This window comes from Lepus europaeus, chromosome 3 (assembly GCF_033115175.1).
Source record: "Lepus europaeus isolate LE1 chromosome 3, mLepTim1.pri, whole genome shotgun sequence".
NCBI lineage: Eukaryota > Metazoa > Chordata > Mammalia > Lagomorpha > Leporidae > Lepus > Lepus europaeus.
Window position 1 is genome coordinate 16093608 of NC_084829.1, and position 60948 is coordinate 16154555.

The following is a 60948-nucleotide window of genomic DNA, read 5'->3' on the forward strand; positions in this document are numbered from 1 at the left end:
CTGATTTTCTTTCCAGTAACTGAGAATAAATTAATATGGTAGATGTCTGCAGAGAAATCATATTGTTTACTTATACGATGAGGAAAGACTAAATTTTCCTTTTATGAGAGGAAAACATTAAGCTAGTTCTGGATTTGTGGTTTCAGACACTTGGATCCAACAGAAATAAAAGGTAACTAAGCAAATGAAAATGAAAATGAATGAATAGAGTATTTATTCTTGAAGATTGCACAGCTAGGAAGGACTTAGATATCTTTGCTCCATTTCTAAATCTCATATTGTACACAAGAAATTAGATGAAAATTTTCTGTGCCAGCTTCATAATGAGCAGAGAAGAATGTTCTCCTTCCCTGAATTAATCTGTGGAGGCTGTAGTGATAACAAAAACAGTTAAGGAAATAACAGCTTAGGATGGACTTTCTTTTTAAAAGAATTTTTATTTTTGTTTTCATGACTTTAACTAAAGCCCTGTTTTATTCAGAAGTGAGGCACAATTATACATACCATGTGTCTGACAAGATAAATTATTATTGTTTATTCCCCTGTTCAGATATTATAAAACCTTATTGCCATGAGACAGCTTGCAATACTTTCCAGTTGTTTCTCTTTTGTCTTACTCATTGGCAGTACTCAGGCCCAAATCATGACTTTTGAACAGCTAATCTCAGGGAATCATGAAACTACTCTCTCAAATCAACTATTTCCATTTTTTTATTGCCGTGCTTTTCATAAATACAACTTTAGGAGCATAATAATTCTTCCCGCTGTACCTGCTCTCCCACCATACTCCCACCCCTCTACTTCTTCCCTCTTCTGTTCCCAGTCTTGTTTTCAAACCAACTAATTGACCACTGTATGCTGTTTTTTGGCTAAATGTCTCCACTTTTGAGTCATAGCTACAGTTTTGAATAATTTCTTCATAATAGTCAAGAAACATATTTGAAATGACATGTCAAAAAAAGTTCAACTATTTACATTATCTCTATTCAGAAAGAAAGAAGAGAGGTACCAACTTGAAATTTAGCTGTTATTTTTCAATAAAATATTTTCTGTGAGATTTTGGACCACATAAGATGTGACTGCAGACAAAAAGATATATATATGTAATGTATAAGTACATCACTTGATGTGTATGCAGATAAGTATGTATTTACGAAACCATCGCCACAAGCTATGCCATAAATCAATTGCCAACAAAAGTTTCCTCCTACTCTTTCTGTTTGTTATTGTGTGTGATAAAAAAGCTTAATATAAGATATACCTTTTTATTGAACTTTCATTTAGTGGTTCACTAAGCCTTTGACTATAATATAAATTAAAAGTATATTCTCAAAAATAATAAATAAAACATTAATTTAAAAAAGTGCACTCAAGTGCAAAAAATTTAAGTGAACAAAATAGTCCTGAATGGAAGCTTTCCAGATGCTATTGTAGCTTCAATGCTAAGGAGTCCTCTCTCCAAACTCAGTGATAGGAAAATCTGGTGATAGATTATCGATCTGTTCAATTCTTAGAAGTTTTGGCAACTCTGAGATATTCATGAAAGTGCAGAGGAATTGGATCTGTATAACACTACTGAATAATGCTGAGCTTATTAGCCCCTTAAAAAGAGACTAACCTGTTTCATGATTTTTCACCAGACTGAATAAATGTTATTTGTTTCTACGTAAATAAAATCATTATCTGTCCCATTCATCTTCAAACTACTACCTACCAATTCAGGTAATTTCACAAAATATCGTGCTAACTTTTTAATTAAAACAGTGATGATCAGTAAAAATATGTGGTGTTTTTATTATCATTGTTAATAGTATGACTTACCTTTAACTTTTAGTGAAAATGATACACTGGGGAAATGCTTTAGGCTATACAGACAAAGTGAAGAGCAACAGAAATCATATGTGCATTCTTGAAATTTACAGAATGGTGTTGGTAGGGAGGAGGTTAAAGAAACCCTGTTTAAGCAGGAGTCCTTTGAAGGTATTCTAGAGAATGAGAAGGAGTTATCAAAAGAATAAGTATACAAAAGAGAAAGATTTTCTAGAGCTTTCAATAGGAATAGATTTGACATGCCAAACAGCTGAACTGGTCAGCAGTAAAAATGTTTGAGTGATTTATGAGATGAGAATGAAGCCAAGGCAGAAGTCAAAACATACAAGTCCTTTGAAGACACCTTGAAAAATTATGATACCTCTTGAATGTATTTGAAAATGGCTACCAAGTTTTAAGCACATAGCTAATGTGCTTTCAATGAATATGTTAACAGTGTAGATGAATACATCTGAGTGCAAGTAGTAAATCCCATTAATAGACTCTCATAAGGAGATCATAGTTGTTTGGATAAGGATAAAGTTGTTGGAAATTTTTAAAAATGAGAGGTTACTTAACATATATTTTTGCACTCAAAATTACTAGCTTGGATGATAAAGAAGGAATTGAGGATGAGAGAAAAAAAAAGGAAATAATAAATGCCAGTTCTCTTATATAACAAATTGAAAAATCAAAGATGCTGTTAACTAAAGTATAAAAAGATATTAGCCAAATATTCAAATTTTATGAGTTAATTCATTGACCACCTGAAAGATGTGTTCACTATTTCAAGCTAATGACCTTTGGAAGGAATCATATGGACACATCCTTTTAGAACCAGATCAATGCCAAACTTTTGAATGTGCATGTGGGAAAATTGAGATCCTTAGTTTAAAAGAAAATTTCCCATGGTCACCTAGATTTTTTTAAATGTAATATTAAATTCATTGCCATAAAATATCTGTAATAAGTACCGGGTATTTGGCTTACATTTTTCCATTAGCTTTTCTCAATTATTAACAAAATTTCTCTGCTGTTAATTAGCTCTGCATTGCATCAGATTATTTAGACAGTCCATATTGACTAATTATTTCTTCTTCTTTCCTCTTCTCTTTCTTCCTCTTCTTCTTCTTCCTCTTCTTCTTCCTCTTTGTCTCTGTTTCTCTTTTTCCATCCTCCTCTTCTCCATCTTCTCTTCTCCCTCTAAGACTTAGGCATCAAAGGATTATGTACCAAGGAAATTACAGTTATTTACATGTTTTTATTCTGTGTGGTTTCTTGGACCATCCCAAACTGGAGAAGATTCTGTCAGGAGTTGTCACCGTCTTCTACTTAACTACACTGCTGGGTAACACAGCCATCATTCTTGCATCTCTCTTGGATTCCCATCTCCATACACCAATGTACTTTTTCCTCAGGAATTTGTCTTTCCTTGATTTGTGTTTCACAACTAGCATTGTCCCTCAGATGCTGGTTAACCTGTGGGGACCTGATAAGACCATCAGTTACGTGGGTTGTGTCATTCAACTCTATGTCTATATGTGGTTGGGCTCCATTGAGTGCCTTCTCCTGGCTGTAATGTCCTATGATCGTTTCACAGCGATTTGCAAGCCCTTGCATTACTTGGTAATCATGAACCCACATCTTTGTCTCAAGATGATTATCACGGTCTGGAGCATTAGTTTGGCCAACTCTGTGGTATTATGTACACTCACCCTGAATTTGCCTAGATGTGGAAACAACCTTCTGGATCATTTCTTGTGTGAGCTGCCAGCTATGGTCAAGATAGCCTGTGTAGACACCACAACAGTGGAAATGTCTGTCTTTGCTTTAGGCATTGTCATTGTCCTTACACCCCTGATCCTTATTCTTACATCCTATGGCTACATTGCCAAAGCTGTGCTGAAAATGAAGTCAAAAGCAGGCCAGCGAAAAGCAGTGAACACCTGTGGATCTCATCTCACTGTGGTGTCCATCTTCTATGGTACCATTATCTACATGTACCTGCAACCAGGTAACAGTGTCTCCAAAGACCAGGGAAAGTTCCTCACCCTCTTTTACACCATCATCACCCCAAGTCTCAATCCCCTCATTTACACATTGAGGAATAAGGACATGAAGGATGCATTAAAGAAGCTGATGAGAGTTCACCATGAATCTACAAAAAAAAGAGAAACCTGATGGCATAGAAAAATATTAAGAGTGACTAAGGCAAGTAAATGTGTTTCCATCCTTAATTTTACTGAGGCAAGTAATTCCTAGATCAGAAAATTCAATTTCACAATTCTGTACAAACATTTTGTTGATGGAAAAAATAAACTATCCTGCTTAGCTATTTTATGTCTCTAACCATTGGAATGTCTTCATGGAAAAAGGTTATATGAATTTTCATTCTTTGCTTCATATATAAAACAAAAGGGAAGTGTATATAAACTTGAATGCATTTAAATTATGTTATAGCACTGAAGAAACTGTTTCAGTTATCTGATTTTGTAATCTAAGGCTATGCTTGACTATTCTGAAATATGGATTTAAATGAATGCTTTCATATACATTATGGTTTGTATTCGAAATAATAATATACAACTCACAATTTTATACATTAAATTTTTCATGGTAGCATCCAAACATTTATGAGCACTTGAAGCAAATGATGCAATTTACAAGATAGTAATGGTGATAAACCTTAACTAAAGCAATTCATTCTGCTCAGTAAAACGTTATGCTAACATCTGGAGTAAAGGGTTAAGGGTCTATGATATTTAAATCTCTTACTACTTTATCATGATACAGGACCATAGAAAGGCATGAATTAAAAGGTTTTAAAGGTGACTGATAATCTGATTCATTTCTCACTTACTTATTAAATGTTTATCCCATGATTGTCTCTTAGTAGAAAGAGAATATGACTGGGTTTACATCAGTTGGGTTTTTGACATAAATCTAAGGGAATGTGCAATTTATGTGATGTTGAGAACTGTGATAATACCAGTATGTAGTGGGAAAATAAATGAATCATTTTCATATAGATATTTGTTCTAATGTAGAATGACATGGGATACTGAATTTTTTCTTTCCAGAGTTATCACTTTGTGGGTTTTTTTATTTTTATTTTTTATTTTGACAGGCAGAGTTAGACAGTGAAAGAAACAGAGAGAAAGGTCTTCCTTCCTTTGGTTCACGCCCTAAATGGCCGCTACGGCCAATGCACTGCGCCTATCCGAAGCCAGGATCCAGGTGCTTCTTCCTGGTCTCCCATGTGGGTGCAGGGCCCAAGCACTTGGGCTATCCTCCACTGCACTACCAGGCCACAGCAGAGAGCTGGACTGGAAGAGGAGCAACCAGGTTAGAACCGGTGTCCCAACCCAGGACTAGAAACTGGAGTACTGGCACTGCAGGTGGAGGATTAGCCTAGTGATCCAAGGTGCCAGCCAGACTTACCACGTTGATAATAGATGGCACCTCCCTCCATTAACATGTCATTGCAATGGTTACCTTTGCTATGGGGATTTTCTATGTAAAAACCTAAATAACAACACAGAGATTGGCACTCCAAAGAAAATGAGCTTATTTGGTAGTAGCAGGGCATTACAATACAGTATACATATACAATATACATATACACATATATAAACCATAGGAGCATCCTGGGAGACAAAAGCAAAAGATTTTTTAAAGGTAAAATGAAGAAGGTCACATCGGTTCTCAAAAGAATGATCCTTGACTCCAAGGATCAATAACAAGAGTAGCCATGGTACAAGATTGGATAGGCATATGCTGGGCAGATGTCCTGGTAGAAATATTTTTGTATAGGCTGTGGTTTTAGCAGAGCCTTTTGTGACAGCCCCATCATCAGGCCATCATGCATGAGGACCCCGTGCCTTTAGGGTTCCCTGGCTTCGTATGTCAGTGTTTGACACAAGTGACTCCATTTTCATTCTGACAGCTTTCATATTTCTCCCTTTTCACTGAAATGTTTCTCCACTGAGCCAACACTCCATGGTTAGCTTTAGATTGTTTCAGTTGTAAAACTGCTTCAGCCACATTTGAGCAACAAAATGGGGTTGGCTGGAATGGCTCTCAGTCTACCAAGATTCCACTGTTAGGTTCAATTCTGTCTATTCTGCAGGCGTTGCCTGTTATCTCAAAGACCTGGGCAGCGTTATTCTGTTAGTTGAACTTCTATAGAAATCTGACAGGCAACAATTACAAAGTTTAAAATGAAGCTACAAACAAGTGAGGGTGGAGAGGATGTGGCGAAAAGGGAACCCTAGCACACTGCTGTGAGAATGTAAATCAGTGCACCATCCTAAAAAACAGTGTGGCCCTTCCTCAAAAAGTAAAAATAGAGCTGCCCTATGACCCATCACCCCCTTCACTGGGGATTTAACAGAGCACTATTCACAAAAGCCAAGAAATGCAAACAATTTACACGTCCTTCAACTAATGAATGTTTTTTTAAATGTGGTATGTAAACTCAACACACTGCTACTGAACACAAAAATGGGCGAAATCTTAACTTGGATGAACCTGGCAGTCATCATGTGAAGTGAAGTTTGCCAGACACAGAAAGACAAGCACATGGGACCTCACCCATGTAGACTCAAAAAATGTTGCCCTCGAAGGCAGCAAGATGGCGGAATAGGCAGGAAGCACACTTAGTCCGGGGGGAGAGAAAGTTTAATATAAGTGGAGATACTGCAGGGTCAAGGAAGAGTAGGGGAAGAAACAGCAGAGGAAACTCTTCCGAAACTAGTGATTCACAGTGGACCTGCGTGGAGAGCGTGGGAGCCCAAGTTCGGGACACCAGCGGCAGACTCAACGCACCAGCGCTGGAACGCGAGGTGAGCCGAACCTCCATAGCCCGAGATACCAGCAGGCAAGCAGAAAGAGGAGGCTAGAGGGAACGAGGCTTGAAACTCTGTGGGGAAAAGTTCACCAGGCTAACTAGAAGAGAGAGAAAAAAATAAAAAAAGTGACTGATACGGACACAAGTTTCTCTCTCTCCGCTCACCTCTCAAAGGCGAGCAAGACAGAGCAGGCGCCATTTTGGACATACGTCATAAGCAGGGCGACCTCAGGTCTGCACCAGCCCTGAGCCTAGCAGAAAAACCTGACTCTGTGGGGAGGGGTGAAATAACAGGAGATTAGCATCTAACTTGGCAACCCAGTGGGAGACTGCAGGAGAATTGGAGCCCACACTGAGGGCAGCAGAGATTCCCTGTGTGGTCCTTGGGAAAGAGCTTCCGATCTCTGGCTCCTGTGGGTATATCATTTGCCTGCTAACTACCTCCAATTACGTTCAGCTGTGCGGAATTACTTCCCTTTTAAATCAAAAAAAGAAAGAGAGATTTACCACACCTGACCTGGGAGTGTCATCCTTGACACACCCTCAACCCTGAGGAACCAAACACAGCTCTCAGTCCACACTCATCTCAAGCCTCTAAGGCTCCACTGAAATCAGACAATCCACTTAATATAGAGCCATAGTGTAACAAGAAAAAACACCACAGTGAAGAAACCAAATATCTCCAACATGCCAAACAACAAACGCAAAAACCAAGCTAACAAGAACAAGGAAGACACTATGACACCCCCAAATGAAAAAGACACCCCAATTCAAGATTATGAAGATGATGAGATCGAAGAAATGCAAGAAGCGGATCTCAAAAAATTGATAAGAACATTAAGAAGTTCTCAAAAACAAATTCTTGAACTACAGAAATCCTTCATGGACAAGATAGAAAATCTCTCTCGTGAAAGTGAAATATTAAGGAGGAATCAAAATGAAATGAAACAACTAATGGAACAAGAAACTCTGATAGTGACTAGAAATCATAATGAAATGAAGAATTCAATAGATCAAATGACAAACACATTAGAGAGCCTTAAAAACAGAATGGGTGAAGCAGAAGAGAGAATATCAGACTTAGAAGACAGAGAACAGGAAAGGAAACAGGCAAACCAAAGAAAAGAAGAAGAAATTAGAAATCTAAAAAATATTGTCGGGAATCTACAGGATACTATTAAAAAACCCAACATTCGGGTTCTAGGAGTTCCTGAAGGCATGGAGAGGGAGAAAGGATTAGAAGGCATTTTCAGTGAGATACTAGCAGAAAATTTCCCAGGTTTGGAGAAGGACAGAGGCATCTTAGTACAGGAAGCTTATAGAACCCCTAATAAACATGACCAAAAGAGATCCTCACCACGACATGTTGTAATCAAACTCACCACAGTGAAACAGAAAGAAAAGATTCTAAAAGGTGCAAGAGAGAAACGTCAGATCACTCTTAGAGGATCTCCAATTAGACTCACAGCAGACTTCTCATCAGAAACCCTACAAGCTAGAAGGGAATGGCGAGACATAGCCCAGGTACTAAGAGAGAAAAACTGCCAGCCCAGAATACTATATCCTGCAAAGCTCTCATTTGTGAATGAAGGTGAAATTAAGACTTTTCATAGCAAACAGAAACTGAAAGAATTTGTTGCCACTCATCCTGCCCTGCAAAAGATGCTTAAAGATGTCTTACACACAGAAACACAGAAACATGGTCACCAGTATGAAAGAAGGTAAAGGAAGGAAACCTCACAGCAAAAGATCACAGGAAGCTCAATTTCTCTTTGACATAGAATTAAACTCTGATGCTCTGTTAAAGCAATGTGTTAAAGTAATCTATTATGTTCTCTTGATGTCTGTTAAATTCTAATTGTTCAAAAACAGCTGAATTTTTATTAAGAGCTATGGGTTATTTAAATATGTGCTTTTTTTCAAAAATTTGAATAATCACCTTGTAACAATGATCAAATTTGGTCTATGTTATGTCATGATTTTAAGAAATCTTATTTCAACCAGATATTTTGGAGACATGATAGTTATCTTAATGAGAAAGCCCCAGAGGCTTAAAGGGTTAAATACTTGTAAAATCCTACAGGTGCTTTCAAAAATACTGTGAAGTAAGCAAGTGTCTCTTGTTGGTTGATGAGTTTATAATTTTAAATTGTCAGCAAGCGATCTAGGACTTGCTCCCTCATTTCTCTATTCTAAGCCCAACTTGTTCTTTCATTTCTCTATTCTCTTCAAGGTAGGAAACTAACTCTATTATGAAGGAATCTGTAGGATGCACAATTTAATCTTTAGACCTTATAAAAGAGATGGCTAACATTTTTCTGCAATAGCATAGCCAAAATAAGAACTCAAATAATAATCTCATAGCTAGATTCACTTCGCCATCAGCGAAGTATACAGTAGGTAGAAAAAACCTCCCTTTCAGACCAAAGGGAAAGAAAGTTTTAAAGTGAGAATATAATTTTCCTCATGGGCATTGTCTACCTTAGAAAAACTACTACAGAACATGCCTGTGACTATAGACTTGTAGTTCAGGCCACCGAAGATTAGAGATGGGAAACGGGCACTCCCTTGACTTGCATCCTCTGGTCTGCTTTAACACAAACCAGGAGGAAAAGAAAGCTCGGCATCAGAAGCAATGGGTGGCAGGCCTATTAATGGCTGATCTGTACAATGATCTGCCCTCAAGGAGACCCAACAGGCCAGTCCACTGCAGTGGCTTTCAATGTGGTAAGCATGGGCTTCAGCAGAAGTCAGCTTGTGAAGAGCCCTGGCAGCTCTGCCAAGAGTTGGATCACTGGAAATGGACCTGCTCTGGAGTCGAAGGATGCCCAGGTCAGAGCCACAGATCGTATTGGCTCCAAGCTGAAAAGCCCTTCACTCAGCCCAACTTCCAAAGTGACCACTGCAGCTGAGGGGATGGTCAAGTAGGGTCAGCAACATTGCAGGCAGAACTGTAAATTTCTTGTTAGAGATGCCCCCTGCCTTGACCTGGCCAGCTCTCCTCCCAGGCCAGCCAAGTAATGAAAGTCAACAGAGTGCCTTCCCCTAGGAGGTTCACACCTCCCTTAGGATATACCCCATGTGAAGAGATAGATAGGTCTGGGCCTCTGAATTTACAAGGCCTGAAGCCCACCAGATTATTATCAAGCCCCTTCTATCAGGTTCTATTTGCCTCTCAATCAGAAAACTTCATTGTAGCTTAGACAGCACCTTTCTTAGCTCCTCTAATAATGACTCTGTCCTTTGTTCTAGGCCCTGTCTAGTGCACTTGGGCCTCATTCCTTTGTAATCATAACCTCTACTCTACCACCAATGGCTCTACTCCCAACCTGTGTGTACTGATGGTCCTCTTCCCCACTTAATGCTGTATAATTGTTCAAACCTGGTAAATGCCACTCTTAGGATCATTGGTTACTATCCTCACTCTGTCTTTTATGATTTTGTCTAAATATGATCAGAGTCGGCAAACTTGGAAGGCTTCCATAGCCTTGGCAACTCATGACGACAGCCTAGGATGGTTACTGGCACCATAAACTAGAGTGTCAATTTGCTGGGTCAACAACAGGAGCCACTGTGCAGTTGCTCCTCATGTGGGATCTCTGTCCTTAATGTGCTGTCCATTTTGATTTAATGCTATAACTAGTACTCAAACAGTATGTTTCACTTTGTGTTTCTATGTGGGTGCAAACTGTTGAAATCTTTATACTAAATTGATCTTCTGTATATAAAGAGAATTGAAAATGAATCTTGATGCAAATGGAAGGGGAGAGGGAGCGGGAGAGGGGAGGGTTGCGGGTGGGAGGGAAGTTATGGGGGGGGGGGAAGCCATTGTAATCCATAAGCTGTATACTGGAAATTTATATTCATTAAATAAAAGTTAAAAAAAAAATGTTGCCCTCGAAGAAGTTGAGTGTAAGATTGTGGTAGCCAGAGGCTGGAGAGCAAAAGGGAAAGGGGAGGGATAGAGACCGTTGATCATCATATACCTAATTATAGCTAGATAGGTATGAAAAGTTGTCATACTCTTGCACAGTAGAGTGACTGTAGAAAGGTAACAGTGAGATAGGGAAAGGCTAATTAACCTGGAGCAAATTACGCTTAGATAGGAATCAGAAATTCTGCTATCCTATTTCACTGCAGAATGACTGTAGATAGTAAAATGTACTATTTTCAAAGTCATTTAAATGGTATGTTTACCCTGATTTGCACAATATATTCATGTATTGAAACATCACTTGGTGCTACATAAATATGTGCAAGTTTTGCATCAGCCAGCCAATTTTTAAAAAATTTAAAAATAAATAAAAATCATTTGATTGCTTAAAAACAAAAAGGAGCTGGTGAAATTAATTTTAATAATATATTTTGGGACCAGTCTATGGTATAGAAGGTTAAGCCTCCTCCTGAAGTGTCAGGATCCCATATGGGCATTGATTTAAGTACCAGCTGCTCCACTTCTGATCCAGCTCCCTGCTAATGCTCCTGGGAAAGCAGCAGTGGATGACCCAAGTCCTTGGGACCCTGGACCTATGTGGGAGACCTGGCTTCAGCTCCTGACTCCTGGCTTCAGCCTGGCCCAGCCTTGACCATTGTGGCCATTTGGGATGTGAACCAGCATATGGAAAATCAATCTCTTTCTCTCTCTCTCTCTCTCTCTCTCTCTCTCTCTCTCTCAATATATCTCTCCTTCTCTGTAAATCTGACTCTCAAATAAACAAATCTGTAAAAAGTAATAATAATATATTTTACATTATCCAATGTATAAATATTATTTTGACATATAATCAATATTTTAAAATTACTAGTAAGATATTGTCTTTTTTCATACCAACTCTTTAAAATCCTATGTGTTTTTTACACTTACCTACATTTTGGTTCAAATTCCACATTTCTAGCACTCAACCAGGTAAGGATAGAAGGCACTGTACTAGCACAATTCTATATCTTGATCTCTGTGGTAGCTACAAAAGTGTATACTTATATAAAAATTGAGTAGTTGAAAAAATGAAAATACAAGGGCCAGCGCTGTGGTGCAGCAGGTTAACGCCCTGGCCTGAAGCACCAGCATCCCATATGGGCGCCGGTTTGAGACCCGGCTGCTCCTCTTCCAATTCAGCTCTCTGCTATGGCCTGGGAAAGCAGTAGACGATGGCCCAAGTCCTTGGGCCCCTGCACCCACATGGGAGACCCAGAAGAAGCTCCTGGCTCCTGGCTTCGGATCAGTGCAGCTCTGACTGTGGCGGCCAATTTGGAGTGAACCATTGGATGGAAGACCTCTCTCTCTCTCTCTCTGCCTCTCTCTCTCTCTGCCTCTCTTCTCTCTCTGTGTAACTCTGACTTTCAAATAAATAAATAAATCTTTTCAAAAATGAAAATACAAATTTAATAGTAATGTGATAACCTCAGTTTGCATAGCAACTGTTTTTGCAGGTTTTTATTTATTTATTTATTTGAAAAGCAGATTACAGAGAAAGGGGGAGGCGGTATCTTCCATCTCCTAAATGGGTTCATTCCCTAAATGGGTGCAACAGCCAGGGCTTGGCCAGGCTGAAGCAAGGAGGCATCTCATCTGGGTCTGCCACATGGTTACAGGGTCCCAGGAAGTATGATCATGATCAACTCCAAGAAAATCAGGTGTATAACTGAAAAAGAAATCAAGAAATTTCTTTTATAACATCTACAAAATATAACATAAAATATCAGAATAAATTTAGCCAAAAGGGGATACATGTATGTTGAAATTGTAAAACATTGGTGAAAGAAATTGAAGAAAACACAAATGTAAAGATATCCCATGCCCATGGACTGGGAAAGCTACTATTATTAGGATGGCCTTATAATCTAGAGAAACATACAGATTTAATGCAGTCTCTGTCAAAGCTTCTGTGACGTCTTTCACAGATATAGAAAAAAAATCCCTAAAATTCTCATGGAATCACAAAAGTTCTAGAATAACCAAAAAAATTTTTAGCAAAAAGAACAAAGCTAGAGGCATCACACTCCCTAATTTCCAGATCTACTAAAGATTTAGAAAAACAAAACAGCATGATGCTGGCATAAAAACACACATATGTATAGATCAACAAGTCAAAATTGAGCATCTGGGAAATAAACTCACACATTTACAGACCATTGATTTTTGACAAAGGTGACAAGAACACAAATGGGGAAAAGGCAAACTCTTCGATAAATACTGGCAGCATTGATGTATCTTAGAAACGAAACATTGGGGCTGGAGCTGTGGCGCAGCGGGTTAAAGCCCTGGCCTGAAGCACCAGCATCCCATATAGAAGCTGGTTCTAGTCCCGGCTGCTCCTCTTCCCTTCCAGATCTCTGCTGTGGCCTGGGAAAGCAGTGGAAGATGGCCCAAATCCTAGGGCCCCTGCACCCCCATGGGAGACCCAGAAGAAGCTCCTGGCTCCTGGCTTCGGATCAGCGCAGCTCCAGCCATTGCAGCCATCTGGGGAGTGAACCAGCAGATGGAAGACCTCTATCTCTGTCTCTACCTCTGTCTGTAACTCTCTTTCAACTCTGTCTTTCAAATAAATAAAATAAATCTTTAAAAAAGAAAGAAAGAAAGAAAGAAAGAAATGAAACATGAAGTGCTACAATAAAATAGAGTCTGAAAACAGTATATAAAGAATGACAATTATTCCACATGTTCAAAAGCAACTTTAAAATAAGTGATACTCAGATATTCACACCTATATGTGAGGGGGTTTGTATATAGACTATGTCCTAAAGCAAATATATGATTAATACAAAATTCAAGGTCTTTATTTCCCTGGAGGTTAATTTGAAAGAAGAGGACAATAGAAAAACATATAGGTGACTCACTGTTGGCTAGTATACTATCATTGATTGATAGGCGATTCAAGAGTGATCATGGTTTTTTTTATTATTATTTATTTGACATGTAGAGTTACAGACGATGAGAGAGAGAGAAAGTCCTCCCTCCACTGGTTCACCCCCAAAACGGCCGCCAGGGTTGGTACTATGCAGATCCAAAGCCAGGAGCCAGGAGTCTCCTCCTGGTCTTTGATGTGAGTGCAGGGGCCCAAGCACCCGGGCCATCCTCCACTGCCTTCCCGGGCCACAGCAGAGAGCTGGACTGAAGCGGAGCAACCGGGACTAGAAGCTGGCACCAATATGGGATGCCGGTGCCACAGGCAGAGGATCAACCAAGTGAGCCACGACGCCGGCCCCATGGTTTTATTTTATTTTTTATTTAATAAATGTAAATTTACAAAGTGAAACATTTGCATTGATGTGGCTTTTTCCCACATGACCTCCCTCCCACCCACATCCATCCCATCTCCCACTCCTTCTCTCATCCCACTCTTCATCAAGAACATTTTCAATTATCTTTATATACAGAAGATCAACTTAGTATATACTAAGCAAAGATTTCAACAGACTGCACCAACACAACTGCACAAGATATAGAGTACTGTTCAACTAGTAGTGTTATCTTTAACTCTCATAGTAAAACACATTAAGGACAGAGATCCTACGTGAGGAGCAGGTGCACAGTGACTCCCGTTGTTGATTTAATAATTGACACTCTTATTTATGACGTCAGTAATCACCTGAGGTTCTTGCCATGAGCTGTCAAGGCTATGGAAGCCTCTTAAGTTCACCAAATGACTCACCACCTCTAAACTTATTTAGTCAAGGCCACATCACAATAGAGGTTCCTTCCTCCCTTCAGAGAAAGATACCTTCTCTTTCATGGCCCTTTTTTTCAGCTGGGATCTTGTTCACCGAGATCTTTCATTCAGGTCGTTTTTGAAACAGTGTCTTGGCTTTCCAGGCCTGTGACACTTTCATGGGCCTTTTAGCCAGATTGAATGCCCCAAGGGTTGATTCTGAGGCCAGAGTGCTGTTTAGGGCATTTGCCATCATATGAGTCTGGCTATGTATCCTGCTTCCCCCGCAGGATCATTCTCTCCCTTTTAATTCTATTCTTCATTATTTGCTTACACTGGTCTTATTTGTGAAATCTCTATCGACACTTTCCCTATCTTTTTGATCAATTATATACTTAAACTTATCACTTTACCAAGTGAGCTGGCATTGGTACATGCCTCCTTGATAAGATTGAATTGGAATCCCCTGGCACATTTCTAGCTCTACCATTGGAGGAAAGCCAGAGTGAGCATGTGCCGACCTGTATCTCTACTCCCTCTCTTATTCCCACTCTTGTATTTAATAGAGATCACTTTTCTGTTAATTTTAAATACCTAAGAATAATTGTGTATTAATTACAGAGTTCAACCAGTGGTATTAGTAGAACAAAAAGAACAACAGAACAACAAAAATACTAAAAGGAATAAAATAGTAAGTTGTTCCTCAACAGTCAAGACAAGCACTGATCATGTCATTGTTTCTCATAGTGTCCATTTCACTTCAATGGATTGCTTTTAGAAGCTCGGTTAGTTGTCATTGATCAGGGAGAACATATGATATTTGTCCCTTTTGAACTGGCTTATTTCACTCAGCATGATATTTTCCAGATTCCTCCATTTTGTTGTAAATGCCCGATTTCATTGTTTTTTACTGCTGTATAGTATTCCATAGAGTATATATCCCATAGTTTCTTTATCCAGTCATCCATTGATGGGCATTTAGGTTGATTCCATGTCTTAGCTATTGTGAATTGAGATGCAACAAACATTGAGATGCAAACAGCTCTTTTTTTTTTTTTTCAGTTTAATTCCCTTTGGGTAAATTCCAAGGAGTGGGATGGCTGGGACATGTGGTAGGGCTATATTTAGGATTCTGAGGATTCAACAAACTGTCTTCCATAGTGGCTAACCAGTTTGCATTCCCACCAACAGTGGATTAGTGTCCCTTTTTCCCCACATCCTCGCCAGCGTCTGTTGTTAGTTGATTTCTGTATGTAAGCCATTCTAACTGGGGTGAGGTGAAACCTCACTGTGGTTTTGATTTACATTTCCCTGATGGCTAGGGATCCTGAACATTTTTTCATGTATCTGTTGGTCATTTGGATTTCCTCTTTTGAAAAATGTTTGTTAATGCTGTTTGTTCACCCAAATGCAACCTGCAGAGTTTCAAAGGCTCAAGCTGTGCTCCAGGAATCCAGAGGACTGCAGGCCTCTGAGCGGGCTGCTGGGAGTTCTCACAAGAGGTCAAGACTGGGGAACTCTCCACCCTTGAAGCTCTTGGAGTCTGAAGCCCTGAATTAGTTGAAAAAGTAATAATTTGCCATACTGTTTATTTTGCTCCTTCAATACAAAAACTTTTTAATTTGTTTATTTGGCAGAGTTAGAACCATCTACTGGTTCATGCCCCAAATGTCCTCAATAGCCAGTACTGGTCCAGGCTGGAGCCAGGAGCCTGGAACTCCATCCAGCTCTCCCATGTGGTGGCAGGGGCCTAAACATTGGGCCAGCTTCCACTGCTTTCCCGGGTGCATTAACAGGGAACTGGGTTGGAAGCAACTGGGACTTGAACTAGTGCTCATGTGGGATGCTGGTGTTGCAGGCAGTGGCTTAGCTCCCAGTATACAAGAACTTCCCATGGGACCAGACTTCTGACTTGTGTGTTCTCACCTGTGGACAAACTATAGGAAAACAAATCACTGTACAAGGTTGCTGGGGAAAAGATGGTTGTCTCCAATGCCAAAATAGGATTAAGTCATTCAGATTCAAAAGCTTGATACAGCCACTGGCAGAGTAAAGATACCCTGGACCCTGGGGTTGATGGAGTTCATTCATTCAGCACATATTTGTTCCTGGCACCAGTCTGGCCCCAGGAAATGTGGTGATAAACAGAAACAAAAGCATATAATTGTGAAATGGAAGCTATTCAGAAGATGATAAATGCTATGGGGAATAAAAGTAGAGAAGAAAGGTGAGAGTGTCAGTAGTGATGGGGTGGGGAGTGTTTTATTTTAAACGAGATGGTGAGGGCAGGCCTCCCAATGTGAAGTAAAGACCTGAAGGACTTGAGAGTGAGCCTCATGGATCTCCAGGGGAGGAACACTGCAGGGCATCAACAGCAGGTGCAAAGGACCTGAGGCAGAAGCTCACTTTGTGTGTTTGAATCACAGCAAGGAGCTGTGTGGCTAGAGAGGGGGAAGAGTGGGGAGTTGTGGTGGATGTGGCGGATGTGATGTGCCAGAGGTGAGTGGGAGGGGTCCGGATCACAGAGGGCCATCCAGGCTGTTGGGAGCAGCGTGGCTTTCCTCTTTCAGTGGGATGGGGCATCCCTGGAGGGTTTGAGCAGGAAAGAGTATGAAGTGGGTCACGTTGTCAGGGGGTACATTAGCTGTTCTGGGGGGAGAGCCAGGACAGAAGCAGAGACCAGTTAGAAGGCACTTGGTAATCAGATGCAACAGTGGCTCATAGCGAGTGGTGTCGGTGGCAGCTCAGCATAATTGGGTTGAGTCTCTTGGCCAGAGCACCATGTCCCCTATCCAGAGCTTGGCAAGCATGGGGATGCCCCCTCCTTGGTTGTCTGTGCCTGTAAGGCTACTCCCTTTGGATTGATGATTCTTGTTTTATAGCTTAATCATCTTGCTCTCACTCATGAGTCATTATTCTCCTTAGAGTGACACTTCATTTTTTTTTTGACAGGCAGAGTGGACAGTGAGAGAGAGAGAGACAGAGAGAAAGGTCTTCCTTTTGCTGTTGGTTCACCCTCCAATGGCCGCCGCAGTAGGCGCGCTGCGGCCGGCGCACCGCGCTGATCCGATGGCAGGAGCCAGGCGCTCTGGTCTCCCATGGGGTGCAGGGCCCAAGGACTTGGGCTATCCTCCACTGCACTCCCTGGTCACAGCAGAGAGCTGGCCTGGAAGTGACACTTCTATTAAGTGCTGATTTTATAAGTTAGCTCTCAGAAAATCTTGTTTTATTTGTAAGTCTGTGGGGCTCCCTCACCATGGTCCCTAGCCATAATAACCTGACTACACGGCAGATGTGGAGAACCTCTTTCCATTTCTGGGCACTCATACCTGTATTTCAGCAGTAGATCAGCCATTCTGGTGAATGGCCTGAGAATCTGATCTCTCCCCTCTCTCAGTGCGCTTATGTCTGCCTGGTCGCCGGAGGGGTTATATCCGATCAGTTCTGTGATCTCCAGCATAGGGTTTGGGATGGAGAGACAACCCCTCTGCACCTGCTCAGGATGCTGCTTCATGATAACTGTGAACTGAATCGGCAAACTTTAGCAGCCAATTCACATTTAGAATCTTTCCTACCCCTAGTGTGCAAAGGTTTGATTCACTGCTCTTCACACTTGGGCCTTCACTGAGCTCTCATGTGCTCCCTGCTTGCCAGGATTCTTCTGCCTTCTCCTCCTCCATGCTCCCAGCTTGGCCTTGGTGAGATTTGTCCTTCCTTTGGCTCCTGTTTGTTCATCTATTTTCACCATTGCTTATCTATTATATCTGTAACTGAACTGGTCAAACTTTCAAGCATTCCTTTCTCATTCTCTCTTGCCTTTGGTTATGTTGTTGGACCTGGCTTTACATTAGCATCAGATGGGGGAGTTTTACAATATTGTGACTGCACTCTAGACCAATTGAACCAGCATCTAGAGGGTGGGCCTGTGTGTCAGTGTGTCTTGAAAGCTCCCCAGATAATTCAATTGTACAATTTCTCTCTCTCTAAATTACTACCAACAGGGCCTGGCACTGCAGACTGTTAACAAGATGCCTAAAGGTTCTCTCTAAATGAGGCCTTACAGAAAGTAAGAGTCAGCCAAGGGGCTGAAAGAAGAAAGTATCCACCATATACAGTTAAGTCTCTATTCACTTCCCAGAGCACATGATCTGTAATGAACGGCAAAGTAATGTAATCTTAGTCTGTAGCCTATTCTCAGTAGCACAACTAGATGTCATTGTATTTTATGTGTATGTGTCAAAAGTGGTAATTTGTTAATATTTTCCCAAAGAAACCTTTTATTTAATGAATATAAATTTCATAAGTACAAAAAAAAAGAAAAATGTCTGTAAAGGTCCTTGGCCCATCTTTTTATTGGTTTGTTTGTTTTGTTGCTGTGGAGTTTCTTGATCATTTTATAGATTCTAGTTGTTAATCCTTTATCAGTTGTGTAGTCTGCAAATAATGTCTCCCATTCTGTTGGTTGCCTCTTCACTTTCCTGACTGTTTCTTTTTCTGTAAAGAAACTTTTCAAAATCAGGCGCTCAAAGCGTTTCGACAGATTCGGGTCATTTTCACAGCAAAATTCAGGGATACATAGAGTTGCGTCAACAGACAATCATAAAATTGGTATTTAAAGGTTTTTTTTTTAAAAAAAGAAACTTTTCAATTTGAGGTAATCCCATTTGTTTACTTTATCTTTGATTCCCCGTGCCTCTGGGGTCTTCTCCAGGAATTCTTTGCCTTTTCCAATGTCTTGAAGAGTTTTCCCTATGCTCTCAATTAATTTCATGGTGTCACAACATATCTCTAGTTCTTTGATCCATGTTGAGTGGAATTTTCTATAAGGTGTAAGGTAGGGGTCTTGATTCACACTTTGACATGTGGACATCCAGTTTTCCCAGCACCATTTGTGGAAGAGGCTGTCCTTGTTCCAGGGGTTGGTTTAGTTCCTTTGTCGAATATGAGTTGGTTATAGATGTTTGGATTGATTTCTGGTGTTTCTATTCTGTTCCATTGGCTATCCATCTGTTTTTGTACCAGTACCAGGCTGTTTTGATTATAACTGTCCTGTAGTATGTCTTGAAGTCTGGAATTGTGATGCCTCTGGCTTTGTTTTTATTGTAAAGGATTGCTTTAGCTATTTGTGGTCTCCTGTTTCTCCATATGAATTTCAACATCACTTTTTCTAGGTCTGTGAAGAATGACTTTGGTATTTTGATTGGTATTGCATTGAACCTGTAAATTGCTTTTGGGAGAATGGACATTTTGATGATACTGATTCTTCCAATCCATGAACATGGCAGATTTTTCCATTTTTTTGTGTCTTCTTCTATTTCTTTCTTTAATGTTTTGTAGTTTTCATCATAGAGGTCTTTGACATCCTTGGCTAAATTTATTCCAAGGTACTTGATTGTTTTTGTGGCTCTTGTGAATGGGATTGATCTTAGAAGTGTTTCCCTGGCCATGGCATTGTCTGTGTATACAAAGGCTGTTGATTTCTGAGCATTGACTTTGTATCCTGCTACTTTACCAAACTCTTCTATGAGTCCCAATAGTCTCTTAGAGGAATTTATTGGATCCCCTATATATAGGATCATGTCTTCTGCAAATAGGGGTAGTTTGACTTTCTCCTTTCCTAGTTGTATCCCTTTAATTTCTTTTTCTTGCCTGATGGCTTGCCTAACACTTCTAGGACTATATTGAATAGTAATGGTGACAATGGGCATCCCTGTCTGGTGCTAGTTTTCATTGGAAATATCTCCAACTCTTCCCCATTCAATATGATGCTGACCATTGGTTTATCATAAATTGTCTTACTTGTGTTGAGGAATGTTCCTTCTAACCCCAACTTGCTTAGTTTTCATCATGAAAGTGTGCTGTAGTTTGTCAAATGCTTTCTCTGCATCTATTGAGATAATCGTATGTTTTTTGTTTCTCAATCTCTTAATGTGATGTATCACATTGTTTGACTTTCGAATATTGAACCATCCCTGCATACCAGGGATAAATTTCATTTGGTCCGGGTGAATGATCTTTCTGATATGTAGTTGGATTTGGTTTGCCAGGATTTTGTTGGGTATTTTTGCATCTATGTTCATTAGGGAGATAGGTCTGTAGTTTTCTTTCTCTGTTGTGTCTTTTCCGGGCTAAGGAATTAAGGTAATATTGGCTTCATAGAAAGAATTTGGGAGGATTCCCTCCCTTTCAATTGTTTTGAATAACTTGAGAAGAACAGGGGTTATTTGTTCTCTAAATGTCTGGTAAAATTCGGTGGTGAAGCCATCCGGTCCTGGGCTCTTCTTTTTCAGTAGTGCATTTATTACTGATTCAATTTCTTTAGTGATTACGGGTCTGTTTAGGTTTTCTATATCTTCACAGCTCGGTTTAGGAAGGTTGTATGTGTCCAGGAATCTATCCATTTCTTCCAGGTTCCACAACTGTTAGCATACATGTCCTTGTAGTGGTTTCTGATGATTCTTTTTATTTCTGTTGTGTTTGTTGTTACATTTCCATTACTATCTTTGATTTTACAGATTTGGGTCTTCTCTCTCCTTTTTTTGGTTAGTTGGGTCAATGGTGTGTCGATTTTGTTTATTTTTTTCAAAGAACCAGCTCTTAGTTTTTTTGATCTTTTGTATTTTTTTATTTCAATTTTGATTATTTCTTCTCTAATCTTGAGTATTTCTTTTCTTCTGCTGGGTTTGGGCTTGATTTGCTGTTGTTTTTCTAAATCCTTGAGGTGCATGGAGAGGTCATTTGTTTGGTTCATTTCCAGTTTCCTTATATAGGCACCAATTGCTATAAACATTCCTCTTAGCACTGCTTTTGCTGTACCCCACAAGTTTTGATAGGTTGTGTTGTCATTTTCATTTGTTTCTAGAAATCTTTTGATTTTGCTTTTGATTACTTCTATGACCCACTGTTCATTCAGAATCATGTTGTCCATTCTCCATGTGTTTGCATATGGTGTAGAGATCTTGGGTCGTTGATTTCGAGTTTCACTGCACTATGGCCTGAGAAGATGTATGGTATGATTTCAATTTTTTTGAATTTGTTGAGGCTCCCTTTATGGCCTCGCATGTGGTCAATCCTAGAGTGTGGCTCATGTACTGGGGAGAAATATGTGAACTCTGTGGCTGTGGGGTGGATAGCTGTGAAGATATCTACTAGGTCTATTGGTCTATAACGTCAATTAGCTCTGTTGTTTCTCTGTTGATTTTTGTCTGGTTGATCTGTCCTTTGGTGAGAGTGGGGTGTTGAAGTCCCCTGTTACTATTGTATTTGAATCTATATCTCCCTTTAAGTCCTTTAGTAATTCTTTCAGGTATCCAGGCACCCTGTAATTAGGTGCGTATACATTTATAATAGTAATGTCTTCATGTTGGATTGATCCTTTAATCATTATATAGTGCCCTTCTCTGTCTCTTTTAATAGTTTTTGTGTTAAAGTCTATTTTGTTTGATATTAGGATGGCCACACCAGCTCTTTTTTGATTTCTGTTAGCTTGGAATATCTTTCTCCATCCTTTTACTTTCAGTCTGCGTGCATCTTTGTTGATAAGGTGTGTTTCCTGAAGGCAGCATATAGATGGATTCTCTTTTTTGATCCAATCAGCTAGTCTGTGTCTCTTGGTAGTAGAGTTAAGGCCATTCACATTCAGTGTGACTACTGTTAAGTACTTTTTCCAGTCATGTTTCCTATAATGAGCTGTTTATGTATTTTGAGATTTGTTTGTACCTTAGTTGGGTTATTTTCTGCATTTGCTTTTTTTGTAGTGAAGTTCTTGTTTTTGTATTTCTGTGTGCAGAATCTCTTTGAGCCAGTGTTGTAGGGTTGGATGTGTGGATACAAATTCTTTCAGTTCTGTTTGTCGTGGAAGATCTTTCTTTCCCCTTCATTCATAAATGATAGCTTTGCAGGGTATAGTATTCTAAGTTGGCATTGTTTGTCTTTTAAAACTTGGAATATATCATGCCATTGTCTCCTTGCCTGTAGTGTTTGCGATGAGAAGTCTGGGGTGAGTCTGATTAACTTACCCCTGAATGTGATTTGTCGTTTTTCTCTGGCACATTTTAGGATTTGTTCTTTGTGTGTCACTGAGCTGAGTGTTGCCACAATGTGTTTCGCTGAATTTCTCTTCTGGTCTAACCTGTTGGGGCTCCTCAGTATTTATTGAATTTGCCTGTTATTATATATTAGCCTCTGTTGGAAGTTTTCTGACATTATTTCATTGAAAACGCCTTCTAATCCATTCTCTCTTTCCACACCTTCAGGGACTCCTATTATCCGAACATTACAACACGTAATTGAATCTTGTAGGTCTCCAACTGTATTTTTTAATTTTCTAATTTCTTCTTCCTGTGCTTGATCTGGCTGTATTATTTTTGGAAGTTTGTCTTTGAGTTCTGATATTCACTCTTCTATTTCATCTGTTTGATTTCTGAGGGATTCCACGGTGTTATTTATATGGTCAATTGAGTTTTTCATTTCCAGAATTTCATTCTGACTTCTCATTAGGATCTCTAATACTTGGGCATGCTTTTATATCAGATCTTGAAACTATTTCTCATTATTTCTAGGTAATCTGATTATTGGTTTTCTGAATTCTTTTTCTGGCATGATTTCAAATTCTTCTTCTTCTGCCTCTGTTATGGATGGTTTAGCCTGTTCCATTGGCAATTCATAAGTTCTCTATACCCTTATTCTGAATTTTTCCGTTGTTCTTTGGCATTTCTGTTTGGCTTAATTTTCAGGTTGATTTCCCTCTGCTATGGGTCTGTACCAATAGCCAATGTAAGCAGGCAGCTCTACCTTCTAGAGTTTGTTTGTTTGTTTATTTTTGGTAACTTGAGTAGGCAACTGTCAGGGCTTTGAGGTTCCAAGCTCCACCCCTTGAGGTCGGTTTCCCTGTTCCTTTGTTCACCCTAAAGTGCCTGGGCCTCACTGATCAGCCGCCTCCCCCTCACTGCGCCCTCTGTGTGAGGAGTTGGGAGTAGCTCCAAACCACCTTTGTCCCCACCACTGAAGTTTCCTCCTTTGGAGGGCGAAAGCAGAGGTCACCATCCTTTATGCCTGAATGTAAACAAACAAAATGACTACTCTCCACCTGCTGCCCCTCTGATTAGAGGGGTGCTGAGACACCGAGGGATCCTGGCATGTTCAGTCCCTCAGTTTGTCTCCCTGGATCGCGCCCTCTTCCCATAGGTGCTATTCACTTTGTTTTGATTTCGATTACCTTCCCCACTGTATTGTGCGTGTCTCACTTGTCCCTCTCAGGGTGGTTGGGGGGCGGGGGCGGCAGCAGTAGCAGCTGTAGTGGCGGTGGCGGTTCCCTTGCTTGTTTTTTTTTTTCATTCTCTTTCTGCAGTTCTGGGCCCCTCTACCTGCCTTGGGGTGGACCCCTACACTCTGGCGTGCTCCTGTGTCACTCTAGCCAACCTTTTGTGGTTCTGTCACCTGACTATCCCCTCTATTCATCAATTTCTCTCTGTGCGACTCTGCATACCTTGCTGCTATACCACCTATTTTTAATTCATTAAAAATGGTACAATAGGGGGGTGAGCGGCAAGATGGCAGAATAGGAAGGGAGCACATTCATAGTTCGGCAAGACACAGGTTAATAAAAGTGGAGATACTGCAGGGTCAAGGAAGAGTAGGGGAAGAAACAGCAGAGGAAACTCTTCCGGAACTAGTGATTCACTGTGGACCTGCATGGAGAGCGTGGGAGCCCAAGTTCGGGACACCAGCGGCAGACTCAACACACCAGCGCTGGAACGCGAGGTGAGCCGAACCTCAATAGCCCAAGACACCAGCGGGCAAGCGGAAAGAGGAGACTAGAGGGAATGAGGCTTGAAACTCCGTAGGGAAAAGTTCACCAGGCTAACTAGAAGAGAGAGAGGAAAAAAAAATGACAAATACGGGCACGAGTTTCTCTCTCTCCGCTCACCCCTCAAAGACGAGCAAGACAAAGAGCAGGCGCCATTTTGGACATACGTCATAAGCAAGGTGACCTCAGGTCTGCACCGGCCCTGAGCTTAGCAGAAAAACCTGATTCTGAGGGGAGGGGTGAAATAACAGGAGATTAGGATCTAACTTGACAACCCAGTGGGAGACTGTAGGAGAATTGGAGCCCACACCGAGGGCAGCAGAAATTCCCTGTGTGGTCCTTGCGAAAGAGCTTCCGATCTCTGGCTCCTGTGGGTATATCATTCGCCTGCTAACTACCTCCAATTCAGTTCAGCTGTGCGGAATCACTTCCCTTTTGAATCAAAAAAGAAAAAGAAAAGAAAGAAAGAGAGATTTACCATGCCTAACCTGAGAGTGTCATCTTTCACACACCCTCAACCCTGAGGAACCAAACACAGCTCTCAGTCCAAACTCATCTCAAGCCTCTAAGGCTCCACCAAAAGCAGACAGTCCACTTAATATAGAGCCATAGTGTAACAAGAAAAAACACCACAGTGAAGAAACCAAATATCTCCAACATGCCAAACAACAAACGCAAAAACCGAGGCAACAAGAACAAGGAAGACACTATGACGCCCCCAAATGAAAAAGACACTTCAATTCAAGATTATGAAGATGATGAGATAGAAGAAATGCAAGAAGCGGATCTCAAAAAATTGATAAGAACATTAATAAGTTCTCAAAAACAAATTCTTGAACTACAAAAATCCTTAATGGACAAGATAGAAAATCTCTCCCGTGAAAATGAAATATTAAGGAGGAATCAAAATGAAATGAAACAACTAGTAGAACAAGAAACTGTGATAGTGACGAGAAATCATAATGAAATGAAGAATTCAATAGATCAAATGACAAACACATTAGAGAGCCTTAAAAACAGAATGGGCGAAGCAGAAGAGAGAATATCAGACTTACAAGACAGAGCACAGGAAAGGAAACAGGCAAACCAAAGAAAAGAAGAAGAAATTAGAAATCTAAAAAATATTGTCGGGAATCTACAGGATACTATTAAAAAACCCAACATTCGGGTTCTAGGAGTTCCTGAAGGCATGGAGAGGGAGAAAGGATTAGAAGGCATTTTCAGTGAGATCCTAGCAGAAAATTTCCCAGGTTTGGAGAAGGACAGAGGCATCTTAGTACAGGAAGCTTACAGAAGCCCTAATAAACATGACCAAAAGAGATCCTCACCACAACACGTTGTAATCAAACTCACCACAGTGAAACACAAAGAAAAGATCCTAAAATGTGCAAGAGAGAAACTTCAGATTACTCTTAGAGGATCTCCAATTAGACTCACAGCAGACTTCTCATCAGAAACCCTACAAGCTAGAAGGGAATGGCGAGACATAGCCCAGGTACTAAGAGAGAAAAACTGCCAGCCCAGAATATTATATCTGGCAAAGCTCTCATTTGTGAATGAAGGTGAAATTAAGACTTTTCGTAGCAAACAGAAACTGAAAGAATTTGTTGCCACTCATCCTGCCCTGCAAAAGATGCTTAAAGATGTATAACACACAGAAACACAGAAACATGAAACATGGTCACCAATATGAAAGAAGGTAAAGGAAGGAAACCTCACAGCAAAAGATCACAGGAAGCTCAATTTCTCTTTGACATAGAATTAAACTCTGATGCTCTGTTAAAGCAGTGTGTTAAAGTAATCTATTATATTCTCTTGATGTCTGTAAAATTCTAATTGTTCAAAAACAGCTGAATTTTTATTAAGAGCTATGGGTTATTTAAATATGTGCTTATTTTCAAAGATTTGAATAATCACCTTGTAACAATGATCAAATTTGGTCTATGTTATGTCATGAATTTAAGAAATCTTATTTCAACCAGATATTTTGGATTTTGAGCCTTCTTGGCATTCTTGACAGGCATTCAAAAAATCAAAGTTTCAAACAATCTGGACTCTAAAATTTCCAGTAAATCCTGGACTTTGGTTTTTCCAGTTTGGGCCCAACTGAAAAAAATCGAAGGACCTATGTCTCTCATCTTATAGAGACACCAACTAATCAGGCTATTTGGATTATATTAGAAGTACTGCGATGTGGTACCAAACTTTCAGTTTCTATAACGCTATTAATACAAATGTTTGAGAATTAAAAAGTCTAATGATTTTGTGTTACTAGACATGATAGTTATCTTAATGAGAAAGCCCCAGAGGCCTAAAGGGTTAAATACTTGTAAAATCCTACAGGTGCTTTCAAAAATACTGTGAAGTAAGCAAGTGCCTCTTGTTGGTTGATAAGTTTATAATTTTAAACATGGCGACTTAAAGTCTTTTGTCATCCACAGTTATATATTATCTGCTGCTCATAAAACTAAAGTGTTGTTGGTTCTGTGTTTAGCTGTCCTCCTGTAGGTTCCTATGGACTTTTTCCAGCCACTTCTATTGTATTCAGTACTTTGGGATGGCTCTGTAAACAGATGAAGCCAATAATGTATTAACAGTACCAACTGAGAGAAAGTATGGTTAACTGAGGTTACTAAAAAGAAAAAGCAATTCCAATCAATTGGCAATCGACAAAAAGAGTTAAAGATTTTAAAAGCTATTATTAATATTGCTATATTGGTCTATTATGCTATGTTATATGTGTGTACATATTGTATGTCCACATGGGGAAATTTTATTAAGAGTTTTATTTTAAATGGCTTATAGATAAGATTGTCCATAAATTTAAGCTGCTAAAATCAATCAAAGATACATTTTAATTTGTGTGACCTGAATCTGTGTATCATATGTTTTAAACTTGTTGGTAGGAAGAAACTAAAACCATTTTAGATGGTTGTGCTTAAGTTTACTGGTTAAACAAACTACACCATGTTAGATATTTAAGAGGTGTTTTCAAATACATGATTCTTAAAATTTATAGAAGGCATTGGACCTTCTGGTAAATGTTTTCTTAAGTTGTTATCTAATGGTTGAAACTGTTTGCTAAGTATTCATGTGATATTGCTAATGTCAGCAAGCGATCTAGGACTTGCTCCCTCATTTCTCTACTCTAAGCCCAACTTGTTCTTTCATTTCTCTATTCTCTTCAAGGTAGGAAACTAATTCTATTATGAAGGAATCTGTAGGACGCACAATTTAATCTTTAGACCTTATAAAAGAGATGGCTAACATTTTTCTGTAATAGCATAGCCAAAATAAGAACTTAAATAATAATCTCATAGCTAGATTCACTTTGCCATCAGCGAAGTATACAGTAAGTAGAAAAAACCTCCCTTTCAGACCAAAGGGAAAGAAAGTTTTAAAGTGAGAATATAATTTTCCTCATGGGCATTGTCTACCTTAGAAAAACTACTACAGAACATGCCTGTGACTATAGACTTGTAGTTCAGGCCACCGAAGATTCGAGATGGGACACGGGCACTCCCTTGACTTGCATCCTCAGGTCTGCTTTAACACAAACCAGGAGGAAAAGAAAGCTAGGCATCAGAAGCAATGGGTGGCAGGCCTATTACTGGCTGATCTGTACAGTGATCTGCCCTCAAGGAGACCCAACAGGCCAGTCCACTGCAGTGGCTTTCAATGTGGTAAGCCTGGGCTTCAGCAGAAGTCAGCTTGTGAAGAGCCCTGGCAGCTCTGCCAAGAGTTGGATCACTGGAAATGGACCTGCCCTGGAGTCGAAAGATGCCCAGGTCAGAGCCACAGATCTTATTGGCTCTAAGCTGAAAAGCCCTTCACTCAGCCCAACTTCCAAAGTGACCACTGCAACTGAGGGGATGGTCAAGTAGGGTCAGCAACATTGCAGGCAGAACTGTAAATTTCTTGTTAGAGATGCAACCCGCCTTTACCTGGCCAGCTCTCCTCCCATGCCAGCCAAGTAATGAAAGTCAACAGAGTGCCTTTCCCTAGGAGGTTCACACCTCCCTTAGGATGTACCCCATGTGAAGAGATAGATAGGTCTGGGCCTCTTAACTTACAAGGCCTAAAGCCCAACAGATTATTATCAAGCCCCTTCTATCAGGTTCTATTTGCCTCTCAATCAGAAAAATTACTTGTAGCTTAGACAGCACCTTTCTTAGCTCCTCTAATAATGACTCTGTCCTTTGTTCTAGACCCTGTCTAGCGCACTTGGGCCTCATTCCTTTGTAATCATAACCTCTACTCTACCACCAATGGCTCTACTCCCAACCTGTGTGTACTGATGGTCCTCTTCCCCACTTAATGCTGTATAATTGTTCTAACCTCTAATGACACTCTTAGGATCATTGGTTACTATCCTCACTCTGTCTTTTATGACCTTGTCTAAATATGATCAGAGTCGGCAAACTTGGAAGGCTTCCATAGCCTTGGCAACTCATGACGACAGCCTAGGGTGGTTACTGCGCCATAAACTAGAGTGTCAATTTGTTGGGTCAACAACAGGAGCCACTGTGTACTTGCTCCTCATGTGGGATCTCTGTCCTTAATGTGCTGTACATTTTGATTTAATGCTATAACTAGTACTCAAACAGTATGTTTCACTTTGTGTTTCTATGTGGGTGCAAACTGTTGCAATCTTTATACTAAATTGATCTTCTGTATATAAAGAGAATTGAAAATGAATCTTGATGTGAATGGAAGGGGAGAGGGAGCGGGAGAGGGGAGGGTTGCGGGTGGGAGGGAAGTTATGGGAGGGGGGAGCCATTGTAATCCATAAGCTGTACACTGGAAATTTATATTCATTAAATAAAAGTTTAAAAGAAAAAAATAGAAAAAAAATGGTACAATAGGGCCAGTGCTGTGGCACAGCAGATTAAAGCCCTGGTCTGAAGTGCCGGCATCCCATATGGGTGCCGGTTCTTGTCCTGGCTGCACCTCTTCCAATCCAGTTCTCTGCAGTGGCCTGGGAAAGCAGTGGAGGATGGCCCAAGTCTTGGCACCTGCACCCATGTGGAAGACCTGAAGGAAGCTCTTGGATCCTGGCTTCAGCTCAGCTCAGCTCCAACCATTGCAGCCATCTGGGGAATGAACCAGCGGATTGAAGACCTTTCTCTCCCTCTCTCTGCCTTTGCCTTTCTGTGACCCTGCCTTTCCAATAAGTAAATACATCCTGAAAAAAAAAAGGTACACAAAGGATCTCATAGAAATGCACTTGAATGGCAATCCTATTTTGTTACTTAGAGTGATGAGGCGTCCAGATTTGAACACCTGATGTTCCTGACATTATGTAGGGAGAATGAGTAGTCACACATCTCCAGACATTTATATTTATTGTTTCATTTTGTTGCTAAAAAAAATTACAAAAATCAGTGCCAGCGCTGTAGTGCAGTGGGTTAAATCCCTGGCCTGAAGTGCTGGCATTCCATATGGGCTCTGGTTATAGTCCCAGCTGCTCCTCATCCAGCTCTCTGCTATGGCCTGGGATGTCAGTAGAAGATGGCCCAACTCCTCGGGCCCCTGCACCCGCGTGGGAGGCCTAGAGGAAGCTCCTGGCTCTTCATTTCAGATTGCCACAGCTCTGGTTTTTGCAGCCATCTGGAGAGTGAACCAGCAGATGGAAGACCTCTCTTTCTGTCTCTACCTCTCTCTGTAACTCTGTCTTTCAAATAAGTAAAATAAAACCTAAAAAGAAAAATTATAAAAATTTGTAAAATTCAAAAAAATTGTACATTAATGATTGGATCATAAATCTAGAATTATTATGAGTCTATATATTTTTTAGACCCTATATATTTTTTAAAACTCAAATATATTCCATCTGGTAGATCCAATATCTAGAAAGCCTGATTTCTCTAATTGTGTTCGTATCTTACACACTGACTAAACCAGTTGAAATAAGTGTTTACTTTATAGACATGGTATACATTATGTTTTAGTTTTTTCATAAGTGTGGTGTAACACATAAATAATTAAATTTATCTCAGAAATTAATCTCCATTGAAGAAATCCAATATGAAAAACAAAAGATGAAACCTGATGTCTCACAGAAACTTTCACAAACTTGCTATTTGGATAATGCTCTGACTTTACTCATAGATGTTCATAATCACCTCTGTGGGGTTCTAGTCTCCAGGGCATAAGTCACATCGACATAGGTAGCGTCTAGATTGTAAATAACACTTCCCTGCTACATGTTAATGATTCTTGGAATGCATATTAGCTACCATAGTGCCATCCTTGTTTAATTAGGCAGAAATCTACCTATGACCATAGATAACAAGAATATAGAGTAAAAGATTTCAAATGCCTTCCCAAAAAGTGCATTTAACAGAATCTAATTTTTGAACTTTTCATCAGTCTGAATCCTAGTAACTTCCACATTAAAAAATGTTCTAGTAAATGTTAATTCAGCTGTTCCATTTAAAGGTGGATAAGACTATGTTGTGTTTACTTAGATTTTCAAAACTTCAGTATCTTGCTCATCTAGAGTTTTTCTGAGTTATTAAGCGAAGGATCACAATGCAAACGTGGATGCATTTGAGCTACATGAGACTGTGACAGCTATGCATTTTTCACTTATGAAAATATAATTCTATTGTAATGCTTGTTCCTTCTGGTAAGTCTTCTCTGCTATCTCCAATAGAAGACATAGGTTATAAAACCAAAGCTCAATGCCATAGGCCTATGTTTTTAAATGAAAACAAGGATGTAAAATGTGTATGAGACTTAAATAACCACAATATACTGATATCCTCTCAAGAGTGAAGATTTAATTTCAAAAAGCACAGTTAGTGGATTTTGAAGTCATGCACCAAGAATTATATGAAATATTTTATGCTTACTATATCATTTACTCCTCATTCTAGCCATCCTTAAAAGGAGATCTAACTAGAATAAGGTTTTTTACAAAGATATATAGACGTTAGTAAGCTTGCTCATGTTCACACAGCAAGGAAGTAGCTCACAGAAGTTACAATAAAATCACATGAGTTCTGAATCTAGAGTCTAGAATCTTAAATATTTTGATACTGCATTTTCCTGCTTAGAAATTGTGCTTCTATGGCAATGTACCTCTTAAATTATAATTAATAAAAGATTAATTTATTTTTTATTTTTAACAAAATTTTAGTTTGACATTTTATGTTTCTAATTTTTATTTTTAATCAGATTTGGCTCATTTGTCTTAAACTTCACTAAAGATACTAAAATGCCAAACAATGGTATCTTAACAGGAACTGAATTCCACATCATAAAGAAAAAAAGGAAAATTAAGTTTCATTTAAAATACAGAATGCCTCCTTTTTCTGCTTCTGTGCCCTAGGTCTCATTTTTATTATTATATTCATTTTTAAATTACAATTAAAATAACATCTAAAGATCAAGACCTAAGACATCAGTAAGGGAAATGCTAACATGCTTAAAATGAAAAGCTCTATATTCAGATTTACAACATTTGTTTACACACAGTATAATTCCCTGCTTGGCAGCATTTCCAGTGAAATTACCTGGGTCTTTTTGTTATTCACAGTTTAGATTGAGTCACTTATGTCTTGCACCTTCTAAGAGATATTTTAGAAAATGTATGCAGAATATAGACATTCAGTGTTTTCATCGGTCATGTAGCACACCTGGCATACTCTGCTCACTTTTGACCATGGGAATTTGAGACACTTGATAAACTGTGTGTCCAGTGGAGAACAACCATAAAACAAGGTAAGAAATTAGAATGCAGTGTTAAGGAACATTGGAATATGTGCTTAGTTTGGAAGATAAATGTAAGAGTATAGTTGATGATAGATATGAATGGTGAAAGGAATTTGACAGATATATAAAATTTTTTAAATATGCCTACATAGACAATATCATCCAGAGATAGGCTTTGAGTAATTGAATTGTTAAAGTGCAAGGAGGTGATTACTGTAAACTTCAGGGTAGTGGATACACGAGGAAACATTCTGTCTCTGCATGTCTTTTGTATACATGTTTGTACATTTTTAAAGTTATGAAATATTTTACAACATTCCAGTTTATCGCTAGACTCTCATGGTAGAGTGGCTAGTCTGAAAAGAAGGCAATAAGAGGTAGATACAATGACAAGGATTTGTTTGTAGTTTCTAGATTTTATATATATATATATATATATATATATAGTTTCTAGAATTAAATATGATCCAAGCACTGTTCCAACTGTTTTCATAAATATTAATCCTTACAACCTCCCTTCCAGGAAAGGAATATTATTAAAATCCATCACATATAAAGAACCTGGGAAAGAAGCAGGCTAAATAATCGCCCAAGGATCCATAGCTTCAAGTGGTAGAGCTGTCGTTTGAGGCCAGCAGCTTTGAAAGTGCTATGTTTGAGTTACCTTATATCCTACTATATAAAAACAGTTCACTCAATAATTAAGTGAAATTTACACTTTACATTTTTGTGCTGAGAAAAACTACAACTCTGTCTCAGACTACTTGATAATTACAGTACCTTTTTTGTAGTTATATTACCATGTTCTAACTGAAATGCTTATAACAATGAACTTGAGATAATTTATGTTCACCTTATTTTGCTATATATCTTCAGCAAATGAGTTTATTCTTTGGACCAAAAGACACTATAGATATAATATACCCAGAATTTGAAGTTCATGATCAGGAATTCTCTGCAGCAAAAGACTTAAATAAATTCAGTCATTAAACATGCCATCTATTTAACAGAATGCTACAAGAACTAGTGAGATTGTTACAGTTTTTATTCTTGTCTGTATTCTTTCAGAGTTGAAACGAGGTGATGCTTTTACATAAAGGGTTCCAGAGCAACCACAAGATCCACTCCTGTAACTGATAAATTCCATGAAGAAAACTAACTCACTTGGCTTCGATGAATGTTTGTTGTTTGAATTCTCTGCCTGGATAATTCTGCTGAATGGCCAGATGAGTAAAATATGACGCAGATTATTACTGCATGTATGTGGCAGCCAAATGGTTCTAGAATGGAATAATCTTTTAACAATGAAACAAATCAATGTGGCTATATAGATCATCTGTAATATAAATGTAGTTCACAAAAGTTTGTAAAAAAATGAATTAACCCCAAAATTTTAAATATAAATTTTATTTCTCAATATGAGCTCCATCAAGTTCAAGACACTTTTGTAGATAAGATCCATTTAGTCCATAACTAAAAAACTGACGATCCTGGGAATTCAATCATGTGAATGCAGTCTTTTAACATTACTAACTCTTTAAAGATTTTTTTTTTAAGATTAGGAAATTGGGCCTGATGTTGTGGCCTGTTGGGTTAAACCACCACTTGCAACACTAGCATCCCAAATGAGTGCCAGTTCAGATCCAGCTCCCTGCTAATGTGCCTAGAAAGCGAAGGAGGATGGCCCAAGGACTTGGGTTCCTGCCACCCACAGGAGAGACCTGGGTGGATGTCCAAGCTCCCGGATTTGGTTTACCCCTAACCCCAGCTGTCGCAGTCATTTGGCAAGTGAAGCAGCAGAGGGAAGCTCACTCTCTTGCTCTCCCTCTCTCTCTGTAACTCTGCCTTTCAAAGAAATAAAATAAATATTTCCAAAAAATTAGGAAACTAAAACAAACCAGAACTTTAAGATGAATGCCTAATAATTTCCCTTTGGAACTCTTGAAAAACTGCTCTTGTGTGATGTGAGACAGGAGCAAGAGGGGTGAATGTTGCGGCACAACAGACTAAGCTGCTGCTTAGGATGGAAGCACACTGTATCTGAGTGCCGGTACCAGTTCAGCTGTTCTGCTTCAATCCAGCTCCCTGCTAATGGAACAGGGAAAGCAGTAGAAGATGGCCCAAGTACCTGGGCCCCTGCTACCCATATGGGTGACCTGGGTGGAGTCTTTCCCATGACTGGATTCTTATACCACTTGGTACCATTGTTGTGATAGTGTTTTGTCTTCAGGGTTATACTGAAGAAGCCATGTTTCTTCTCCTATTACATTCCCTTGAAGCAATGCTTCGGGGCCCGTGCCATGGTGCACTTGGATAATCCTCTGCCTGTGGCACCAGCTTCCAATATTGGGCGCCAGTTCTGGTCCCGGTTGCTCTTCTTCCAGTCCAGCTCTCTGCTGTGGCCCGGGAAGGCAGTGGAGGATGGTCCAAGTGCTTGGGCCCCTGTACCCGCATAGGAGCCCAGGAAAAAGCACCTGGCTCCTGGCTTCAGATCAGCGTAGCAGCCATTAGGAGGGTGAACCAACAGAACAAAGATCTTTCTCTCTGTCCCTCTCTCTCACTGTCTATCTGTCATCTGTCAAATACATATTTTTTTTTTGACAGGCAGTGTGGATAGTGAGAGAGAGAGACAGAGAGGAAGGTCTTCCTTTTTGCCTTTGGTTCACCCTCCAATGGCCACTGTGGCTGGCGCATCGCGCTGATCCGAAGCCAGGAGCCAGGTGTTTCTCCTGGTCTCCCACGCGGGTGCAGGACCCAAGGACTTGGGCCATCCTCCACTGCCTTCCCGGGCCATAGCAGAGAGCTGGCCTGGAAGAGGGGCAACTGGGATAGAATCAGGCGCCCCAACCGTGACTAGAACCCGGTGTGCCGGCGCCGCAAGGCGGAGGATTAGCCTGTTAAGCCACGGCGCCGGCCAATCTGTCAAATAAATATTAAAAAAAATAAAATAAAATAAATGCTTCAAGATCTCTGTCACTTGTTTAAATTTGTTTTAAAAATTTTGTTAAAATTTGTCCCACTGTTAAAATTCTGAAAGTTCTGCCTTTCTATGAGCTGATGCAGATGCAACAGCCTGGCACCTGCCAAGCAGAAATTTAACTCAACTTTAATTCTTCAGTCAGAATGGTTTAACCCAAAACAGTTGAGATATCCATGGTGCTGGCTATTGTTTCTGCTATTAATTAGTTAAGGAACAAACAAGATTCTTTATCTCTCAAATTTTTGTGGATGGTCTACCACTGCAGACTGCATCTTTAACATCATTTCATCACTTCTTGAAATGAGCTGCCATTTGTAAAATGCTGATATCTTTGAGGGCATTGTTTCTATAAATTTTCTGTAAATCATCAATGACTTCACAGTTCTTCCATCCGAGTATCACCATACATTTGATATCTGTGCTCGCTTCAATTTCAATAGAATTCATATTACCCTGATAGCACCCTTTTCATTTAATCATATCAAAGAAATTGATATTTTACTCTTCACAGTACCACAAACTAGACCCTATTCATATTAAAACAAATGAGGATGAGTTTGTTTTGTGGCATAAAATTTTGAAATACATGCATACTTTCTTTCATAATACATATTTTCCATGACTTGTTTGAAGATCCCTTAGATTAGTTATTAAAATTATTTTTGAAACATTTGTGTTTGGTTAAGGCAAGTTAAGGTTAGTAATAAGAAATATCACTATTTCTTATTAACCAAAAACATGTTCACATAAAAAGCAGTGTCCAAACATATACCAAAATTTAGAAAACAACTATACTTGGAATGTTGAGAATGCAAAATATAAGGAAGTTGATACTAATCATGAGTGTGATTATGATAGTTGCTGGTGATGCAGACATTTTAAAATGAATATGAGATGTGATTCTGCTATCAAATTATTGCACCTATGCCAAGATAATATGTTTACCTCAAACTCCACCCTTTTGATGAGGAAAATACTTATCATGATTAAGTGATGCTTACATCATAGTTTCAAGGAAAAAATAAAGTATATCTTACTCTTAAAAATCACACAATTGACTTTATAGATTTATTACTTAAAAATACATAAAACAATTGATGGCATAAAATATTAAGCCTCTGGTGATTTATGTTTCAATATGTTTGGATTCAGAATATTATTTTAAAAAGTGTTTGATGCGTTTAAATATGCAAGTACTCTGGACACTTAACACTGGGGAAAGCTAAAAGAGATGCTCCAAATAGGGAGAAACATGCAAATAAGTGAATTTTAGATGCTCATTATTACTAACTTCATTTTTAGTTTCACCTAATTATATATCATCATTACCATGATATTGTCTCATAGACTTTCACAAAGATCAATGGAAACAAACAACGGAAGTTCTGGGACAGACTTCATCCTTCTGGGGTTTTCTGACCGACCACAGTTACAGTGCCTCATCTCTGCAGTTGTCTTCATTTTCTATGTCGTGACTTTGGTAGGAAACACAACCATCATCCTTGTGTCTTATCTGGATGCCCAGCTCCATACTCCCATGTATTTCTTCTTATCCAATCTGTCTTTTCTGGACCTCTGTTATACAACTAGCATTATCCCCCAGATGCTGGTAAATCTATGGGGTCCAAAGAAATCTATTACCTATGGAGGGTGTGTGCTCCAGTTTTTCTTTGCCCTTGACTTGGGAGCCACAGAATGTCTTCTCTTGGCTGTGATGGCCTATGACCGCTATGCTGCTGTCTGTCAACCTCTTCACTACACAGTAATCATGCACCCTCAGCTATGCCAGAGGATGGTGCTGACTGCCTGGTTGGGAGGTCTTGGCAGTGCCTTAATTCTTTGTTCCTTGACTTTGAAGTTGCCAAGATGTGGGCACAGGAAAGTGGATAATTTTTTCTGTGAGATGCCAGCCTTGATCAAGATGGCTTGTGTTTATTCAAAAGTAATTGAAATCATTGTCTTTACTCTTGGAGTGATATTTCTTCTAGTACCTCTATCATTAATTCTTATCTCATATGGAGTCATCGCTCAAGCTGTAATGAGGATCAAGTCAGCAGCAAGGTGGCGTAAGGTTCTAAATACATGTGGTTCCCACCTCACAGTCGTAACACTGTTTTATGGAACACTAATTTATATGTACATGAAGCCACAGAATAAGACATCTCAAGATGAAGGGAAGTTCTTCACTCTCTTTTACACAATTGTCACACCCAGTCTTAATCCTCTAATTTACACTTTAAGAAACAAAGATGTGAAGAGTGCAATGAAGAGAATACTATTGATTAAAATATGTTCATCAACATCATGTTAAATGGAAAAAATAAATTGCATTGTAAAGAGTTAAAGAAATATTAGCCTTTATTGACAGACACTGAATCTATTCATTTATTCAAAGGCCTTTATTGGGTGTTCCCTTTACCTGAAAATTTGTTCTGGGTACAAGGTTTAGCTTTGGAATTAAATAGGAAATGGAGAGAAATAATGAGATACAGATACAGATACATAAACAAAACACAATACATAAGCTGAAACAGCTTCAAAGATAATGGTAGATTACAGTTAAAAATATTATTTATGAAATGCAGTAAATACAATAATAGACATATGCAAAAAGTATTGAGGAAAGATTTCATGTGAGCATCTATTTTGATGTAGAATGATACTGGAATCTGGTATTTTTTCTTCTGAATTTTACTAATTTTATGAGAAGACACTCCTTCATTCACATGACATAGTTAGAGCAGCCTTATCATGGATATTAACTGCCTCCCAACACATATTCCATCTTCTGCCTCAAGTCTTCATAGGATATATGGCCCTTGTACTGTAAATTCCATTCCCTAGGCTGGATTCCACCATCACAATCCCAGGGAAACAATGTAAACAACTTCTGGTCCACCTTTTTAAATACAAAACAGCTAATTACCATCACCTTCCTCGTGACCCTTGCTGTTGGCTTGAATGTAAAGGTGGAGGATACCTAGCTTTGACCATGCAAATGAAAAAAAAAAATCCTACGACAGAATGTAATGGTAAGATAAATGAGATCAGCCCTTATGCTTCTACCTGTGGCCCCAGTATCCCTGGTTCATGTCCTGGCTGCTCTGCTACAGGTCCAGCTCTCTGCTATGGCCTGGGAAAGCTGCAGAGGATGACTCAAGTGCTTGGCCATTGCGTCCACGTGGAAGACCTGGAGGATGCTCCTGATTCCTGGCTTCAGAGAGTCCCAGCCTCAGCCTTTGCAGCCATTTGGGGAGTGAACCAGTGGATAGAAGACCCCTCTCTCTGTCTCTCCCTCTCTCTGTAACACTGCCTTTCAAATAAATAAATAAATCTTTTTTAAAAAGTAAGATAAATGCACATAAACCCCATTGAGAGGGTAACACCTTTGGATTATCACAGGGAAAAATCTTCTATATAGTGTAATATCAATTAAGCCAATATTTCAAGATCTTTCTGATGAAGTAATCAGCTCTTACCCTTATATGGCCTGAGAAGGAGTTTAGACTTAATTTGGAAGAGCATTGTGGTTCCTGGATGAGAAGCACCAGCATCATGTAGCAACTTACTAAAAGACAAATTCCTAGACCTCACTCCAGAACCAGGTCAGCAATTTGAGGGAGGCTTAACAGTCTACCTTGTTTTCAAGATGCATTCCAGGAGATTCTGATCAGGCTAAAGTTTGGAAATCACTGTTGTAAGGAATATAGAGCAATCCTCCAGTGCTATGAACAGAAAACTAACAGAACATGGTTTTATGGATTTTAATAAGTTCCTTCTTGGCAGATATGTTTAAAAAAAATGGGTATGTTTCTTCAAATGCCCTAAATGTCAGATTCCAGATCAAGCCCCATCCGTGAAAGACTTAAAAAAGTTATTTATTTGAATGTCAGAGTTAGAGAGAGGGAAAGACAGAGAGCAAGATCTTCCATCTGGGGACTGCGCTGTGGCATAGCAGGTAAAGCTGCTGCCTGCAGTGCTGGCATCCTGTATGGGCACCGGTTCAAGTCGGCTGCTCCACTTCACATCCAGTTCTCTGCTATGACCTGAGAAAGCAGTAGAAGAAGACCCAAGTCCTTGGGTTCCTACACCTGTGTGGGAGACCCGGAAGAAGCTCCTGGCTTCTGGCTTTGGATCAGCATAGCTCTGACCATTGTGGCCAATTGGGGAGTGAACCAACAGATGGAAGACCTCTCTTTCTCTTTCTCTCTCTCTCTCTCTCTCTCTCTCTCTCTCTCTCTCTCTCTGCCTCTCTTTCTCTCTCTGTGTAACTCTGACTTTCAAGTAAAGAAATAATAATCTTAAAAAAAAAAAAAGATCTTCCATCTGCCCATTCACTCCCCAGATAGCCTGGGCCAGGCTGAAGCCAGGAGCTTCATTCAGTTCTTCTACATGGTTGGCAGGGACTCAAGCACTTGGGCTGTCTCCCACTGCTTTTTCTAGGCCTTTAGCAGGGAATTAGATGGAGGCTGAGCAGCCAGGACACGAACTGCTGCCCTTATGTGGTGCCAGCATTGCAGGCGGCAGCTTTATCTGCTATGCCACAACGTCATACCTCATAACAGATTTTTTTAATCCCTCAATTGAAGTAATGAGGAAAATAAGACCTTTCACTTAAGTTTAGATCAAGTCATTGTAAAAGGTTAGTCCTTATTTAATACTGTATCCTTCTTCCACTTTAGCTTTATAATTTTTTTTCTCTCATTGGATGGTGATAGTAGATGATAATTGTTTGAAAGGGTGCTTGAAGCTTTAAATTGAAACAAAATATAGTAGTCTCATGGTTGTCTGCCATCTTCACATTATTTTACCTGTAAGTACAAATTCTGAAGAATTCTTGTACTGAAGAATAACCTAAGCCACTTCTCCATAATTCAGCCATTTCAGAGATCTGAAAGCCTCTCTGTGAGTGAACTCTTCCCATTTATGATGAAAGACACCACCTGCATGAAATCATTGGAGAAAAAGGGTAGTAAGGTTTATTAATTCTCTTGAGTCACTGAACCTTATTGTTCTCAAATAGTCACACTAACACTATCATATCTATATTCTGACTCCTCTTTGCAGATGAATTTAAAATTGTCAATTATAAAAATCTTGGCAAAAATGAAGAACATGGGAGAGGATGGTGTTATCAGAGTATAAGGGAAAGCAAAAACATATAAGCACCTTGTGGTATTAAGGACCACAGAGAACAGGTACTCACAAATAGCATGGTGAAATTGTGGCCACTAAAAATAAATATGTTTCTTTGTGAGAAGGGCTGATCTCAAGTCTTGACAAGACTTTTTAATGGAGAAAATTTTGAATGTTCCCAAAACAGGAAAGCCCATTCACCCTACTTCTATTAAATAGAATACTGGAAGCTCCAGCTAGAGCCATGAAACAAGAGAAGGAAATTGAAAGCATCCAAATAGGAAAGCAGGAAGCTAATCTATACATTTTTGAAGAGGACATTATCATATGTATAGAAAATTCTAAGAACTCATCCAAGCAACTTTTAGAACTAATAAATGAATTTGGTAACATTGTTTGATATAAAATCAACACACAAAAATCTGTATTGTTTCTATAAAATAACAAGAAACTATTAAAAGAAACCAAAAATACATCTTATTCACTATACCTATCAAAAATACTTAAGAAAAAATTTAACTGATGAAGCGAAAGAACCATAGACTGGAAGCTATAATTAAAAAAAAAAAGACATTGACAAAAGATATTCCACGCTAACAGAAACCAAAAAAGAGCTGTTGTGGCCATCCTAATATCAGACAAAATAGACTCTAACACAAAAACAGCTAAAAAAGGGTACTATGCAATGATTAAGGGATCAATACAACAGGAAGATGTGACTGTAATAAATGTATATGTACCCAAATACAGGCAACTGGCCATTTAAAGGAAATGTTATTGGATATATAGAATACAATAATAATGGGGGACTTCAATACCCCACTTTCAGCAATGGACAGATCAACCAGACAGAAAATCAGCAAGGGAACAATATAGTTAATCGACACTATGGACCAAATAGACCTAACGTATATTTACGTAACTTTTCATCATACAGTTGCAGAACACACATTCTTATCAGCAGTGCCTGGAACTTTCCCTAGGACAGACCACATACTAGGCCATAAGGCAAGTCTCAGCAAATTCAAAAAAATTAAAATCATACCATGCATCTTCTTTGACCACAAAGGAATGAAGCTGGAAAGCAATAACTCAAGAATCTCTAAAATATATGCAAATACATGGAGACTGAACAACATGCTCCTGAATAAACAGTGGGTCATAGAAGAAATCAAGAGAGAAATCAAAAATTTTTGTAAATGAATGAAGAATATAATATAACATATCAAAATGTATGGGATACAGAAAAGTAGAGTTGAGGAAAGTACGGCTGGCACTGTGGCTCACTCAGCTAATCCTCCACCTGTGGCGCCAGCACCCGGGGTTCTAGTCCCAGTTGGGGCGTTGGATTCTGTCCCGGTTGCTCCTCTTCATTTCCAGCTCTCTGATGTGGCACGGGAAGGCAGTGGAGGATGGCCCAAGTGCTTGGGCCCTGCGTCCGCATGGGAGACCAGGAAGAAGCATCTGGCTCCTGGCTTCGGATTGGCACAGCGCACAGGCTGTGGCGGTCATTTAGGGGGTGAACCACCAGAAGGAAGACCTTTCTCTCTGTCTCTCTCTCACACTGTCTAACTCTGGAAAGTACATAGCCAGGAGCATTTTCGAAGGGTTTCCGAAGATGGCGGAATAGGCAGGGAGCACATTATTAGTCCAGGGGGAGAGACAGGTTAATAAAAGTGGAGATACTGCAGGGTCAAGGAAGAGTAGGGGAAAAAACAGCAGAGGAAACTCTTCTGGAACTAGTGATTCACTGTGGACCTGCATGGAGAGCGTGGGAGCCCAAGTACGGACACCAGCGGCAGACTCAATGCACCAGCGCTGGAACGCGAGGTGAGCCGAACCTCAATAGCCCAAGACACCAGCGGGCAAGCGGAAAGAGGAGACTAGAGGGAACGAGGCTTGAAACTCCGTGGGGAAAAGTTCACCAGGCTAACTAGAAGAGAGAGAGGGGAAAAAAAAAAAAGTGACCGATACAGACACGAGTTTCTCTCTCTCCGCTCACCCCTCAAAGGCGAGCAAGACAAAGAGCAGGTGCCATTTTGGACATACGTCTTAAGCAAGGCGACCTCAGGTATGCACCGGCCCTGAGCCTAGCAGAAAAACCTGACTCTGGGGGGAGGGGTGAAATAACAGGAGATTAGCATCTAACTTAACAACCCAGTGGGAGACTGTAGGAGAATTGGAGCCCACACTGAGGGCAGCAGAGATTCCCTGTGTGGTCCTTGGGAAAGAGCTTCCAATCTCTGGCTCCTGTGGGTATATCATTTGCCTGCTAACTACCTCCAATTACGTTCAGCTGTGCGGAATTACTTCCCTTTTGAATCAAAAAAAGAAAAAAAGATATTTACCACACCTAACCTGGGAGTGTCATCTTTGACACACCCTCAACCCTGAGGAACCAAACACAGCTCTCAGTCCACACTCATCTCAAGCCTCTAAGGCTCCACCAAAAGCAGACAGTCCACTTAATATAGAGCCATAGTGTAACAAGAAAAAACACCACAGTGAATAAACCAAATATCTCCAACATGCCAAACAACAAACGCAAAAACCAAGCTAACAAGAACAAGGAAGACACTATGACGCCCCCAAATGAAAAAGACACCCCAATTCAAGATTATGAAGATGATGAGATCGAAGAAATGCAAGAAGCAGATCTCAAAAAATTGATAAGAACATTAAGAAGTTCTCAAAAACAAATTCTTGAACTACAGAAATCCTTAATGGACAAGATAGAAAATCTCTCTCTCATGAAAATGAAATATTAAGGAGGAATCAAAATGAAATGAAACAACTAGTAGAACAAGAAACTGTGATAGTGACGAGAAATCATAATGAAATGAAGAATTCAATAGATCAAATGACAAACACATTAGAGAGCCTTAAAAACAGAATGAGCGAAGCAGAAGAGAGAATATCAGACTTAGAAGACAGAGAACAGGAAAGGAAACAGGCAAACCAAAGAAAAGAAGAAGAAATTAGAAATCTAAAAAATATTTTCGGGAATCTACAGGATACTATTAAAAAACCCAACATTCGGGTTCTAGGAGTTCCTGAAGGCATGGAGAGGGAGAAAGGATTAGAAGGCATTTTCAGTGAGATACTAGCAGAAAATTTCCCAGGTTTGGAGAAGGACAGAGGCATCTTAGTACAGGAAGCTTATAGAACCCCTAATAAACATGACCAAAAGAGATCCTCACCACGACAGGTTGTAATCAAACTCACCACAGTGAAACATAAAGAAAAGATCCTAAAAGGTGCAAGAGAGAAATGTCAGATTACTCTTAGAGGATCTCCAATGAGACTCACAGCAGACTTCTCATCAGAAACCCTACAAGCTAGAAGGGAATGGCGAGACATAGCCCAGGTACTAAGAGAGAAAAACTGCCAGCCCAGAATGTTATATCCGGCAAAGCTCTCATTTGTGAATGAAGGTGAAATTAAGACTTTTCGTAGCAAACAGAAACTGAAAGAATTTGTTGCCACTCATCCTGCCCTGCAAAAGATGCTTAAAGATGTGTTACACACAGAAACACAGAAACATGGTCACCAATATGAAAGAAGGTAAAGGAAGGAAACTTCACAGCAAAAGATCACAGGAAGCTCAATTTCTCTTTGACATAGAATTAAACTCTGATGCTCTGTTAAAGCAATGTGTTAAAGTAATCTATTATATTCTCTTGATGTCTGTTAAATTCTAATGGTTCAAAAACAGCTGAATTTTTATTAAGAGCTATGGGTTATTTAAATATGTACTTATTTTCAAAGATTTCAATAATCACCTGTAACAATGATCAAATTTGGTCTATATTATGTCATGATTTTAAGGAATCTTATTTCAACCAGATATTTTGGATTTTGAGCCTTCTTGGCATTCTTGACAGGCATTCAAAAAATCAAAGTTCCAAACAATCTGGACTCTAAAATTTCCAGTAAATCCTGGACTTTGGTTTTTCCAGTTTGGGCCCAACTGAAAAAATCGAAGGACCTATGTCTCTCATCTTATAGAGACACCAACTAGTCAGGCTATTTGGATTATATTAGAAGTACTGTCAAGATGTGATGTGGTACCAGACTTTAAGTTTCTATAATGGAAAATGCTATTAATACAAATGTTTGAGAATTGAAAAGTCTACTGATCTTGTGTTACTAGACATGATAGTTATATTAATGAAAAAGCCCCAGAGGCCTAAAGGGTTAAATACTTGTAAAATCCTACAGGTGCTTTCAAAAATACTGTGAAGTAAGCAAATGCCTCTTGTTGGTTGATGAGTTTATAATTTTAAACATGGCGACTTAAAGTCTTTTGTCATCCATAGTTATATATGATTTGCTGCTCATAAAACTAAAGCGTTGTTGGTTCTGTGTTTAGCTATCCTCCTATAGGTTCCTATGGACTTTTTCCAGCCACTTCTATTGTATTCAGTACTTTGGGATGGCTCTGTAAACAGATGAAGCCAATAATGTATTAACAGTACCAACTGAGGTACCCTTCTCCGAAGGGAGGAGAGAACTTCCACTTTGACTATGACCCTATCGGAATAAGATCAAAGTCAGCGAACTCTAAAGGCTTCCATAGCCCTGGAAACTCATGACTAGAGCCTAGGGAGATTACTGACGCCATGAACAGGAGTGTCAAATTGTTAAATCAGCAACAGGAGTCACTGTGTACTTACACCCCATGTGGGATCTGTCCCTAATGTGTCGTCTAAAGCGAAGTGATGCTATAACTAGTACTGAAACAGTATTTTTATACTTTGCGTTTCTGTGTGGGCACAAACTGATGAGGTCTTTACTAATTATATACTGAATTGATCTTCTGTATATAAAGAGAATTGGAAATGAAAAAAAAAAAAAAAAACAACCTGGTGTTAAAATGGAAATGGCATAGAAAATTAATTAATTTGAAAAAAATTATGTAGGATCTTTGTCTTTAATGTGCTGTACATTGCTATTTAATGCTATAATTAGTAATCCAATGGTAGTTTTTTCACTTTATGTTGCTATATGGGCAAAATGTTGAAATCTTTACCTAATATATACTAAACTGATCTTCTGTATATAAAGAGAATTGAAAATGAATCTTTACATGAATGGAAGGGGAAAGGGAGTGGGGGGGGAGGGTTGCGGGCGGGAGGGAAGTTGTGGGAGGGGGGAAGCCATTGTAACCCATAAGCTATACTTTGGAAATTTATATTCATTAAATAAAAGTTTAATAAAAAAAAACAGTACCAACTGAGAGAAAGTATGGTTAGCTGAGGTTACTAAAAACAAAAAGCAATTCAAATCAATTGGCAATCTACAAAAAGAGTTAAAGATTTTAAAAGCTATTATTAAAATTGCTATATTGGTCTACTATGCTATGTTATATGTGTGTACATATTGTATGTCCACATGGGGAAATTTTATTAAGAGTTTTATTTTAAATGGCTTATGGATAAGATTGTCCATAAATTTAAGCTGCTAAAATCAATCAAAGATACATTTTAATTTGTGTGACCTGAATCTGTGTATCATATGTTTTAAACTTGTTGGTAGAAAGAAACTAAAAACATTTTATATGGTTGTGCTTAAGTTTACTGGTTAAACAAACTACACCATGTTAGATATTTAAGAGGTGTTTTCAAATACATGATTCTTAAAATTTATAGAAGGCATTGGACTTTCTGGTAAATGTTTTCTTATGTTGTTATCTAGTGGTTGAAACTGTTTGCTAAGTATTCATGTGATATTGCTAATGTCAGCAAGCGATCTAGGACTTGCTCCCTCATTTCTCTACTCTAAGCCCAACTTGTTCTTTCATTTCTCTATTCTCTTCAAGGTAGGAAACTAATTCTATTATGAAGGAATCTGTAGGACACACAATTTAATCTTTAGACCTTATAAAAGAGATGGCTAACATTTTTCTGTAATAGCATAGCCAAAATAAGAACTTAAATAATAATCTCATAGCTAGATTCACTTCGCCATCAGCAAAGTATACAGTAAGTAGAAAAAAACCTCCCTTTCAGACCAAAGGGAAAGAAAGTTTTTAAGTGAGAATATAATTTTCCTCATGGGCATTGTCTACCTTAGAAAAACTACTACAGAACATGCCTGTGACTATAGACTTGTAGTTCAGGCCACCAAAGATTTGAGATGGGACACGGGCACTCCCTTGACTTGCATCCTCTGGTCTGCTTGAACACAAACCAGGAGGAAAAGAAAGCTAGGTGGGTGGCAGGCCTATTACTGGCTGATCTGTACAGTGATCTGCCCTCAAGGAGACCCAACAGGCCAGTCCACTGCAGTGGCTTTCAATGTGGTAAGCCTGGGCTTCAGCAGAAGTCAGCTTGTGAAGAGCCCTGGCAGCTCTGCCAAGAGTTGGATCACTGGAAATGGACCTGCCCTGGAGTCGAAGGATGCCCAGGTCAGAGCCACAGATCTTATTGGCTCTAAGCTGAAAAGCCCTTCACTCAGCCCAACTTCCAAAGTGACCACTGCAGCTGAGGGGATGGTCAAGTAGGGTCAGCAACATTGCAGGCAGAACTGTAAATTTCTTATTAGAGATGCCCCCTGCCTTTACCTGGCCAGCTCTCCTCCCAGGCCAGCCAAGTAATGAAAGTCAACAGAGTGCCTTCCCCTAGGAGGTTCACACCTCCCTTAGGATGTACCCCATGTGAAGAGATAGGTAGGTCTGGGCCTCTTAACTTACAAGGCCTAAAGCCCACCAGATTATTATCAAGCCCCTTCTATCAGGTTCTATTTGCCTCTCAATCAGAAAACTTAACTGTAGCTTAGACAGCACCTTTCTTAGCTCCTCTAATAATGACTCTGTCCTTTGTTCTAGACCCTGTCTAGCACACTTGGGCCTCATTCCTTTGTAATCATAACCTCTACTCTACCACCAATGGCTCTACTCCCAACCTGTGTGTACTGATGGTCCTCTTCCCCACTTAATGCTGTATAATTGTTCTAACCTCGTTAATGCCACTCTTAGGATCATTGGTTACTATCCTCACTCTGTCTTTTATGACCTTGTCTAAATATGATCAGAGTCGGCAAACTTGGAAGGCTTCCATAGCCTTGGCAACTCATGACGACAGTCTAGGGTGGTTACTGGTGCCATAAACTAGAGTGTCAATTTGTTGGGTCAACAACAGGAGCCACTGTGCACTTGCTCCTCATGTGGGATCTCTGTCCTTAATGTGCTGTACATTTTGATTTAATGCTATAACTAGTACTCAAACAGTATGTTTCACTTTGTGTTTCTATGTGGGTGCAAACTGTTGCAATCTTTATACTAAATTGATCTTCTGTATATAAAGAGAATTGAAAATGAATCTTGATGCAAATGGAAGGGGAGAGGGAGCGGGAGAGGGGAGGGTTGCGGGTGGGAGGGAAGTTATGGGAGGGGGAAGCCACTGTAATCCATAAGCTGTACACTGGAAATTTATATTCATTAAATAAATGTTAAAAAAAAAAAGAAAGTACATAGCCAATGGTGCCTACGTCAAGAAATTAGAATGGCACCAAATAAATGAACTATCAATGCAGTTCAAGGGCTGCACTGGTAGAAAAACAACAGCAAACCAAACCAAAACTAGTAGGAAAAAAGAAACAATTAAAAATAGAGAAGGTCCCAAATAGCTAAAGGAATGTTATACTCCAAAAACCAAGCTTGAGGCATCACAAGAACAGATTTCAAGACATACTACAGGGCAGTTATAATCAAAATATCGTAGTGCTGGCACAAAAACAGATGATAGACCAATGGAACAAAACAGAAATGCCAGAAATCAATAAAAGCATCTAAATCCAATTTATCTTTGACAAAGAAGCTAAAACCAATCCCTAGAGCAAGGAATGGTGCTGGGAAAACTGGATTTCCACATGCAGAAATACAAAGCAAGACCCCTACCTTACACCTTATACAAAAATCCACTGAAAATGGATTAAAGAACTAAATCTATGATCTGGTATCATCAAATTATAAGAGGACATTAGGGAAACCCTGCAAGACAGTGGCACAACCAAAGAGTTCTTAGAAAGGACGCCAGAGGCACAGGCAATAAAAGCCAAAATTAACAATTGGGATTATATCGAGTTCAGAAGCTTCTGTGCTATAAAAGAAACACTAACAAAAGTGAAGAGGCAACCAACGGAATGGGAGAAATTATTTGCAATCTATTCAACTGATACAGGATTAATAACAAGAATATGTAAAGAGATCAAGAAACTCAACAACAACAAAACAAACAACCAAGTTAAGAAATGGACAAAGGACTTAAACAGACATTTTTCAAAAGAGTAACTTCAAATAGCCAACAGACACATGAAAAAATGCTCAGGATCATTAGTTGTCAGGGAAATGCAAATCAAAACCACAATAAGGTTTCACCACACCCCAGTTAGAATAGCTTTCATACAGAAATCCACAACAACAAATGCTGGTGAGGATGTGGGGGAAAGGTATCTTGATTCACTGTTGGTGAGACTGTAAAATAATACAGCCACTGTGGAAGACAGTACAGAGGTACCTCAGAAATCTGAATACAGACCTACCATATGACCCAGCCAACCCACTCCTGGGAATCTATCCAAGGGAAATGAAATCAGCATATAAAGAGTTATCTGTACCCCCATATTTATTGCAGCTCAATTCACAATAGCTAAGACATAGAATCAACCCAAATGTCCATCAACTGAAAACTGAATGAAGAAATTATGGGATATGTACTCTATGGAATATTACACAGAGGTAAAAAAAAAATGAAATCCAGACATCTGCAACCAAATGGATGAATCTGGAAACCATCATACTTAATAAAATAAGGCAGTCCCAAAGGGACAAATACCACATGTTCTCCCTGATCTGAAAAAAATAACAGAGCACCTAAAAGGAAACCTGTAGAAGTGAAATTGATACTTTGAGAAGCAATGACTTGAACAGCCCTTGTCTTGACTGACAAGGAACAGGTTTATTTTTCCTTCTTAACACCATTGGTTCATCTCTTTACTTAACATAAAATTAATCATATGTGTATAAACTGTAATCTTGTATAGTTCTGCATACATTCCTATGGACTTACTTCTAAGGCTACAGTTTAGAAACTTGCTAGGGGACCCCAAATCCCCTTAAGCTGGGTGGTAAAAATAGCATTTTCAATGTTAAAGTGATCATAGAGATAGGATTAAGTGTTAGAGTGATCATATAGATAGGATTAAGAAAGGATATGTACAACATGAAATACCACACAGCCTTAAAAAATGAAATCCTATCATTTGCAATAAAATGGATGCAACTGGAAAATATTACACTTAGTGAAATAAGCCAGTCTCAAAAGGACAAACAGCATATGTTCTCCCTGATGCATGGGAACTAATACAGTACCTAAAAAGTAATCTACAGAAGTAAAACTGACACTTTGAGATACGATTATTTTAAACAGCCCATGTCTTGACTGTTAAGGAAATTTTTTTATATTCTTGGTATAGGGTTGGTCTTATGTGTATAAAGTTAATTGAAAATAGATCTTAGTAAAAACTAAGACTGGAAATAAAGGAGGAGGAAAAAGGGTGGGAGTGCAGTGGGAGGGCAGGTAGGATGGGAAGAAACAGTTTCCTAAATGTGTATTTATGAAATAAATGAAATTTGTATACCTTAAATAAAAGGCTTCTGGGGAAAAAATAGATGAAATAATAGAAAAACGTAAAAGACATTGACAAAAGACATTAAAGACAAAAATAAGTAGAAGGATATCCATATATGTAGATGAGAATAAATATTATTAAAATGTCCTTAATATCCTAGTGATCTACATTTCTATACAGACTATAAATTTCCAATGTCATCCCTACAGAAATAGAAAAAAAGAATCCTAAGGTTCATATGAGGCCTCAAGAGACTGAAAGTAGTCAAAACAATTTTAAGCAAAAAAACAAATACAAGCATCACTCCACCTGACTTCAAACTCTAATATAAAGCTGAAAAATCAAAGTTCTGTAGTGGATTGATTCGTACCCTTGTTTCTTTGGAGACTTGTGATGGTACCTCTTTCCCCATTTTCCTTTTCTAGATCATTATTGGGCAGAATAAAAAGAATAAAATAAAATAAAATAAAATAAACAGATAAAAGAGTGTCCGTGGTATTTTTAAGACTTTATTTATTTGAAAGGCAGAGTTACAGCAAGAGAAGAAGAGACAGAAAAAGATCTTCTGTTCTCTGGGTCACACACCAAATGGCCACACTGCTAGGGTTGGACCAGGCCAAAGCCAAGATACATTCTTTTCTTCCAAGTCTCCCATGTGGGTGCAGTGGCCCGAGTACATGGGCCATGTTCCATTGCTTTCCAAGGTGCATTAACAGGGAGCTGGATTGGAAGTGGAGTAGCCAGGACATGAACCAGCACCCATATGGAATACCAGCATTGCAGGCAGCAACTAACCCCTATGTCACAGCACCATTCCTGTGGTGTTATTTTTAATTCAGTAAAAAAATGGAATAGCAATGAAAGGATTCATGAACCTAGAATTATGATTATTCCATGAATTTTTTTAAAATCAAATGTTTCTCATCCTGTGGACATAACACTGAGAAATCTTACTTTCTGCAATTTAATTGATATCATACCCATCAAATAAGCCAAATTTCAATTAAATGTTATTTTTTACAAAAATAGTTTGAATAATCTTTTACTCTTTAATGTAAGCTTAATATAATGCAAACAATTAAATTCATCTCAATAAATTTCAAGAAATGCAGAAAAAAAATAAAACCTAATGACTTATGGGAATTTTTCATAAAATTTTCGTAAAATTTTTTTTGGATCTGACCGTATTCATAGTTTTCCCTAATCATCTCTGTTGGGTACCAATCCCCAAGGTATAAACTATAACCACATACATTGCTTGCAGAGTTAGGAATAAATACTTCCCTGCTACACGTTCATCATTCTTAGAATACTTTTTGACCACCCTGGTGCTCTCCACTTTTAATTAGGCAAAAATCTACTTGGAAATATGAATAACAATAGTTTACAGTGAAAGACCTGAATAATCCAACCAAAAATACATTTAACAAAACCTAGTTTTTTAACTCTTCCCCAGTATGACTTCGTTTTTCTGCAACATCCACATGAAATTGAGACTTCTAAGTTTTAGTTCAACTGCTGCATTGAATGTGAATGAGATTGTGGTGTCTGTATAAGAAACTTCTGGCTCATCCAATTTCTCAGGGCTTCAATATCTTGCCTGATAAGAATGTTTTCTGACCTATGTAAATGAGATCATCATAATGGAAACACAGGTACCTCTGAATTACATGACAGCTTTGAATTCCTCCCTCATAAAAAATATAAATATACTGTAATCTTTCTGCCTTCAGGTAAGTACTCCTTACCATTTCCAACAGGGTAAGAGATGGGGTAGAAAACAGATTCTAGGTAGCATGGGTGATATTCTAACATGGAAACAAAAATGTGGAACGTATGTGGCATGTCAACAATGCTAATGTATTCATTCTCAGAAGTGAGGATTAAATTTCAAAAAGTATAGAAGAATGGAAGCTGGTAGATTTTGAAGTAACTGAATGCTCTCTGTGCACAAAGCAACATGCTAAATATTCTGTATTTACTGTATCATCTAATGCTCCTCACAATGACCTACAAGCAGGTGTTATTAGAATAACTTTTACAGAGAAAGATACTGAAGCTTATAGAAGTAAAGTACGTTATTGAAGTTCACACAGTAAGGTGTAGCTGAGGTCAGTTGTCCCAAAAACACATAGTTTGAATCCAGAGCTAAGTTTTTAATATTGTCTTTTTCTGCTTGGACTTTGTATGACTATTAAAAATATTGCTCTTCATTTAGAAAAGCACCACTTAACACAATTTTTACAAAATTGCACAGTTTTGTAATTTTATTTCTCTAATTTTCTCTTCATATCATTATGTTTATCTAAATTATATTTAAATATGTCTGGTTCATTTGCTTTAAACTTCATTGAAGAAAGTGAGATGTGAAGGCCGGCGCCGCAGCTCACTAGGCTAATCCTCTGCCTTGCGGCGCCGGCACACCAGGTTCTAGTCCCGGTAGGGGCACCAATCCTGTCCCGGTTGCCCCTCTTCCAGGCCAGCTCTCTGCTGTGGCCAGGGAGTGCAGTGGAGGATGGCCCAAGTGCTTGGGCCCTGCACCCCATGGGAGACCAGGAGAAGCACCTGGCTCCTGCCATCGGATCAGCGCAGAGCACCGGCCGCAGCGCGCCTACCGCGGCGGCCATTGGAGGGTGAACCAACGGCAAAAGGAAGACCTTTCTCTCTGTCTCTCTCTCACTGTCCACTCTGCCTGTCAATAAAAAAAAAAAAAGTGAAATTACACTACATTATTGGGAACTTGAGTTCATACCATGAGAAAAGGAAAACTGAGTTTCAGCTAAAGTGTATTATGCCTCTTCTTTGCCATCCAATCCAGTGCTCTAAGCCTTATTTTGTAATATCACATTCATTGCTAACTTAAAATTAAAACAGTATCAAAAGAGTAGTACTTAAAGCTTAAATTAATATGAAAAATATTATATGACATAAAATGAAAAAATCATGTATATAGATTCACATCATTAAATTACATAAAGTACAATTTCTGACTTAGCCATGTTATTTTCTCAATACTAATGTTATTAAATTAGTTGCTTTATCAAACCTTGCAGATGTCATCACTGTTAGTATGACAATTTACCAAGCTGTAGTTAATCGGTGCAGTTTGCTGACCATGGTTTATAGAGAAAGAGAAATGCCAAAGCCCTGTTAAAGTGGTTCTGTTGCAGCTCAAAGAACAAGAGCTTCATGTCTCAGGTAAATGAAAACAGGTAATTCCCCTCCCTTATCAGTAGAAATAGTTGGATAAAGAAAAACTAGACAGTCTATGCACTCACCAGACTCCATAGCTCCTAATGAATAACGGAGAGGTTTACCTTCTTCAGCTTCAAAGTTGGAGAGTGTGGACCATGTATGTGTCCAACTGGAGCTTTTTAGCTACAGTGTCTTCACTCAGAGATAAGCAGTCTCTTCACAACATATTTTTTTAAAATATCCTCATGCTCAGTTTTAGGACAGAGCAAATTAACACTCGGTGCACTCCACATTCTCTTTGCTGCACACATCTTTCCTTGACAAGTTATGAAGAAGTCCCAGCGGGTGGTTCACACTATTTACTGAATGGTTCTGGGAAATACTACACCACTGCTTGTCATCCTGTATTTCTGATTCAGTGACTGCTGCTACAAAATCAAAAGCAAGAATGACAGCACTATTAGGTTGTGTTTGGAGTTGTGTGTGTGTTTGTGTGTGTGTGTGTTTAACAATGATTTTGGGGCTGTGGCGTAACGGGTAAAGCCACTGCCTGTAATGCCGGCATCCCACATGTCCTGGGTGCTCCACTTCCCATCCAGTTCTCTGCTATGGCCTGGGCAATCAACTGCTGCTTCCCATGCTCATTAGCACAGAACTGGATCAGAAGTAGAGTAGCTGGAACCTAAACTGAGCATCCCAAGTGGATGCTGAACACACTGCGCCACATTTACTGCCCACTTTGATCCATTTTGAAGTCATTTTTGTATAGTATGAGAGTTAGAGCAAAGCTTAAGTCTTTAAAAAAAAAAGATTAAATTTTCTGCAAATCCGATTTTCTCATTAGACTCTATGGAAGAGCTTGCCTTTCTCCAATATATGTTTTTGGCATCTTCACTGACAATCAGTTGGCTGTAGATGCATGGATTTATTTCTAGCATCTCTCTAATGTTCCATTGATCTATGTAGCAGCCATGCTGCTTTAGTTAGTATAGTGCTGTAGCATGCACTGAGGCTTGGTATTGTGATGCCCCTGGCTTTTAAATTTTGCTCAAGATTGTATTGGCTATTTGGAGTCTTCTGTGTTTCCATACAATTTTAGGATTTTTTTCCAGTTCTGTGAAGAATGCCAATGGTATTTGGATGTGAATTGCGTTAAATCTGTAAATTATTTGCAGTATTCTGAAAAAAAAAATTTTTTTTTTGACAGGCAGAGTGGACAGTGAGAGAGAAAGGTCTTCCTTTTGCCATTGGTTCACCCTCCAATGGCCGCCGCGGTAGGCGCACTGCGGCCGGCGCACCGCGCTGATCCGATGGCAGGAGCCAGGTGCTTCTCCTGGTCTCCCATGGGGTGCAGGACCCAAGCACTTGGGCCATCCTCCACTGCACTCCCTGGCCACAGCAGAGAGCTGGCCTGGAAGAGGGGCAACCGGGACAGGATCGGTGCCCCTACCGGGACTAGAACCCGGTGTGCCGGCGCCGCAAGGCAGAGGATTAGCCTAGTGAGCCGCGGCGCCGGCCTGTATTCTGAAAATTTTAACACTATTAATTCTAAGTCTTCCAATTCATGAACATGAGAGGTCCTTTTACTTTTGAATGTCTTCTTCAATTTCTTTTATCAGTGTATTGTAAATTTCATTATAGAAATCTTTTACTTCTTGGCTAAACTTGTTTCTAGGTCTTTTTTGTTTGTTTGACAGTTATTCTTAGTTTGATTGCTTTCATGATTTCTTTCTCAGTAACATCATTATTAGTGTATAAAAATATTACTAGCCTTTATGTTAATTTTGTATCCTGCAACATTTCATGTGTCAATTTTAACAGTCTTTGGATGGAGTCTTTAGGATTTTGTATTTACAGAAACATATTAGCTACAAACATGGATAATTTGACTTTCTACCATCCTATTAGTAAACCTTTTATTTTTTCTTCTCCCTAACTACCTTGGCTAAGATTCCCAATTCGGTAAGAAGGGACATGTTTGTGTTACTCTAGATCTTAGAGAAAATGATTTTAAGCTTTTCCTTATCCCATATGAAGTTGGCTGTGAGTTTGCATATATAGCCTTTATCATGTTAGTGTATGTTTCTCTTATACCTAATTTATTCAGAGTGTTTGTCACCACATATTCTCTCTCATATGCATAAGCTTTAAAAAAATCAATCTGATCATAGATTTGTGATAAGTAGAATCTGGGAAGAGTAGGGGAGTAGAGGTAGGGAATATTGGAAAACAGATACCAAAATATATTTTTATCTTATACTAAAACTAAAGGATTTTTTAAAGGTTTTATTTATTAATTTAAGGTAGAGTTGCAGACAGAGACAGAAAGATAGAGAGAAAGGTCTTCCATCTGGTGGTTCACTCCCTAAATGGCCACAACAGCCAGAACTGAGAGAGTTGAAGCCAGGAGCCAGGAACTTCTTCCGGGCCTCCGACATGGGTGCAGGGGCCCAAACACTTGGGCCATCCTCCACTGCCTTCCCGGGCCACAGCAGAGAGCTGGATCAGAAGAGGAGCAGCAGGAACATGAACCTCTGCCCATTTGGGATGCTGGCACCACAAGCAAAGGTTTAGCCTTCTACACCACATCACCAGCCCCCAGAGAATTTTTTTTTTAAACAAAGCCATACTAAAGTGATTTAGTCTTTATTATACTCATAATAAAGAAAAAGAGCAAATACCTGGATAGAGCAAAGCAGCACCACTGAACTCAATTTAAGCAAGTGAGAGTCAATAAGGAAAGAATCTGCTTCATGTGAAACTGAGTTCTCTGTCACTAACCTTATGTAAATAGGCTTTGCATGAATATTCTCTGGAGTCTATTTTAGCTTTCAAATTCATGGCCTTTTAATTCTAACACCATCCAAACATGAAGCAAAGAACCCAGTGCATTTGTATACCAAGTATTTCAGGTTCTCAAGCCCTCCCCTGCCCCTGAGACTCACTACCTCAAAATGTATGTTTGTGTAAGTTTTTTGTGTGTGGAATTATGTTTGAACATTTTAAAGTTATGCAAAAATTTTATGACATTCCAGTTTCCTTTGGACCTTCATGGCAAAATCTCTTGGGTAAAAAACAAGAAGGAGAAAAGAAAATATAGACAGAATAATAACGATGTCCCAGTAGGTGGATATAGCCTGTTACTTTTTGAGCTAAATATGACCAAACACTGTTACAAGTACTTTCACAAGTATTAATATGCATAAACTCCCTTGAGGAAGGCAATACTGTTATATTTATTTTGCATTTAAAGTACCTGGAATACAAACAGGTTAAATAACTGCCCAAGAAAACATAGCTTTTGAGTGGTGTAGTGTAAATTGGATGCCAAGAATTTTGGAGTAGTTGACAACGTGCTCAAGAATTGTACTTGGTAGCTGACTACTACTATGTAAAAACTGGACACTCAGTAATTAAGTTTACATTTTTGTACTGAGAAAAACTATACCTCTTTCTCATATTATCTGATCATCACAGATCCTTGTGATTATAATATTCATATTCTAGCTCAAGTGCTTATAACAATTATATATTCAAAATAATTTATCTTCATAATATTTCAAGAGATAATTTCAACAAACAAAGCTTTCATTGCATGGCCCAGAGATACTATAAGTATCCTGGGCCTAAAGTACATGATCATGAATTATCTGGTAAAAATATAATTCAGTCATTAAACAGTGCATCTGTTTAATATGATACAATAATCAGAAAGAGTGAGGTTGTTAAAAGTTTTTACCCCTTGTCTGTATTCTTTTAGAGTTGAAATGAGGTGGTGTTTTTCCATAAAGTGTTTCAAAGCAACGTGAAGATCCACTCATGTAATTGGTACATTCCATGGGGAAAGTCAACTCACTGGTTATCTAAGGAATGCTTTGTTGTTTGAATTAGCTGCCTGGCTAATTCTGCTGAATTGCAAGATGAGTAGAAGCTGACACAGAATGTCACTACATGTATGTGGTGGCCAAATGGCTGTGACAGTAGTTCAGTTTTTAAATCTGCATCAAATCAATAGGACCATTTGGATGATGTAATATCAGCTATTAAAGGTACTTTAGAAATATATAGCATCTGTACATGTAAGCAAATGCATGTACAGAAAAGAAATAATAAGAAAACAAACACAAAAAAGGCAGTGAAGTAGGGATCGCTAGAGTAGATATAACAGGAACAGTGCACGCAATGTTGAGGTGATTGAAAAAACAGGAGGAGAAACAACGTGGTGGTGATTCTGCTTCCAAATTCTTAAGCTTATGCCAAGAAAAAATTTCATTTAACTTTTTTTTTGTCAAGGTCAACTCCTTTGATAAAGGAAGGTTTTATTAGAATCAAGTGATATTGGCCGGCGCCGTGGCTCAACAGGCTAATCCTCCGCCTTGCGGCGCCGGCACACCAGGTTCTAGTCCCGGTAGGGGCACTGATCCTGTCCCGGTTGCCCCTCTTCCAGGCCAGCTCTCTGCTGAGGCCAGGGAGTGCAGTGGAGGACGGCCCAAGTGTTTGGGCTCTGCACCCCATGGGAGACCAGGAGAAGCACCTGGCTCCTGCCATCGGAACAGTGCAGTGCGCCGGCCGCAACGCGCTACCGCGGCGGCCATTGGAGGGTGAACCAACGGCAAAAGGAAGACCTTTCTCTCTGTCTCTCTCTCACTGTCCACTCTGCCTGTCAAAAATTAAAAAAAAAAAATCTTTAAAAAAAAAAAGAATCAAGTGATATTTATGTCATAATTTCAAGGAATAATAACTCCTCAAAGTATCTGCCCATTTTAAAAAATTTGATAATTGACTTTATGCCTTTATTACTTAATGAAAATATATAGAACCATGTGTGGTGATGTAACATTTCACCATTTCAAATATTACAATTCAGTATTGTTGGGTTTAGCATGTTATTATAGACTTACTTGGGTAAAACTAAACATGGAAAGGTTACGAGAACTGACAAGGGAAAATTTGAGATATCTTCCAAATGTGGAAAGAAGGCAGACAAGTCAGTTCTGGATACTCATGATGCATTTCAGAAATGTTTATTTCTACCTAAGTCTGACACTTACATTGGTTACCAGGGTGTTATTCCTCAGCCTTTCAAAAGAAGCAATGGAAACAAGCAATGGAAGTTTCGAGACAGACTTCATCCTTCTGGGGTTTTCTGACCGACCACAGTTACAATGCCTCATCTCTGCAGTTGTCTTCATCTTCTATGTCGTGACTTTGGTAGGAAACACAACCATCATCCTTGTGTCTTATCTGGATGCCCAGCTCCATACTCCCATGTATTTTTTCTTATCCAATCTGTCTTTTCTGGACCTCTGTTATACAACTAGCATTATCCCCCAGATGCTGGTAAATCTATGGGGTCCAAAGAAATCTATTACCTATGGAGGGTGTGTGCTCCAGTTCTTCTCTGCCCTTGTCTTAGGAGCCACAGAATGTCTTCTCTTGGCTGTGATGGCCTATGACCGCTATGCTGCTGTCTGTCAACCTCTTCACTACACAGTAATCATGCACCCTCAGCTATGCCAGAGGATGGTGCTGACTACCTGGATGGGTAGTCTTGGCAGTGCCTTAATTCTTTGTTCCCTGACTTTGAAGTTGCCAAGATGTGGGCACAGGAAAGTGGATAATTTTTTCTGTGAGATGCCAGCTTTGATCAAGATGGCTTGTGTTTATTCAAAAGTAATTGAGATTGTTGTCTTTACTCTTGGAGTGATATTTCTTCTAGTACCTCTATCACTAATTCTCATCTCATATGGAGTCATCACTCGTGTTGTAATAAGAATCAGGTCAACCTCAAGGTGGCAAAAGATCCTCAATACATGTGGTTCCCACCTCACAGTCGTAACTCTCTTTTATGGAACAGCTATTTATATGTACATGAAGCCACAGCATTCCACATCTCAAAATGAAGGGAAATTCCTTGCTCTTTTTTACACAATTGTCACTCCCAGCTTAAACCCTCTGATCTACACTTTAAGAAACAAAGATGTTAAAAGTGCAGTAAAGAGACTACTGGGGATTGATAACTGTTAAGCAAAGTCATATTATATGGAAAAATAAATTAAACTGTAGAGAGTTAAAAAATATTGGCCTTTATCATCAGAACCTGAATCAATTCACTTATTCAACAACCACTTATTTATTCACCATTCAGAATGTGACTAGGTGCAGTTTCTAACTTTATTTATAAATAATAGAGAAAACAATAAGACACAGATACAAATGCATAAATAAAACACAGTTCATGAATTTGAAACCTTGAAGACTAATCAGAAACCACAGCTAAGTATATGCAGATACTTCAAATATTCATGGAAAATGAAATCAAAAGATAATACTAATTTTCAATGAACTTTTTGAAGTACCCTCACAGATTATGAAATCTAGTAAATCTAATAAAAGTTATATGCAAAAACTTTTATATATTCAACATTGACTTTTTTCTTCCCATGCTTTTTACTTTTAAGATAAATGTCATTCCCTTTCATTCACATGATATTGTTATCGCAGCCTCTCTGGTGGAGAAAACGACCTAACAATACACATTCCATTCTCTGCCTCAAGTATTAACTGGACTTATGGCCATTGTGCTTCAAGTTACATTTCCTAGCCTGGCCTCCACCAACAAAATGTCAATTATGTATACAGCTTCTGGGTTGTCTTCTTAAATATGAAGGTACGTGCTCTCACCTTCTTCATGTCTCTTCCTCTTGGCCGGAATGTAAATTTGGGTATTAGGTAATTATGGCCACACAAACAAGAACAAAAACCTCAGGAGAGAATGCAGCAGTGCGATGGAAGTGCACAGCAATAACTTAGCAGAACAATCCCTTAACAAAGCAGTACAACCAGACGATTTCAATAGAAAAGTCACTGTATTTTGCAATATCTCTGTTATAGTATCCTAGTTCTTACCTTAGTTGGCCTGACAATAAGATTGAGCTTTATGCTGGAGGAAAATGTAGTCCCTAAACCAAAAATATCATCACTTGGCAATTTATTTGAAATCCAAATTCTTGGACCCATCCCAATATGACTGTATCAACAATCTCAAGATTAACTCAGCAACATGATTATACTCAGGCTGAAGTTTGAGAACTACTGCTGTATAGGGAGATTTGGGGTGTCTCAATACAGAAAATTAATGTGCTCTCATAGATTTTAATTAATTTCCTTCCTGATAGATATGTAGATACTTATTTCTCAGAGCTTTTAGATAAATATCCTAAGTGTCAGGGTCAGTCCAAGACAAACCTGTTTTTTCACCCAATCTAGAGAAATGAGGAAAATAAGAAGCTTTCAGTAAAATTAAATGAAGTCAGAGTAAAAGGTTTCTGGGTTTTTTGTTTGTTTGTTTGTTTGTTTTATTCTTTTTGACAGGCAAAATTAGACAGAGAGAGAGAGACAGAGACAGAGAGAGAGAGAGAGAGAGAGAGACAGAAAGAAAGGTCTTCCTTCATTGGTTCACCCCCCCAGTGGCCGCTACAGCCGCGCAGTGCACTGATCCTAAACCAGGAGCCAGGTGCTTCCTCCTGGTCTCCCATGTGGGTCCTTCACTGCCTTCGTGGGCCACAGCAGAGAGCTGAACTGGAAGAGGAGCAACTGGGACAGAATCCGGCGCCTCAACCGGGACTAGAACCCGGTGTGCCGGCACCGCAGGCAGAGGATTAGCCTAGTGAGCCGCAGCGCTGGCAAAAGGTTGCTGTTTACTTAATATAATACTCTTCTTGTACTTTGGTTTTAAAATGTTCTTTTTCTCTTTTTTGAATGGCTCTGGTAGTGCACGCTAATTTTTTTAGAAAGGGCCTTAAAGCTCTTAATTGACAAGACAAAATTTAGTAATCTCATGTTTGTTCTCCATTTTTCACTTATTTTTCTTGTAACTACATTCAAATCTGGATATTCCTGTGCTGGGAAATAAACTATTCCAGTTTTCTACAAGTCAGTCAAACATTTTGGAGACTGGAGTTCCTCCTTACCTGTGAAAGACTTTTCTCATCGAAAAATGCCCTGCTATGTCATCTCAAGGCAGAGTAAGACACCATCTACAAGAAATAATTGGGAAGAGAAGCAGTATAGTAGTTTATGATTTCTCTCGCGCGCTTGCTCTTGCTCTTGCTCTTGCTCTCTCATCTTTAAGATCTGTGGTTCCTAAATTTCACAGTGAAAACATCAT

General features: G+C 39.1%; 3 protein-coding genes across 3 annotated transcripts; all 3 read left to right on the forward strand.

The window, feature by feature from the left end:
- The first annotated feature begins 3036 nt into the window (after positions 1–3036).
- LOC133756413 (olfactory receptor 2W1) lies at positions 3037–3990 on the forward strand. Its single transcript, XM_062187108.1, has one exon. It carries the CDS (start codon positions 3037–3039, stop codon positions 3988–3990), a length of 954 nt encoding a protein of 317 aa, XP_062043092.1.
- Positions 3991–36177: 32187 nt separating this feature from the next.
- Positions 36178–42448, forward strand: LOC133756753 (putative olfactory receptor 2W6; the record flags this gene model as incomplete). The annotated part of the gene is made up of 2 exons (XM_062187349.1): positions 36178–37091; positions 42439–42448. Coding segments are annotated over exons 1-2 (924 nt in total), but the record flags the coding sequence as incomplete, so codon positions are not given.
- Positions 42449–57872: 15424 nt separating this feature from the next.
- Positions 57873–58805, forward strand: LOC133756415 (olfactory receptor 2W1-like). Its single transcript, XM_062187109.1, has one exon. It carries the CDS (start codon positions 57873–57875, stop codon positions 58803–58805), a length of 933 nt encoding a protein of 310 aa, XP_062043093.1.
- Positions 58806–60948: the final 2143 nt, after the last annotated feature.

Excerpts from the sequence above, each read along its gene's own strand:
- LOC133756413 (XM_062187108.1), top strand. The coding sequence starts at position 3,037 with ATGTACCAAGGAAATTACAGTTATTTACATGTTTTTATTCTGTGTGGT.
- LOC133756415 (XM_062187109.1), top strand. The coding sequence starts at position 57,873 with ATGGAAACAAGCAATGGAAGTTTCGAGACAGACTTCATCCTTCTGGGG.